The 60,948-nt window shown below is 44.2% G+C and overlaps 1 protein-coding gene and 2 pseudogenes across 1 annotated transcript; all 3 read right to left on the bottom strand.

Moving 5' to 3' along the window:
* Nucleotides 1–9,365: 9,365 nt before the first annotated feature.
* Nucleotides 9,366–10,580, bottom strand: LOC121560956 (annotated as a pseudogene).
* A 6,482-nt stretch (nucleotides 10,581–17,062) lies between these two features.
* Nucleotides 17,063–33,031, bottom strand: LOC121560959 (tripartite motif-containing protein 16-like). The gene is made up of 6 exons (XM_045215126.1): nucleotides 32,435–33,031; nucleotides 31,918–32,013; nucleotides 18,268–18,501; nucleotides 17,996–18,155; nucleotides 17,811–17,870; nucleotides 17,063–17,574 (listed from the first exon to the last, which is right to left on the bottom strand). The coding sequence occupies exons 1-6, from the start codon at nucleotides 33,029–33,031 to the stop codon at nucleotides 17,063–17,065; spliced, it is 1,659 nt and encodes a 552-aa protein (XP_045071061.1).
* A 616-nt stretch (nucleotides 33,032–33,647) lies between these two features.
* On the bottom strand, nucleotides 33,648–34,754 carry LOC121560960 (annotated as a pseudogene).
* Between the last annotated feature and the right edge of the window lie 26,194 nt (nucleotides 34,755–60,948).

The raw sequence follows: 60,948 nt of genomic DNA, 5'->3' as shown, positions 1-60,948 counted from the left end.
TGAGAAGGCAACAACTGTTGCGCAATTATTAGAAATGGAAGAAGTTCAAGAACGGTCAATCACTCCTCGGTCTGGGGTTCCATGCAAAGATCTCACCTCGTGGGGGCATCAATGATCATGAGGAAGGTGAGGATCAGCCCAGAACTACACGGCAGGACCCTGGTCAATGACCTGAAGAGAGCTTGACCACAGTCTCAAAGAAAACCATTAGTAACACACTACGCCGTCATGGTTAAAACTCTGCAGCGCACGCAAGGTCCCCCTGCTCAAGCCAGCGCATGTCCAGGCCCGTCTGAAGTTTGCCAATGACCATCTGGATGATCCAGAGGAGGAATGGGAGAAGGTCATGTCTGGTATGAGACAAAAATAGAGCTTTTTGATCTAAACTCCACTCGCCGTGTTTGGAGGAAGAAGAAGGATGAGTACAACCCCAAGAACACCATCCAAACCGTGAAGCATGGTGGAGAAAACATCATTCTTTGGGGATGCTTTTCTGCAAAGGGGGACAGGACGACTGCTCCGTATTGAGGGGGAGGATGGATGGGACCATGTACGCGAGACCTTGGCCAACAACCTCCTTCCCTAAGTAAGAGCATTGAAGATGGGTCGTGCTGGGTCTTCCAGCATGACAACGACCGAAACACAGCCAGGCACTCAGAGTGGCTCCATAAGAAGCATCTCAAGGTCCCAGGAGGCTCAGCCGGTCTCCAGACCGGAACCCACAAGAAACTCTTTGGAGGGAGCTGAAAGTCCGTATTGCTCCAGCGACAGCCCCGAAACCTGAGGATCTGGAGAAGGTCTTAGGAGGATGGGCCCAAGTCCTGCTGCAGTGTGTGCAAACCTGGTCAAGACCTACAGGAAACGTATGATCTCTGTAATTGCAAACAAAGGTTTCTGTACCAAATATTAAGTTCTGCTTTTCTGATGTATCAAATACTTATGTCATGCAATAAAATGCAAATTCATTACTTAAAAATCATACAATGTGATTTTCTGGATTTTTCTTTTAGATTCCGTCTCTCACAGTTGAAGTGTACATATGACAAAAATGACAGAGCTCTACATGCTTTGTAAGTAGGAAAACCTGCAAAATCGGCAGAGTATCAAATACTTGTTCTCCCCACTGTAGGTGTTCCTCCTGTCCAGGTGGGAAATGGCAGTGTGGAGTGCAATAGAGATTGCATCATCTGTGGATCTGTTGGGGCGGTATGCAAATTGGAGTGGGTCTAGGGTTTCTGGGATAATGGTGTTGATGTGAGCCATGACCAGCATTTCAAAGCACTTCATGGCTACAGACGTGAGTGCTAGGGGTCGGTAGTCATTTAGGCAGGTTACCTTAGTGTTCTTGGGCACAGGGACTATGGTGGTCTGCTTGAAACATGTTGGTATTACAGACTCAGTCAGGGACATGTTGAAAATGTCAGTGAAGACACTTGCCAGTTGGTCAGCACATGCTCGGAGTACACGTCATGGTAATCCGTCTGACCCTGCGGCCTTGTGAATGTTGACCTGCTTAAAAGTGTTACTCACATCGGCTATGGAGAGTGTGATCACAGTCATCCGGAACAGCTGATGCTCTCATGCATGCTTCAATGTTGCTTGCCTCGAAGCGAGCATAGAAGTGAATTAGCTCATCTGGTAGGCTTGTGTCACTGGGCAGTTCGTGGCTGTGCATCCCTTTGTAGTCTGTAATAGTTTTCAAGCCCTGCCACATCCAAGAGCGTCAGAGCGTGTAGTACGATTCAATCTTAGTCCTGTATTGACTCCTTGCGTGTTTGACGGTTCGTCGGAGGGCATTCTTATAAGCTTCCGGGTTAGAGTCACGCTCCTTGAAAGCGGCAGCTCTACCCTTTAGCTCAGTGCGGATGTTGCCTGTAATCCATGGCTTCTGGTTGGGGTATGTACGTACGGTCACTGTGGGGATGACGTCATCGATGCACTTATTGATGAAGCCAGTGGCTGATATGGTGTACTCCTCAATGCTATCTGAAGAATCCCGGAACATATTCCAGTCAGAATACTGCCACCCTGCTCTCCAGGTCCACCAGGCCTTGTCCCCCCTCCTGGACAGGCAGGTACAGCACCGCAGCCCTCAGACAGTGATGCCCCTACCTGAAAAAAATTGCGCTGCAGGTCCACAAGCAGAACACCGGGGGGTTGAGAATGGCCGATTTATGCCATAAGGAGGATGCCGCCAAGATCTTGATGATCAGAACCCTCCCTCTGTATGACATTTGGGAGATGAGACACCAAACGTCCTGGTACACAGTACGTTTGGTCCTTGTGTACAATAGAGTCCAGGTGGGACTTGAGACAGTTAGCGAGGACCTTGGCAAAGACCTTATAGTCCACACAGAGCAATGCCACAGGCCTCCAGTTCTTTAAGTCGCTCAAATCTACTTGTTTGGGCAGGAGAGTCAAAGCCTCCCGTCTACACCTTAGCAGCAGCTCCCCCACCCCGATGCACTGACGCAACAGAAGTCCTGTCCAATAATTCCCCAGAACTTTTTATATAAATCCACAGGCAGACCGTTTGAGAGACAGCAGCTGAGGGTTTGTGAAAGGCCAGGGAAATTTATATTTGATTTCTCTGTGACAGAGAGAGTTTGGAAAGGTCTGTAAGCAGAACCTGAGAACACCAAGTTCTGCCCTCTATAAATCAGAGTACAACTCCACAGCCGCGGCCTCATCTCCCCACAACAGAAGTTACCCACCCATCAGGCTCCCTCATCTCCCCCACAACAGAAGTTACCCACCCATCAGGCTCCCTCATCTCCCCCACAACAGAACTTACCCACCCATCAGGCTCCCTCATCACCTCCACAACAGAAGTTACCCACCCATCAGGCTCCCTCATCTCCCCCACAACAGAAGTTACCCACCCATCAGGCTCCCTCATCTCCCCCACAACAGAAGTTACCCACCCATCAGGCTCCTCATCTCCCCCCACAACAGAAGTTACCCACCCATCAGGCTCCCTCATCTCCCCCCACAACAGAAGTTACCCACCCATTAGGCTCCCTCATCACCTCCACAACAGAAGTTACCCACCCATCAGGCTCCTCATCTCCCCCACAACAGAAGTTACCCACCCATCAGGCTCCCTCATCTCCCCCACAACAGAAGTTACCCACCCATCAGGCTCCCTCATCACCTCCACAACAGAAGTTACCCACCCATCAGGCTCCCTCATTTCCCCACAACAGAAGTTACCCACCCATCAGGCTCCCTCATCTCCCCCACAACATAAGTTACACACCCATCAGACAAACGTAAACAAGGGATTTCCTTGGTTTCCCCACTCTGGTTTTCCAACCCCAAAAAGAAAGAGCTGGTAGCATCCATCTCTCCCAACATGTTAAAGCTCTGGGCTTTCCCTACATCCCATCACTGACAGAGACTCAAACTCCCCCTTCTGCTGTCCCCAACTCTCCCAAACGCCTTGGAAGCTTGAGCAAAAAGTGATATCTTGGAAGAGCTTTACATGTAATTTCCAATAGGACACCTGCCTGGGCCCTGGTGAAACAGACAACTGAGCCCTGTACTAGGTGCAGACACATTTATGAAAGCAAAGACAAGGTCATTATTTGGGCTCTAAACACAAACAACCTACCCTTACACACCTCTTTTGCTACCCCTGCACTAAGATTTGTGCCATGGCATTTAAATGTTTTTGTTTGACATATTCCCCCTCTCTGCCGCCGTTCATGTTAAGGAAGTCCATAAGAGGTGGGAGGGAAATCACCACAATCAGAAACCAGTAGAGAAGCCCATAAAGCTGCCATGCCAGAAAAAAACATCAATTTAAGCAGATTCTGAAGACATGCCCTTCAGAACCCATGACCCATTTTCTCAGCCTATACCGCTTCCTGGGTGAGAGGACACTAAACCCCTCATTCTTCATCACGTGTTGTACTGACCTTACAAACCTTCCAGGATCAATCAAATAAGACTCCAGCAGAACCTTCTTTTTCCCCTTTAGTCTCCATCAGGAACCTTGAAAGTTCTCTCACAGTATATACTGGGCCCTCAGCCTGACTGGCTGTCAGCTCTGGATCCAATGAGCCGTCTGAAAACGAGACGCCTTGTCCTCCGCTCCCGCAGACTCACCTCCCCCCTCTTCCTCCTCCTCCACCATTGGCAAGGTACTGTCCTCCTCCTCCCCAGTCTCTGCCCCCCTGCACTTCCCCCCTGATCAGTGCCTCTTCCCCAATGACAGGCAATATTTCCTGGGATGAGCCCACCAAGCCTTTGCCCACCGGAGTCTCTGTTACTACAGAAACCTGCCTCAGCTCATGTAGCCCAGCTGCAACCCTCCCCACCACCGCTTTCTCCACGGCCTGCGCACCACCACATGGCCATGCACAACTACCATGTAGCTCAGTTGGTAGAGCATGGCGCTTGCAACGCCAGGATTGTGGGTTCGTTTCCCATGGGGGGACAGTATGAAAATGTATGCACTCACTAACTGTAAGTCGCTCTGGATAAGAGCATCTGCTAAATGACCAAAATGTAAAAAATGTACTCTCCTCCCTCCTGGTACCCCCGCCATTTATTTTGCCATTCTGAGTAATCACTACTTTAGTAAGGATTAGTAAGGAAAAACACTTTATTCAGTACTACTGCAGTTGCTTAATAATTCCAATAGATGGCAGCATAAGACCATGAATGACATTTCAGAAGATTAGTTTAGTTCTCTCCCTTGATACACCACCACTCCCCCTCACAGGAAAACTCCTCCTGCCTGAGCTTTTTACTGTCCCTTTCCACACTGCTAACGCAAGAGGAAGGACTGAAAACACATTACTGTGAAGTAATATAATGATGAGTCATGTTTATTATTACCTGTTTTTATGGTCATGTTTTGAAATTATACTTCATTACTATAATGATTATCAATAAGCCTAAACATTAATTCAGTCACCTCTGGTCGACAAAAACGTATTTTCCTAGTACATTAATTGTCAAATTCATCAACCAGCATCGAGCACTCTGCCTTCTCACGCAAGCGAGTGGCATGTTGAGGTAAATATGCTAACCGCGACATTTTCATTATGTAATTTATTGGTGGGCTGGAAGATGCAGTGTTTTTTCTTTTCTATTCAGAGGCTATTTACTCCCAATATGAGAATTTTATATAGAAGGTTTTTATAATGCATGTTTACTAGGGTTGAGGTTAGCGCATCTGAGTAGGGATTATTTGGCCGGGGTTCAATACCTGTCCTACCTATCAATCATATTGCTGCTTGTAGCCTATAACTGATGATCCCCACACTAGAAACACCGAAAACTATCTGTGCTAGCAAACCCTGTGTTCCACCCCTCCCCTGTGTAACCTTGAAGTTTGTTAAGAAACAAACACTTGTCAACGAAAAGAGACATGTTTAACGGATTCCGCTTGGCACCCAGCCGAGAGCACACGAAAACCACTTGCAAATTTACCAAAACTAACCAACTACTTGCGGTCTGTTCGTACGTAATAAACGGAGGCAGATTAGCCACCACAACTCTTGTCGAAAGAGGCGAAATCTGCACCAACACACCCCTCACAAAAATCCCACTCGCAACAAGACAAACCTTTTTCATTAACACAACCACCGCCTTGTTCATTCTGGATGCAGAATGCAGATGTTCTGCTCCAACCTGTTCGCCGACCATGAGCAAAACTTCCTCCACACCTTTCTCCGGAACGCACCCGAAGCGACAGCGTTTCTTCTCCACTCGGTTGAGGCCATCACGCCGCCTGAACAAACTACCCCTACTCCCCCCTCAACTCTAAACGATAAACAGTGGAAACCAATAAACAAACCCTCCACCATGAGAAAATAAATTCAGAAAATACGCAAGAACCAAAAGAAAAAAGAATAGTAGCCCTCCTCACGAACCACAAAACTCTCACACAACCAACTTCTTCTTCTATGATATAATGACGGTCCACAAACCAACAATAAAGGTGCATGCCGCCACCTACTGTTCTGGAGTGTGTGGTCAATCACGGTTTCCAACATTTCTAAATCCTCCTACCTAACTCAGTACTTCTGAGAAAATAAAGAAGAGCCCTACTAACTTCAAGATAGACCCTCCCCCATCCCTCAAATCCCTTCCAACCCCCCCAACCTCAATGACCCTACACATCTTTCCCTCTCTAAAACATACTTACAACAATATAACAACACATGCTCCACCGTTTCATCGACCGTACCCCCCAGACACAAATCATTCACATGATTGCCACCCAGATGTAATGACGAGTTCAATGTACAATGTCCTAAGCACAATCTAGTAAACACCACCTCTTCCTTCCTAATCTGACCTTTGAATCTTGGTCCATCGACCTTTCTGTAAAACTGTAAACTATTCATATAAATGCCGGCCCTTGTGCTCAGAGTACCATCTCTTCTGCCACACATCTATCAAAATGGCTCTGATCTTACATTTGGCCTCACCTCTACCCAGTGGAACATTAATATCAATTATATCTAGTTTCAAAGCTCTTTTAGCTAACTGGTCTACAATTTCATTCCCTTCCACACCCGAATGAGCTGGGACCCAGCAGAATGTCACTACTACACCCATTCTCTCAATTCTCCATAATAACATTAATACCTCCAATAGCAGGTCACTCCTATTAGATTTACCAGATGATAAACTATTCAATACAGACAGAGAATCTGAGCATAATATAATTCTAACAGGTTGTATGTCCTCCACCCACTGGAGGGCAACTATTATCACCAACAGTTCAACTGAGTATACTGACAGTTCATCTGTTAGTCTTCTACATATCTGCACATCAAATTCAGGAATGTAAACGCCTGCTCCTGTGAGCCCACTATCTGGGTCCTTGGATCCATCTGTGAAAAGTGGTAGAAAAGCATAAAAACTTCTACCAATGTAATTGTCAACCAGTTTCACTATATCACTGACTTCTGACCAATCTTTCCTTTTCTCTACCAAGGTTAGATCAACAACAGGGTCTGGGAGTAACCATGGAGGAACATCCCCTATCACCACGGAAGGGCCAACCTCCAACTCCCTCAAACCACTCTCATCAGCAAGCTTTCCAACTGTCCAACCAAAACCACTGCCTTGTCTACTAGTATATTCCCAACAGTCATCTAGAACAGTAGCAGTGGGATGCTCAACCTCACAGCCTTTCAACCCAATAAGATAATGACCATTTTTACGCTGTATATCCAAAGGCATCTCTCCTGCCTCCACTAGTAAGGCACATACAGATGTTGATTTAAATGCACCAATACATATCCTTAAAGCTATATACTGGATTCTGTCCAGCTTCTGAAGCCAAGTTTTGCCTTGTTCGATAAACTATACACCCGTAATCAATTGTCGTCCTGATCAGAGCTCTATAAATATCCATCAACGATTGGTTATGAATGGGGTGCTGACAGACAGAGACCCATACAACCAACTACTGCAAAAGTAATGGAATGAGAGAGGCAGAGACACTGTACATTGCCATAATGTAACGTTTCTTCTTCTTTGGAGTTTAACGGCGGTTGGCATCCAATATGTTGCATTACCGCCCCCAACTGGACTATAATATAAATCCATTATACTTTGTGACACAAAATGGGAAAAGGGGAAATTATAATAATAATAAAAAAACACCCTTCCAACTAACCCTACACTCATTAAATACCCACTACCCAATTCCACTACTTTGACCCTATCTGCTCCTGTACCATGCCAACGGCCTGGGAGGACAGGAAACCACAACTCAACACACCCTGTAACTCTTCTGAAGTCTAATCTTGTATGCCCAAATAGTTCTCTGCAGCTGCCACCACAACATCTATTTTCTGTGATTTACATTCAATTTCATTCAATTTCTGCTGTACAGTTGATAACCATTGCTATGAACGGCAAGAAGTTAACTTTACTGAAGCATATATCACTCGTTGATCTATCCCTCTGTGCTGGCACAGATCTACTACTCACAGGGATCCTCTCAGGATCTCTCACCCTTGACCCATCCTCCTCTACTTCCTTCACTGTCTCAGCATACGACACCTTCTGCACTACTCTGACTCTAGCCACCTCAACCTGCCTCTCTCGCACCGGACACTTCAGATCCCCAGCAACATGGGCATCCCAACAGTTGACACACACAACTTTATCCACCGAAACTACACAATCCTCTATCCCATGCCCTCCTGCACACTTCCCACATCTTGGAATCTCCTTCCTACAAACTGCTGCAACATGACCATAAACGTTGCACCTGAATCAGCACAGTGGATTCGCCACAAAAGCTCTAACAGGATAACTGATATATCCTACCATGACTTTGTTGGGTAAAGACTCAAAACTCAAAAGGACTGACAGTGACTCCTATGTTTCACCACGCTCACCACCGGGTCAGCACCAAACGGAGGGCATCACAAAGACCAGGAATCTTCATCTTCAATTGCTCCACCTCCACACTTAACGCTACCCCAGAAATCACTCCTTTCAATGGTGCCCTGTTCCTAAGTGCAAAGCAAGAAACAGATCTTGACCCAAGTTGCGTGACACGGAGCGCCCACTCCCTCTGGTCAGAAGAAACACAAACAAATATCACAAGTCCACTACAGCTTACCTTCACTGATTCAACTGCACCCAACTCCTTTCCCACCCACCCTGAAACCCAAAATGGATCTGCCAAAAGGTATGGATCCACTTTCTCCAAAAATGTAACTCCTACTGCACCAGATTCTTCTTTATCCTGTCCATTGATGCCAGGCTCTGGTTCTGAGCTCTTCACCACACCTTCTACCTCACTTAACTCTCCCTCATTCATTTCCATTTCACCTCCAGAACTCGGTCTGGCGCACGACTCACTCTGTTTTGACTTGAATTATAACATTTGAAATGTCTCTATTACTTTGAAACGTTTGTGAGTGTAACGTTTACTGTTAATTTCTGATAATTGATTTCACTTTTGTTTATTATTTATTTAACCTGCTTTGGTAATGTAACATTTGTTTCCCATGTCAATAAAGCCCATTTAATTGAATTGAGAGAGAGTGAGAGAGCTCCCTGTTAATGTATAGCGGACATGAGTCACTCATGGTTACTCATGGTTATGTGATGAGGTAGCCCCACTTGTGACTTTAAAATCAGTGTCGGCCCAGTAGGGAATCTCCTCTTGGTGGAATTTAATAATATATAACAAGCCATTTAGCAGACGCTTTTATCCAAAGCGACTTACAGTCATGTGTGCACACATTTTTACGTATGGGTGGTCCCGGGGATCGAACCCCCAAGATGTTGGTTTCTCCCTCAGTAGACCCGGGTTCATATCCCGTCAGTTACATTAAGCCGTGTGTTCTCTGAAAGGGGTCCTGTTTCCAACAGTGGGGTCAGTGGGATTGGATAGGGGCCTCTCTCCCTCTCTCTCTCTCTCTCTGACTGGAGGAGAGAAGTGAAATGGTGTGTCTCCTCTGGTCAACAATACTCACCTTGAGAGACTCCACAGCCTGTTGGAGCTCCTTCAGCTCCTCCTCTCTCTCCTAGAATCTCTGCTGGACCTTCTGCTGACTCATCCCCAGCTGCCTCTGTGGATAATCACTCTTCAATGAGCTATCAAGCTTTATTTGTCCACTAGATCAATAGTATAGTAATGTGACATAGGGCCCATAGAAGATAGTGATTAACATGTTGAGGAACTGTCTGTGTGAAACTATTTTATTATGTTGCTATGTGAATGATTCTAGTTTTTATGGTAGGCGTACATGTATCAAGGGGTTGAGGCTGAACTTTGGACTCAAAAAAGGGCATTAGGAATGATAATGTTGTATGACTTTAGAAAATTGTGAAACATTTGGAGCAAACCCAATATACTCAAGGTTTGTGTTCATATTTGTCCGGCCGTGGATTGATTTCATTTGTATGATCTCATATTCAAACAGCCTTAGTTCCTACTGTATCTTTAATTCTTTGTTTATCAGAAAGTCACCAACAAGTAGTTCTGGTCTTACTTGTTTCTCAGTCCTCTCTGCTGCAGCTGACACTGTATCATGGCCTTTATGTTCATCCATTGTACACTGATAACAGATACACTGCTGATCGGTACGACAGTAAACCTCCAGCAGTTTGTCATGATGAGAGCAGATCTTCTCCTGTAGTTGTGTGGTGGCTTTGACCAGCTTGTGCTTCTTGAAAGCAGGACATTCATAGTGAGGTTGGAGGTGAGTCTCACAGTAAGAGGCCAGACACACCAGACAGGACATGAGGGCTTTCTGCTTTCTGGTCCCAGTGCAGACATCACACGCCACATCTCCAGGTCCAGCATAGCACAGAGCAGGAGGGGGAGCAGCCTGGAGTCCTGTCTTCTTCAGTTTCTCCACCAACTCAGCCAACATTTTATTTTTCCTCAGAGTAGGCCTTGGAGTGAAGGTCTGTCTGCACTGAGGACAGCTATAGATCCCTTTCAGAACATCCTGATCCCAGCAGTCCTCAATACAGCTTCTACAGTAACTGTGTCCACAGTGGATGGTGACTGGTTCCTTCAGTAGATCCAGACAGACAGAACAACAGAACTGGTCCTGGTCCAGCAAAACTCCCTGCTGAGCCATTTGGACGGTTGTTCACTCTCACACAGACAGACGACACAGAGAATCAGATAAGTTTCGTCTCCACAGAAGAGAGTTTGTGGAGGGGAGGGACTTCCTGGTTCTGCCAGAGGGGTGGGGTTAGAGGGAGAGAGAGAGAGAGAGAGAGAGAGAGAGAGAGAGAGAGAGAGAGAGAGAGAGAGAGAGAGAGAGAGAGAGAGAGAGAGAGAGAGAGAGAGACAGAGAGAGACAGAGAGAGACAGAGAGAGAGAGAGAGAACTTTCCACAATGTAAATAGAGACAAAGATTTGTGTTCCTAGGTTAGGGCCCTTAATATGGAATAAATTAAATAGAGTGGTTAGAATATATAAAGGGTAACAGTTTCTATGAAGTACATATGTATAATGCTTTTAATGAATTGTGTAATGCCTTAAACTTATGTGCTATGACACTAACTATAACCATCCATAATAACTAATATGTGTTTGTAAAACTGTACAATGTGTTATAGATAATTAGCTACAATGGGGGAGGGGGGACTTGAAATGGATACAATGTACTGTAGCTGAAATGAATACCGTATGTATTGACTGATCATTGAGAATGATGTAACACTTTACATTACAGTGTGTTTATTGGTGTGTAATTATTCCTGTTAGTCCAGTGGTGTAAAAGTACTGTGATGCCTCATTCTTACACTGTACTAGCAGCAGTAACCCTAACCCTAACTCTAACCCTAACTAACTCTAACCCTGGGATCGAAATGCTACTTTGACACTGACAAACTGAGAATCCGACATCAATAAAAACGACCTTGTCTTGAATCCATCAATAGCCGAGGCCTAGGTGTGTGGAGACACATATTGTAGGCTACAATATGAGGAGGAAATTATAGTCCTAAAAATGTTTTCCAGTTTCACTGACTCACCCAATGATGCACAGCTCCCTCACTGGTGATGGCCGATGCACTCGTGCCAAAAGCCTAACTCTCTCTCTCTCCTTTGTAAAACAATATTTGGAAGATGATCAAATATTTTGGTGGCCTACAGCATAGAGTCTAAATAAATGATGAAGTGCAACGCTTGAGAGATGAGAGTTCAGGCTCCCTGTCTATCAGAGCAGAGAGGAGAGAGATCATAGAAAGTGAATCTCATTCTAGTTATGTGAGAGATACAGGCGTGCTTCTCACACAGCCACCGTCACCAACATATACTATACCCACATACTCTTGTGTAGCTGTGGGGCTTACAAGTCTGAATTTCTTACAGCCTAATTTTCAAGACATCAATGTACAGCAACATTTTTAGGTGTCACTGCAGAACACCATCCGTATGCATATGAACACATGCTCAGAGGTTGGGCTTACAAGACTCACATTTCATATACTCAGAGGTGGGGCTTACAAGACTCACATTTCATATACTCAGCGGTGGGGCTTACAAGACTCACATTTCATATACTCAGCGGTGGGGCTTACAAGACTCACATTTCATATACTTTAAGACATCACTGTAGGACAAACATATCACAATCATTTGATTTGATATCAGAATATACTTCAAATAAAATAAATCAATGTATGCTACAGCAGAACACATATTATAGTATATAGGCCTCCTGCCTATCTGATAATATGAAGTGCATATTCAGATTAACTTCACAGTACAGAACAAGTTAGTAAAGTTTTCCAGAACCTTCCACAACACGGCCATTTCCTGGTGCGTCTTCTCCTCCCTATTTCTTGTTTTGCTCCTGGTGTCTGTGACACATCTGGGTCCTTTAGCAATCCATGACCTCACATAGGGGACTGGGTTGAATTTGGACAGGGGTGGGCCAACAAGGTTCAGAAAGAGTAGTCCTGATATGGTGGAGGTATGCAGAGAGGCGCGGGTTAAGGTGCAAATCAGATTCATTTGAGAAAATCCCTGCTGGCCTTCTGCACTGGAGATAAGGATGGTGCTGACCTCCATCAACATCTCTTTAAGTCCATCTGGAGATGGGGATGGTGCTGACCACCATCAACATCTCTTTAAGTCCATCTGCAGATGGGGATGGTGCTGACCTCCATCAACATCTCTTTAAGTCCATCTGGAAAGTCTCCTTTATCATTACCATCAGTGTCCCTGTACTGCCTGTAGGCCCGTATGACCGTACGTGGACTGTCAATGCCAAACCTCTGGCAGAGAGATTCTATCACTGTTTCTCCACAGTGCTCCTGCATCCTCTGGCCAGTATTGAGCATAAAGCACCTTCAGCTCCTCTATGAACTGGCTGTATCCTGTATTGTCCACTGGTGACTGCCCTGTGTGCAGTAATAACACCCTCACTTCCCTGGTGACTGCCCTGTGTGCAATAATTACACCCTCACTTCCCTGGTGACTGCCCTTTGTGCAGTAATAACACCCTCACTTCCCTGGTGACTGCCCTGTGTGCAGTAATAACACCCTCACTTCCCTGGTGACTGCCCTGTGTGCAGTAATAACACCATCACTTCCCTGGTGACTGCCCTGTGTGCAGTAATCATTGTGTAGTCTCTCTTTTGGAGCTCGAGTGACAATTCAGATAGTTGTTGAAGTTCATGACACATAAGACCTAGATTGTTATTAAACGCATGCGAGGATATCCCCATGGCAAGGCCACTACAGCTGTGATGGTCACGCCGTCGTGGGAGTCATCCTCAGCTGCTGTGGTGAAGTGCTTGTGAAGAGCCGGGTAATTTCTCATTTTTTGGGCCATTGTTTGGGCATGTTCAAAACCCTTTATTCTGAGGGCTCTTTGTTGCTTTTTTACGTCGGAGGCAGAACATGTTACTGTACATTCCACCCACTCCTTTGCTAGTTTCAACCCTCCAGTCTTTTCCGGGCCCAAGCTCCCTACCTTTTTGCATGTTGTACAGCCCAGCTTTGAATTTTTCTGTAAGGAGACCTAGACCAGTTTAAATGTGGACAAATGAGCCCCAGAGTGTGAACATTAATGCTAGTGTGATGATGATGCTGTCAGTACAGCATAGTGTGGTGAGTTTCAGAGTTGGTCATTAGTCCTCATAGGGGATGGTTTCATTCTATGGAGTAGCAGTGGTCTTCATGACATTGTGCATGTTTTAGATCAAATCCATTGCAGTCAACTGCACGGACTCACTCATCTACAAATCCCCTTGCATCTTAAATAATGACTCACTAAGGGGGCTTTCACACTAAATTGGTTTGGAGCTGGGGGGGGTTTCAAACTTGTTTGGACTGGTGTGAACACTATACGCACTTGGGAGCACACCAAACAATTCACCTAGGTTGGCTCAAAAGGAGTGGTCTCGTTCCGTTTCCATTCATACCCCTTGGTGCTGTAGTACTGTGGTGTGATTTGCTGCAGGTGTCAACGCAGTCCGGACCAAACACAGGAAAAGATCCAAGCATACAGTATTATTGGTTGTTTGACTGTGAGCATTTGATCAAATGCACGCATTATAATATCTTGATATCTCTGAAACATGTTGTGAATAGCAGTACATTTATGAGCGCATCTGTAAGGGGCTTAATACAGTTGTATTCCAGACACTAGGTGGCAGCCCACGGGGAATAAATAAGAAAAGTTAAAGTGGACTGGGGGAGAGGAAGAAAAACTAACAACAAATGCTGTTACAGTATCTCACAAAAGTGAGTACACCCCTCACATTTTTGAAAATATTTGAGTATATCTTTTCATGTGACAACACTGAAGAAACGACACTTTGCTACAATGTAAAGTAGTGAGTGTACAGCTTGTATAACAATGTACATTTGCTGTCCCCTCAAAATAACAAAACACACAGCCATTAATGTCTAAACCGCTGGCAACAAAAGTGAGTACACCCCTAAGTGAAAATGTCCAAATTGGGCCCAATTAGCCATTTTCCCTCCCCAGTGTCATGTGACTCGTTAGTGTTACAAGGTCTCAGGTGTGAATGGGGAGCAGGTGTGTTACATTTGGTGTCATCGCTCTCACACTCCCTCATACTGGTCACTGGAAGTTCAACATGGCACCTCATGGCAAAGAACTCTCTGAGGATCTGAAAAAAATAATTGTTAATCTACATAAAGATGGCCTGGGCTATAAGAAGATTGCCAAGACCCTGAAACTGAGCTGCAGCACGGTGGCCAAGACCATACAGCGGTTTAACAGGACAGGTTCCACTCAGAACAGGCCTCGCCATGGTCGACCAAAGAAGTTGAGTGCACGTGCTCAGCGTCATATCCAGAGGTTGTCTTTGGGAAATAGACGTATGAGTGCTGCCAGCATTGCTGCAGAGGTTGAAGGGGTGGGGGGTCAGCCTGTCAATGCTCAGACCATACGTCGCACACTGCATCAAATTGGTCTGCATGGCTGTCGTCCAAGAAGGAAGCCTCTTCTAAAGATGATGCACAAGAAAGCCCGCAAACAGTTTGCTGAAGACAAGCAGACTAAGGACATGGATTACTGGAACCATGTCCTGTGGTCTGATGAGACCAAGATAAACTTATTTGGTTCAGATGGTGTCAAGCATGTGTGGCGGCAACCAGGTGAGGAGTACAAAGACAAGTGTGTCTTGCCTACAGTCAAGCATGGTGGTGGGAGTGTCATGGTCTGGGGCTGCATGAGTGCTGCCGGCACTGGGCAGCTACAGTTCATTGAGGGAACCATGAATGCCAACATGTACTATGACATACTGAAGCAGAGCATGATCCCCTCCCTTCGGCAACTGGGCTGCAGGGCAGTATTCCAACATGATAACTACCCCAAACACACCTCCAAGATGACCACTGCCTTGCTAAAAAAGCTGAGGGTAAAGGTGATGGACTGGCCAAGCATGTCTCCAGACCTAAACCCTATTTAGCATCTGTTGGGCATCCTCAAACGGAAGGTGGAGGATTGCAAGTTCTCTAACATCCACCAGCTCCGTGATGTCGTCATGGAGGAGTGGAAGAGGACTCCAGTGGCAATCTGCAAAGTTCTGGTGAACTCCATGCCCAAGAGGGTTAAGGCAGTGCTGGAAAATGATGGTGGCCACACAAAATATTGACACTTTGGGCCCAATTTGGACATTTTCACTTAGGGGTGTACTCACTTTTGTTGCCAGCGGTTTAGACATGAATGGCTGTGTGTTGTGTTATTTTGAAGGAACAGCAAATTTACACTGTTATACAAGCTGTACAGTCACTACTTTACATTGTAGCAAAGTGTCATTTCTTCAGTGTTGTCACATGAAAAGATGTACTCAAATATTTACAAAAATATGAGGGGTGTACTCACGTTTGTGAGATACTGTACATCGTAATGACATTATGAAAATTAAAGTAAACAGTACCTTTCGCGTTGGAGTTTATAGTGGAAGAAAAACTAACAAAAATGTAGAGCCATAGTAAAGCCCAGTATGGACTATCAATACAGGTACTGTATGTAGAACCATAGTAAAGCCCAGTATGGACTATCAATACAGGAACTGAAAGGTGTTGAGAGAGAGAGAGAGAGAGAGAGAGAGAGAGAGAGAGAGAGAGAGAGAGAGAGAGAGAGAGAGAGAGAGAGAGAGAGAGAGTGACAGAGAGAGAGAGAGAGTGACAGAGAGAGAGAGAGAGTGACAGAGAGAGAGAGAGAGGACATCAGGTAAAGTTCTGGAGATGAGGGAATATGTGTGCAGAAAGAAACCCTCCAGTATGGTTAACCACAGATAGGCCCAGTATGGACTATCAATACAAGTGACCATTTAGAATGTGACCCAGTTCAATGGGTCTTAACAGAACTGGGGGATGTCAGCCATGAAGTTGTCTAAACACAACTGGAATATAATTTGTTTGTGATTCATTGTTAATGGATTTTCAATTAGGAACACAGGGGGAAAACCTAACACAACAACACACAACGAATAAAAACAAAGGGGGAGGAAACCACTAAAGTCATTACCATATTGTCAAACCAACATACATTAACAGCATACATCATGATTAATGTGAATATATAAGATTAAAACGTTGCACTTACAAATAATATGAATGCATTGAATTGTAATTCATAACATCTTCTGAAGATCAAATCAATCAAATCATTGTACATAAAAACAGAGCAGAATGAATCATCACATCTGGGGACCATCACCACCAGCATGACTAGTATCTATGTGGACCCTACTACAGTTTAACCAGCTCAGCTATAGACTACACCAGCATGACTAGTATCTATGTGGACCCTACTACAGTTTAACCAGCTCAGCTATAGACTACACCAGCATGACTAGTATCTATGTGCACCCTACTACAGTTTAACCAGCTCAGCTATAGACTACACCAGCATGACTAGTATCTATGTGGACCCTACTACAGTTTAACCAGCTCAGCTATAGACTACACGAGCATGACTAGTATCTATGTGGACCCTACTACAGTTTAACCAGCTCAGCTATAGACTACACCAGCATGACTAGTATCTATGTGGACACTACTACAGTTTAACCAGCTCAGCTATAGACTACACCAGCATGACTAGTATCTATGTGGACCCTACTACAGTTTAACCAGCTCAGCAGTACCAGAGAGCCAAAACCCAGGATAGAGGGGCTGAGTGAATGTGGTCTGGACTCTGTGGAGGAGGGTCATTGTATCAGAGACACTGTAGAAGGACAGAGTACCTGCCTTGTGATCCAGGTACACTCCTACTCTGGAGGACTGAGGGCCTGATACTGTCGTCACAACATTATCGTGTCTGAACAAATAACCACCTCTATAACACTCTAACCTCCAGGACTTGTTATTGTATCCAAATGCACTACCTGCCCCTGTTCTGCTGATGTCTTTATATGAGACTGCTGTATAAACCAACTCCCCACTCCACTCCACCTCCCAGTAACAGCGTCCAGACAGACCCTCTCTACACAGAACCTGGTACATGTTTGTGAATCTGTCTGGATGGTCAGGATATGGTTGGAATTGGTCTGTATAGGTCACCTTTCTGTTCCCTTCAGACAGAGAAAGGCGTTTGTGTGCAGTGTTTGGGTCCAGTGTGAGCTGACAGGAATCTGGGAGAAGAGCAGAGCAGAGACCAATGAGGGGAGTTAGAACAATAAGTTAAGTCAGATACTGTATCTACCCTGTCTTTGATTAGAGCACAGCAGAGATCAAATCAGAGAAATATGAGGAGTCAGATAGATACCCAGTCTTTGATTAGCTCTACTATTGCTATATATTTCTAGAGGGATTGTTAGGAGTGTCAGTAAAAAGAGACTGTTAGTTACTTCAGAATAAAGAGACTCACATTGTAACAACTGTTCTCTGGTCTTGGGCTCTGGAGGCAGTACAACATCCACTATATTCACTACAGACACACAAACACATTCACAGAGAGAGGGAATGTTATCATCATACCATATTCCACATGTATATGACTAGTAGGGAACTTTCAATGGTCTAAAGTTGATGTTCTTATTATTTTCAACACACCTGTAGTGGAGATCTTGGACCATTCTCCTTTAAGGACGTCTTCTAGTTTCTCTCTCAGTTCAGACACAGTCTTACTCACATCTCCAAAGTACTGAAGAGGACGGACAACGATGCTGGGTAAGTCTGAAGATACACTGGTACTGGAGAGAGACTGATAACTCTGGAGAGAGAGAGAGAGAGGGAGAGAGAGAGAGAGAGAGAGTGAGAGGGAGCAGAACCAAATGATTGAGAGTTTTAATTTCATATCACATGTATCAAGGCAGTTGAGTTACCTGGAGGAAATGGATGTGATCCTCTGTGTGTGAGAGCTGCTCCAGCTCAGTGCTTCTCTTCCTCAGCTCAGCTATCTCCTGCTCCAGTTGCTCCAGGAGTCCTTCAGCTTGACTCACTTGAGCCTTCTCTTGGGCTCTGATCAGCTCCTTCACCTCAAAGCGCCTTCTCTCAATGGAGCGGATCAGCTCAGTAAAGATCTTATCACTGTCCACCACTGCTGCCTGTGCAGAGCTCTGTTAAGAGAGAGAGAGAGAGACTTGTCTTACTTTAATGAGCCATCCTCATTACACTAACACCCCCCCTCCTAAAAACACATTGCGTGACACCACAACCTCCACACAATCACATTATACAGTACCCAACACCACAGTACAATACACCATCCAGCACCACATTCCAACCGTCCATCCAACCCCTCCTCTCCAGCCGTACAGACAGCCCCCGTGAGTCCCCATACCTCCTGAAACATCTCCACACTGTTGATAATTTTGTACAACTCAAACTCAACCCTAAGGCGTCAACAGTAATGGCATTACCCTGGCAACACAGAAAAAACATGATGAACAGTATGTCATTGCAGAAAACGGACACCCCTCCCCAACTCCCAGGTCAACCCGAGCCAACCAGCTATTGGTGTCCAGGGCTCCATGTAATACCCTCCACTGGAGGACCCCTGACCTTTCTAGCACTGGGAGCTTATAGAGCACCCTCCACCTATACCCTGCCATGCTCTCAGCCCCCACAACCCCCTGCCACTGATGCCCCTTCACTCCCGCTAAGCTCCTGATGTGTCTAACCTTGACACTGAGGGAGTCAGAACACTGCCACCCTGACCAGAAAATGTTTACTAACTTGCGCTGCAGGTCCACAAGCAGACCACCGGGGGCGTTGAGAATGGCCAATTTAAGCCATAGAGAGGATGCCACCAAGTTGTTAATGATCAGCACCGTCCCTCTGTATGCCACTTGGGAGATGAGCCACCTCCACTTCGTCAGCCTCGACACCACCGCTTGTGACACTCCTTCCAAGTTCTTCCTATCCCAACCCTCCTTACCCACCCATCAGGCTCCCTCATCTCCCCACAACAGAAGTTACCCACCCATCAGGCTCCCTCATCTCCCCCACAACAGAAGTTACCCACCCACCAGGCTCCCTCATCTCCTCACAACAGAAGTTACCCACCCATCAGGCTCCCTCATCTCCCCACAACAGAAGTTACCCACCCATCAGGCTCCTCATCTCCCCCACAAAAGAAGTTACCCACCCATCAGGCTCCCTCATCTCCTCACAACAGAAGTTACCCACCCATCAGGCTCCCTCATCTCCCCCACAACAAAAGTTACCCACCCATCAGGTTCCCTCATCTCCCCCACAACAGAAGTTACCCGCCCAGCAGGCTCCCTCATCTCCCCCACAACAGAAGTTACCCACCCATCAGGCTCCCTCATCTCCCCACAACAGAAGTTACCCACCCATCAGGCTCCCTCATCTCCCCCACAACATAAGTTACCCACCCATCAGGCTCCCTCATCTCCCCCACAACAGAAGTTACCCACCCATCAGGCTCCCTCATCTCCCCCCACAACAGAAGTTACCCACCCATCAGGCTCCCCTCATCTCCCCACAACAGAAGTTACCCACCCATCAGGCTCCCTCATCTCCCCCACAACATAAGTTACCCACCCATCAGGCTCCCTCATCTCCCCACAACAGAAGTTACCCACCCATCAGGCTCCCTCATCTCCCCCACAACAGAAGTTACCCACCCATCAGGCTCCCTCATCTCCCCCACAACTTAAGTTACCCACCCATCAGGCTCCCTCATCTCCCCCACAACAGAAGTTACCCACCCATCAGGCTCCCTCATCTCCCCCACAACAGAAGTTACCCACCCATCAGGCTCCCTCATCTCCCCACAACAGAAGTTACCCACCCATCAGGCTCCCTCATCTCCCCCCACAACATAAGTTACCCACCCATCAGGCTCCCTCATCTCCCCACAACAGAAGTTACCCACCCATCAGGCTCCCTCATCTCCCCCACAACAGAAGTTACCCACCCATCAGGCTCCCTCATCTCCCCCACAACTTAAGTTACCCACCCATCAGGCTCCCTCATCTCCCCCCACAACAGAAGTTACCCACCCACCAGGCTCCCTCATCTCCCCACAACAGAAGTTACCCACCCATCAGGCTTCCTCATCTCCTCACAACAGAAGTTACCCACCCATCAGGCTCCCTCATCTCCCCACAACAGAAGTTACACGCCCATCAGACAAACGTAAAACAAGGGATTTTCTTGGTTTCCCCACTCTGTTTTTCCAACCCCAAAAAGAAAGAGCTGGGAGCATCCATCTCTCTCAACATGTTAAAGCTCTGGCCTTTCCCTACATCCCACCACTGACTGAGAGACTCAAACTCCCCCTTCTGCTGTCCCCACCTCTCCCAAAAGCCTTGGAAGCTTGAGCAAAAAGTGACATCTTGGAAGAGCTTTACATGGAATTTCCAATAGGACACCTGCCTGGGCCCTGGTGAAACAGAGAACTGAGCCCTGTACTAGGTGCAGACACATTTTGGAAAGCAAAGACAAGGTCATTGATTTTGGCGCTAACCACTAACAACCTGCCCTTACACACCTCTTTTGACATTTTAATGTTTTTGTTTTACATATTCCCCCAGTCTCTGCCGCCGTTCATGTTAAGGAAGTCTAACCGTGAAATCTCCATAAGAGGTGGGAGGGAAATCACCACAATCAGAAACCAGTAGAGAAGCCCATAAAAGCCACCATGCCAGAAAAAAACATCCATTTAAGCAGATTCTGAAGACATGCCCTTAAGAACCCATGACCCATTTTCTCAGCCTATACCGCTTCCTGGGTGAGAGGACACTAAATCCCTCATTCTTCATCACGTGTTGTACTGACCTTACAAACCTTCCAGGATCAATCAAATAAGACTCCAGCAGAACCTTATTTTTCCCCTTTAGTCTCCATCAGGAACCTAGAAAGTTCTCTCACCGTATATACTGGGCCCTCAGCCTGACTGGCTGTCAGCTCTGGATCCAATGAGCAGTATGAAAACGAGACCGCCTTGTCCTCTGCTCCCGCAGACTCACCTCCCCCCTCTTCCTCCTCCTACATTGGCAAGGTACCGTCCTCCTCCTCCCCAGTCTCTGCCCCCCTGCACTTCCCCCCTGATCAGTGCCTCTTCCCCAATGACAGGCAATATTTCCTGGGATGAGCCCACCAAGCCTTTGCCTACCGGAGTCTCCGTTACTACAGAAACCTGCCTCAGCTCATGTAGCCCAGCTGCAACCCTCCCCACCACAGCTTTCTCCACGGCCTGCGCACCACCACTTGGCCATGCACTACTACCGTGTAGCTCAGTTGGTAGAGCATGGCGCTTGCAACGCCAGGGTTGTGGGGTTCGTTTCCCATGGGGGACAGTATGAAAATGTATGCACTCACTAACTGTAAGTCGCTCTGGATAAGAGCATCTGCTAAATGACTAAAATGTAAAAAATGTACTCTCTTCCCTCCTGGTACCCCTGTCATTTATTTTGCAATTCTGAGTAATCACTATTTCAGTAAGGATTAGTAAGGAAAAACACTTTATTCAGTACTACTGCAGTTGCTTAATAATTCCAATAGATTGCAGCATAAGACCATGAATGACATTTCAGAAGATTAGTTTAGTTCTCTCCCTGGATACACCACCACTCCACCTCACAGGAAAACTCCTGCCTGAGCTTTTTACTGTCCCTTTCCACACTGCTAACGCAAGAGGAAGGACTGAAAACACATTACTGTGAAGTAATATAATGATGATTCATGTTTATTATTACCTGTTTATATGGTCATGTATTGAAATTATACTTCATTACTATAATGATTATCAATAAACCTGAACATTAATTCAGTCACCTCTGGTCGACAAAAACGTATTTTCCTAGTACATTAATTGTCAAATTCATCAACCAGCATCGAGCACTCTGCCTTCTCACGCAAGCGAGGGGCATGTTGAGGTAAATATGCTAACCGCGACGGTTGCATTATGTAATTTATTGGTGGGCTGGAAGATGCAGTGTTTTTTATTTTCTATTCAGAGGCTATTTACTCCCAATATGAGATAATTTTATATAGAAGGTTTTTATAATGCATGTTTACGAGGGTTGAGGTTAGCGCATCTGAGTAGGGATTATTTGGCCGGGGTTCAATACCTGTCCTACCTATCAATCATATTGCTGCTTATAGCCTATAACTGATGATACCCACACTAGAAACACCGAAAACTATCTGTGCTAGCAAAACCTGTGTTCCACCCCTCCCCTGTGTAACCTTGAAGTTTGTTAAGAAACAAACACTTGTCTATGAAAATAGACATGTTTAACGGATTCCGCTTGGCACCCAGCCGAGAGCACACGAAAACCACTTGCAAATTTACCAAAACTAACCAACTACTTGCGGTCTGTTCGTAAGCAATAAACGGAGGCAGATTAGCCACCACAACTCTTATCGAAAGAGGCGAAATCTGCACCAACACACCCCTCACAAAAATCCCACTCACAACAAGACAAACCTTTTTCATTAACACGACCACCGCCTTGTTCATTCTGGATGCAGAGTGCAGATGTTCCGCTCCAACCTGTTCGCCGACCATGAGCAAAACTTCCTCCACACCTTTCTCCGGAACGCACCCGAAGCGACAGCGTTTCTTCTCCACTCGGTTGAGGCCATCACGCCGCCCTAACAAACTACCCCTACTCCCCTCTCAACTCTAAACGATACACAGTGGAAACCAATAAACAAACCCTCCACCATGAGAAAATAAAATCAGAAAATACGCAAGAACCAAAAGAAAAAAGAATAGTAGCCCTCCTCACGAACCACAAATCTCTCACACAACCAACATCTTCTTCTATGATATATATTGGCGGTCCACAAACCAACGTTAAAGGTGCATGCCGCCACCTACTGTGCTGGAGTGTGTGGTCAATCACGGTTTTCAACATTTCTAAATCCTCCTACCTAACTCAGTATTTCTGAGAATATAAAGAAGAGCCCTACTATCTTCTAATAGACCCTCCCCCATCCCCCAAATCCCTTCCAACCCCCCCAAACCCCCCCCCCCCCAACCTCAATGACCCTACACTTCAATCTTTCCCTCTCTTCAATATACTTACAACAATATAACAACACATGCTCCACCGTTTCATCGACCATACCTTCCAGACACAAACCATTCACATGCTTGCCAACCAGATGTAATGACGAGATCAATTTACAATGTCCTAAGCTTAATTGAGTAAACACCACCTCTTCCTTCCTAATCTGACCTTTGAATCTTGGTCCATCGACCTTTCTGTAAAACTGTAAACTATTCATATAAATGTACAGTTGTATGGTTGTACGTCCTCCACCCACTGGAGGGCAACTATTATTGCCAACATTTCAACTGAGTATACTGACAGTTCATTTGTTTGTCTTCTACATATCTGCACATAAAATTCAGGAACGTAAACGCCTGCTCCTGTGCGCCCACTATCTGGGTCCTTGGATCCATCTGTGAAAAGTGGTAGAAAAGCATAAAAACTTCTACCAATGTAATTGTCAACCAGTTTCACTATATCACTGACTTCTGATCAATCTTTCCTTTTCTCTACCAAGGTTAGATCAACAACAGGGTCTGGGAGTAACCATGGAGGAACATCCCCTATCACCACAGAAGGGCCAACCTCCAACTCCCTCAAACCACTTTCATCAGCAAGCTTTCCAACTGTCCAACCAAAACCACTGCCTTGTCTACTAGTATCTTCCCAACAGTCATCTAGAACAGTAGCAGTGGGATGCTCAACCTCACAGCCTTTCAACCCAATAAGATAATGACCATTTTTACACTGTATATCCAAGGCATCTCTCCTGCCTCCACCAGTAAGGCACATACAGATGTTGATTTAAATGCACCAATACATATCCTTAAAGCTATATACTGGATTCTGTCCAGCTTCTGAAGCCAAGTCTTTACCTCTGTTCCATAAACTGTACACCCGTTATCAATTGGCGTCCTGATCAGAGCTCTATAAAGATCCATCAACGACTGTATATCAGCAACCCATTCATAATCAGAGACCCACACAACCAACTACCGTGAAAGTTAATGAATAAGAGAGACATGAACATCGTTACAATACTGTACATAGACATAATGTAACGGTTCTTCTTCTTTGGAGTTTAACGGCGGTTGGCATCCAATATGTTGCATTACCGCCTCCAACTGGACTATAATATAAATCCATTATACTTTGTGACACAAAATGGGAAAAGGGGAAATTATAATAATACAAAAAACACCCTTCCAACTAACCCTACACTCATTAAATACCCACTACCCCATTCCACTACTTTGACCCTATCTGCTCCTGCACCATGCCAACGGCCCTGGGAGGACGGGACACCACCACTCAACACACCCTGGAACTCTTCTGAAGTCTAATCTTGTATGCCCAAATACTTCTCTGCAGCTGCCACCACAACATCTATTTTCTGTGATTTACGTTCCATTACTGCGGTACAGTTGATAACCATTGCTATGAACGCTAAGAAGCTAACTTTACTGAAGCATATATCACTCGTTGGCCTATCCCTCTGTGCTGGAACAGATCTACTACTCACAGGGATCCTCTCAGGATCTCTCACCCTTGACCCATCCTCCTCTACTTCCTTCACTAACTCAGCATACGACACCTTCTGCACTACTCTGACTCTAGCCACCTCATCCTGCCTCTCTCGCACCGGACACTTCCAATCCCCAGCAACATGGGCATCCCAACAGTTGACATACACAACTTTATCCACCGAAACTACACAATCCTCTATCCCATGCCCTCCTGCACACTTCCCACATCTTGGAATCTCCCTCCTACAAACTGCTGCAACATGACCATAAACGTTGCACCTGAAACAGAGCAGTGGATTCACCACAAAAGCTCTAACAGGATAACTGATATATCCCTAACATGACTTTGTCGGGTAAAGACTCAAAACTCAAAAGGACTGACAGTGACTCCTCTGTTTCACCACGCTCACCACCGGGTCTGCGTTGCACCAAACGGCGGGAATCACAAACACCAGCAGTCTTCAACCTTAATTGCTCCACTTCTACACTTAACGCTACCCCAGAAATCACTCCTTTCAATGGTGCCCTGTTCCTAAGAGCAAAGCAAGAAACAGATCTTGAACCAAGTTGCGTGACACGGAGCGGCCACTCCCTCTGGTCAGAAGAAACACAAACAAATATCACAAGTCCACTACAGGTTACCTTCACTGATTCAACTGCACCCAACTCCTTTCCCACCCACCCTGAAACTACAAATGGATCTGCCAAAAGGTATGGATCCACTTTGTCCTACAATGCATCTCCTACTGCACCAGATTCTGCTTTATCATGTCCATTGATGCCAGGCTCTAGTTCCGAGCTCTTCACCACACCTTCTACCTCACTTAACTCTCCCTCATTCATTTCCATTTCACCTCCTGAACTCAGTCTGGCGCACGGCTCACTCGGTTTTCTCTTGAATTATAACATTTGAAATGTCTCTATTCCTTTGAAACTTATGTGAGTGTAATGTTTACTGTTCATTTCTGAATGTTTATTTCACTTTTGTTTATTATCTATTTCACATGCTTTGGCAACGTAAACATATGTTTCCCATGCCAACGAAGCCCTTTGAATTGATTTGAATTGAGTGAGAGAGAGAGAAAGAGAGAGAGAGAGAGAGAGAGAGAGAGAGAGAGAGAGAGAGAGAGAGAGAGAGAGAGAGAGAGAGAGAGAGAGAGAGAGAGAGAGAGAGAGACCGAGAGAAAGAGAGAGAGAGAGAGAGAGAGAGAGAGAGAGAGAGAGAGAGAGAGAGAGAGAGAGAGAGAGAGAGAGAGAGAGAGAGAGAGAGAGAGAGAGAGAGAGAGAGAGAGAAAGAGACAGAGAGAGAGAGAGAGAGAGAGAGAGAGAGAGAGAGACTCCATGTTAATGTATTGGGGACATGAGTCAGTCATGGTTACTCATGGTTATGTGATGAAGTAGCCCCCGCCTGCGATTTCAAAATCAGTGTCGGCCCTCAGCCCAATAGGGAATGTCCTCTTGGTGTAACGGCCAAGCTGTTGCTTTCTCCCGCCGTAGACCTGGTTCATATCCCAACGGTTACATTAAGCAGTCTATTCTCTGAACAGAGTCCAGACAGCATGTTCCCAACAGTGGGGTCAGAGGGATTGGGAGAGAGTCCCCTCTCTCTCTCTCTCTCTCTCTCTCTCTCTGACTGGAGGAGAGAAGATAAATGGTGTGTCTCCTCTGGTAAATAATACTCACCTTGAGAGACTCCACAGCCTGTTTGAGCTCCTTCAGCTCCTTCTCTCTCTCCTGGAATCTCTGCTGGACCTTCTGTGACTCATCCCCAGCTGCCTCTGTGGAGAATCACTCTTCAATGAGCTATCAAGCTTTATTTGTCCAGTAGATCAATAGTATAGTAATGTGACATAGGGCCCATAGAGAGGAAGGTCTAACATCTTGAGGAAGTCCCTTTACCATAAGATATTTTATATGTTGCTATGTTAATAATTATAGTTTTTATGGTAGACGTACATGTATCAAGGGGTTGACACTGAACTTTGAACTCCTGAAAGGACATTCGGAATGATAATAGTGTTTGAGTTCAGAAAATGGTGATACATTGGGGAGCAAACCCAATATACTCCAGATTTGTGTTCATATTTGTTCTGCTGAGGATTGATTTAATTTTAATGATCTCATATTCAAACAGCCTTAGTTCCTACTGTAATTATTATTTGTTTATCAGACAGTCACCAACAAGTAGTTCTGGTCTTACCTGTTTCTCAGTCCTCTCTGCTGCAGCTGACACTGTATCATGGCCTTTATGTTCATCCATTGTACACAGATAACAGATACACTGCTGATCGGTACGACAGTAAACATCCAGTAGTTTGTCATGATCAGAGCAGAACTTCTCCTGTAGTTGTGCAGTGGCTTTGACCAGCTTGTGCTTCTTGAAAGCAGGAGATTCATAGTGAGGTTGGAGGTGAGTCTCACAGTAAGAGGCCAGACACACCAGACAGGACATGAGGGCTTTCTGCTTTCTGGTCCCAGTGCAGAAATCACACACCACATATCCAGGTCCAGCATAGCACAGAGCAGGAGGGGGAGCAGCCTGGAGTCCTGTCTTCTTCAGTTTCTCCACCAACTCAGCCAACATGTTATTTTTCCTCAGATTAGGCCTTGGAGTGAAGGTCTCTCTGCACTGAGGGACAGCTATAGACCCCTTTCAGAACATCCTGATCCCAGCAGCCCTCAATACAGCTCCTACAGTAACTGTGTCCACAGGGGGATGGTGACCGGCTCCTTCAGTAGATCCAGACAGACAGAACAACAGAACTGGTCCTGGTCCAGCAGAACTCCCTGCTGAGCCATTTGGACGGTTGTTCAATCTTACACAGACAGATGACACAGAGACTCAGATCAGTTTCGTTTTCCACAGAAGAGAGTTTGTGGGAGGGGGAGGGACTTCCTGGTTCTGCCAGAGCGTTGGATTTGGAGGGAGGGAGGGGGTTAGAGGGAGAGAGAGAGAGAGAGAGAGAGAGAGAGAGAGAGAGAGAGAGAGAGAGAGAGAGAGAGAGAGAGAGAGAGAGAGAGAGAGAGAGAGAGAGAGAGAGAGAGAGAGAGAGAGAGAGAGAGAAAGAGACAGAGAGAGAGAGAGAGAGAGAGAGAGAGAGAGAGAGAGAGAGCTCCATGTTAATGTATTGGGGACATGAGTCAGTCATGGTTACTCATGGTTATGTGATGAAGTAGCCCCGCCTGCGATTTCAAAATCAGTGTCGGCCCTCAGCCCAATAGGGAATGTCCTCTTGGTGTAACGGTCAAGCTGTTGCTTTCTCCCGCCGTAGACCTGGTTCATATCCCAACGGTTACATTAAGCAGTCTATTCTCTGAACAGAGTCCAGACAGCATGTTCCCAACAGTGGGGTCAGAGGGATTGGAGAGAGTCCCCTCTCTCTCTCTCTCTCTCTCTCTCTCTCTGACTGGAGGAGAGAAGATAAATGGTGTGTCTCCTCTGGTAAATAATACTCACCTTGAGAGACTCCACAGCCTGTTTGAGCTCCTTCAGCTCCTTCTCTCTCTCCTGGAATCTCTGCTGGACCTTCTGCTGACTCATCCCCAGCTGCCTCTGTGGAGAATCACTCTTCAATGAGCTATCAAGCTTTATTTGTCCAGTAGATCAATAGTATAGTAATGTGACATAGGGCCCATAGAGAGGAAGGTCTAACATCATGAGGAAGTCCCTTTACCATAAGATATTTTATATGTTGCTATGTTAATAATTATAGTTTTTATGGTAGACGTACATGTATCAAGGGGTTGAGACTGAACTTTGAACTCCTGAAAGGACATTCGGAATGATAATAGTGTTTGAGTTCAGAAAATGGTGATACATTGGGAGCAAACCCAATATACTCCAGATTTGTGTTCATATTTGTTCTGCTGAGGATTGATTTAATTTTAATGATCTCATATTCAAACAGCCTTAGTTCCTACTGTAATTATTATTTGTTTATCAGACAGTCACCAACAAGTAGTTCTGGTCTTACCTGTTTCTCAGTCCTCTCTGCTGCAGCTGACACTGTATCATGGCCTTTATGTTCATCCATTGTACACAGATAACAGATACACTGCTGATCGGTACGACAGTAAACATCCAGTAGTTTGTCATGATCAGAGCAGAACTTCTCCTGTAGTTGTGCAGTGGCTTTGACCAGCTTGTGCTTCTTGAAAGCAGGAGATTCATAGTGAGGTTGGAGGTGAGTCTCACAGTAAGAGGCCAGACACACCAGACAGGACATGAGGGCTTTCTGCTTTCTGGTCCCAGTGCAGAAATCACACACCACATATCCAGGTCCAGCATAGCACAGAGCAGGAGGGGAGCAGCCTGGAGTCCTGTCTTCTTCAGTTTCTCCACCAACTCAGCCAACATGTTATTTTTCCTCAGATTAGGCCTTGGAGTGAAGGTCTCTCTGCACTGAGGACAGCTATAGACCCTTTCAGAACATCCTGATCCCAGCAGCCCTCAATACAGCTCCTACAGTAACTGTGTCCACAGGGGGATGGTGACCGGCTCCTTCAGTAGATCCAGACAGACAGAACAACAGAACTGGTCCTGGTCCAGCAGAACTCCCTGCTGAGCCATTTGGACGGTTGTTCAATCTTACACAGACAGATGACACAGAGACTCAGATCAGTTTCGTTTCCACAGAAGAGAGTTTGTGGGAGGGGGAGGGACTTCCTGGTTCTGCCAGAGCGTTGGATTTGGAGGGAGGGAGGGGTTAGAGGGAGAGAGAGAGAGAGAGAGAGAGAGAGAGAGAGAGAGAGAGAGAGAGAGAGAGAGAGAGAGAGAGAGAGAGAGAGAGAGAGAGAGAGAGAGAGAGAGAGAGAGAGAGAGAGAGAGAGAGAGAGAGAGAAAGAGACAGAGAGAGAGAGAGAGAGAGAGAGAGAGAGAGAGAGAGCTCCATGTTAATGTATTGGGGACATGAGTCAGTCATGGTTACTCATGGTTATGTGATGAAGTAGCCCCGCCTGCGATTTCAAAATCAGTGTCGGCCCTCAGCCCAATAGGGAATGTCCTCTTGGTGTAACGGTCAAGCTGTTGCTTTCTCCCGCCGTAGACCTGGTTCATATCCCAACGGTTACATTAAGCAGTCTATTCTCTGAACAGAGTCCAGACAGCATGTTCCCAACAGTGGGGTCAGAGGGATTGGAGAGAGTCCCCTCTCTCTCTCTCTCTCTCTCTCTCTCTGACTGGAGGAGAGAAGATAAATGGTGTGTCTCCTCTGGTAAATAATACTCACCTTGAGAGACTCCACAGCCTGTTTGAGCTCCTTCAGCTCCTTCTCTCTCTCCTGGAATCTCTGCTGGACCTTCTGCTGACTCATCCCCAGCTGCCTCTGTGGAGAATCACTCTTCAATGAGCTATCAAGCTTTATTTGTCCAGTAGATCAATAGTATAGTAATGTGACATAGGGCCCATAGAGAGGAAGGTCTAACATCTTGAGGAAGTCCCTTTACCATAAGATATTTTATATGTTGCTATGTTAATAATTATAGTTTTTATGGTAGACGTACATGTATCAAGGGGTTGAGACTGAACTTTGAACTCCTGAAAGGACATTCGGAATGATAATAGTGTTTGAGTTCAGAAAATGGTGATACATTGGGAGCAAACCCAATATACTCCAGATTTGTGTTCATATTTGTTCTGCTGAGGATTGATTTAATTTTAATGATCTCATATTCAAACAGCCTTAGTTCCTACTGTAATTATTATTTGTTTATCAGACAGTCACCAACAAGTAGTTCTGGTCTTACCTGTTTCTCAGTCCTCTCTGCTGCAGCTGACACTGTATCATGGCCTTTATGTTCATCCATTGTACACAGATAACAGATACACTGCTGATCGGTACGACAGTAAACATCCAGTAGTTTGTCATGATCAGAGCAGAACTTCTCCTGTAGTTGTGCAGTGGCTTTGACCAGCTTGTGCTTCTTGAAAGCAGGAGATTCATAGTGAGGTTGGAGGTGAGTCTCACAGTAAGAGGCCAGACACACCAGACAGGACATGAGGGCTTTCTGCTTTCTGGTCCCAGTGCAGAAATCACACACCACATATCCAGGTCCAGCATAGCACAGAGCAGGAGGGGGGAGCAGCCTGGAGTCCTGTCTTCTTCAGTTTCTCCACCAACTCAGCCAACATGTTATTTTTCCTCAGATTAGGCCTTGGAGTGAAGGTCTCTCTGCACTGAGGACAGCTATAGACCCCTTTCAGAACATCCTGATCCCAGCAGCCCTCAATACAGCTCCTACAGTAACTGTGTCCACAGGGGATGGTGACCGGCTCCTTCAGTAGATCCAGACAGACAGAACAACAGAACTGGTCCTGGTCCAGCAGAACTCCCTGCTGAGCCATTTGGACGGGTTGTTCAATCTTACACAGACAGATGACACAGAGACTCAGATCAGTTTCGTTTCCACAGAAGAGAGTTTGTGGGAGGGGAGGGACTTCCTGGTTCTGCCAGAGCGTTGGATTTGGAGGGAGGGAGGGGTTAGAGGGAGAGAGAGAGAGAGAGAGAGAGAGAGAGAGAGAGAGAGAGAGAGAGAGAGAGAGAGAGAGAGAGAGAGAGAGAGAGAGAGAGAGAGAGAGAGAGAGAGAGAGAGAAAGAGACAGAGAGAGAGAGAGAGAGAGAGAGAGAGAGAGAGAGCTCCATGTTAATGTATTGGGGACATGAGTCAGTCATGGTTACTCATGGTTATGTGATGAAGTAGCCCCCGCCTGCGATTTCAAAATCAGTGTCGGCCCTCAGCCCAATAGGGAATGTCCTCTTGGTGTAACGGTCAAGCTGTTGCTTTCTCCCGCCGTAGACCTGGTTCATATCCCAACGGTTACATTAAGCAGTCTATTCTCTGAACAGAGTCCAGACAGCATGTTCCCAACAGTGGGGTCAGAGGGATTGGAGAGAGTCCCTCTCTCTCTCTCTCTCTCTCTCTCTCGACTGGAGGAGAGAAGATAAATGGTGTGTCTCCTCTGGTAAATAATACTCACCTTGAGAGACTCCACAGCCTGTTTGAGCTCCTTCAGCTCCTTCTCTCTCTCCTGGAATCTCTGCTGGACCTTCTGCTGACTCATCCCCAGCTGCCTCTGTGGAGAATCACTCTTCAATGAGCTATCAAGCTTTATTTGTCCAGTAGATCAATAGTATAGTAATGTGACATAGGGCCCATAGAGAGGAAGGTCTAACATCTTGAGGAAGTCCCTTTACCATAAGATATTTTATATGTTGCTATGTTAATAATTATAGTTTTTATGGTAGACGTACATGTATCAAGGGGTTGACACTGAACTTTGAACTCCTGAAAGGACATTCGGAATGATAATAGTGTTTGAGTTCAGAAAATGGTGATACATTGGGAGCAAACCCAATATACTCCAGATTTGTGTTCATATTTGTTCTGCTGAGGATTGATTTAATTTTAATGATCTCATATTCAAACAGCCTTAGTTCCTACTGTAATTATTATTTGTTTATCAGACAGTCACCAACAAGTAGTTCTGGTCTTACCTGTTTCTCAGTCCTCTCTGCTGCAGCTGACACTGTATCATGGCCTTTATGTTCATCCATTGTACACAGATAACAGATACACTGCTGATCGGTACGACAGTAAACATCCAGTAGTTTGTCATGATCAGAGCAGAACTTCTCCTGTAGTTGTGCAGTGGCTTTGACCAGCTTGTGCTTCTTGAAAGCAGGAGATTCATAGTGAGGTTGGAGGTGAGTCTCACAGTAAGAGGCCAGACACACCAGACAGGACATGAGGGCTTTCTGCTTTCTGGTCCCAGTGCAGAAATCACACACCACATATCCAGGTCCAGCATAGCACAGAGCAGGAGGGGGAGCAGCCTGGAGTCCTGTCTTCTTCAGTTTCTCCACCAACTCAGCCAACATGTTATTTTTCCTCAGATTAGGCCTTGGAGTGAAGGTCTCTCTGCACTGAGGACAGCTATAGACCCCTTTCAGAACATCCTGATCCCAGCAGCCCTCAATACAGCTCCTACAGTAACTGTGTCCACAGGGGATGGTGACCGGCTCCTTCAGTAGATCCAGACAGACAGAACAACAGAACTGGTCCTGGTCCAGCAGAACTCCCTGCTGAGCCATTTGGACGGTTGTTCAATCTTACACAGACAGATGACACAGAGACTCAGATCAGTTTCGTTTCCACAGAAGAGAGTTTGTGGGAGGGGGAGGGACTTCCTGGTTCTGCCAGAGCGTTGGATTTGGAGGGAGGGAGGGGTTAGAGGGAGAGAGAGAGAGAGAGAGAGAGAGAGAGAGAGAGAGAGAGAGAGAGAGAGAGAGAGAGAGAGAGAGAGAGAGAGAGAGAGAGAGAGACAGAGAGAGAGAGAGAGAGAGAGAGAGAGAGAGAGAGAGCTCCATGTTAATGTATTGGGGACATGAGTCAGTCATGGTTACTCATGGTTATGTGATGAAGTAGCCCCGCCTGCGATTTCAAAATCAGTGTCGGCCCTCAGCCCAATAGGGAATGTCCTCTTGGTGTAACGGTCAAGCTGTTGCTTTCTCCCGCCGTAGACCTGGTTCATATCCCAACGGTTACATTAAGCAGTCTATTCTCTGAACAGAGTCCAGACAGCATGTTCCCAACAGTGGGGTCAGAGGGATTGGAGAGAGTCCCCCTCTCTCTCTCTCTCTCTCTCTCTGACTGGAGGAGAGAAGATAAATGGTGTGTCTCCTCTGGTAAATAATACTCACCTTGAGAGACTCCACAGCCTGTTTGAGCTCCTTCAGCTCCTTCTCTCTCTCCTGGAATCTCTGCTGGACCTTCTGCTGACTCATCCCCAGCTGCCTCTGTGGAGAATCACTCTTCAATGAGCTATCAAGCTTTATTTGTCCAGTAGATCAATAGTATAGTAATGTGACATAGGGCCCATAGAGAGGAAGGTCTAACATCTTGAGGAAGTCCCTTTACCATAAGATATTTTATATGTTGCTATGTTAATAATTATAGTTTTTATGGTAGACGTACATGTATCAAGGGGTTGACACTGAACTTTGAACTCCTGAAAGGACATTCGGAATGATAATAGTGTTTGAGTTCAGAAAATGGTGATACATTGGGAGCAAACCCAATATACTCCAGATTTGTGTTCATATTTGTTCTGCTGAGGATTGATTTAATTTTAATGATCTCATATTCAAACAGCCTTAGTTCCTACTGTAATTATTATTTGTTTATCAGACAGTCACCAACAAGTAGTTCTGGTCTTACCTGTTTCTCAGTCCTCTCTGCTGCAGCTGACACTGTATCATGGCCTTTATGTTCATCCATTGTACACAGATAACAGATACACTGCTGATCGGTACGACAGTAAACATCCAGTAGTTTGTCATGATCAGAGCAGAACTTCTCCTGTAGTTGTGCAGTGGCTTTGACCAGCTTGTGCTTCTTGAAAGCAGGAGATTCATAGTGAGGTTGGAGGTGAGTCTCACAGTAAGAGGCCAGACACACCAGACAGGACATGAGGGCTTTCTGCTTTCTGGTCCCAGTGCAGAAATCACACACCACATATCCAGGTCCAGCATAGCACAGAGCAGGAGGGGGAGCAGCCTGGAGTCCTGTCTTCTTCAGTTTCTCCACCAACTCAGCCAACATGTTATTTTTCCTCAGATTAGGCCTTGGAGTGAAGGTCTCTCTGCACTGAGGACAGCTATAGACCCCTTTCAGAACATCCTGATCCCAGCAGCCCTCAATACAGCTCCTACAGTAACTGTGTCCACAGGGGATGGTGACCGGCTCCTTCAGTAGATCCAGACAGACAGAACAACAGAACTGGTCCTGGTCCAGCAGAACTCCCTGCTGAGCCATTTGGACGGTTGTTCAATCTTACACAGACAGATGACACAGAGACTCAGATCAGTTTCGTTTCCACAGAAGAGAGTTTGTGGGAGGGGGAGGGACTTCCTGGTTCTGCCAGAGCGTTGGATTTGGAGGGAGGGAGGGGTTAGAGGGAGAGAGAGAGAGAGAGAGAGAGAGAGAGAGAGAGAGAGAGAGAGAGAGAGAGAGAGAGAGAGAGAGAGAGAGAGAGAGAGAGAGAGAGAGAGAGAGAGAGAGAGAGAGAGAGAGAGAGAGAGAGAGAGAGAGAGAGAGAGAGAGAACTGTCCACAATGTTAATAGAGACAAAGATTTGTGTTCCTAGGTTTGGGCCCTTAATATGGAATACAATAAATAGAGTGGTTAGAATATATAAAGGGTAACAGTTTCTATGAAGTACATATGTATAATGCTTTTAATGAATTGTGTAATGCCTTAAACTAATGTGCTATGACACTAACTATAACCATCCATAATAACTAATACGTGGTTGTAAAACTCTACAATGTGTTATATATAATTATCTACAATGGGGGATACAATGTACTGTAGGTGAAATTAATACTGTATGTATTGACTGATCTTAGAGAATGATGTAACACTTTAAATTACAGTGTGTTTATTGGTGTGTAATTTTTTCTGTTAGTACAGTGGTGTAAAAATACTGTGATGCCTCATTCTTACACTGTACTAGCAGCAGTAACCCTAACCCTAACTCTAACCCTAACTAACTCTAACCCTGGGATCGAAATGCTACTTTGACACTGACAAACTGAGAGTCCGAGATCAATAAAAACGACCTTGTCTTGAATCCATCAATAGCCATCCTAGGTGTGTGGAGACACATATTGTAGGCTACAATATGAGGAGGAAATTATAGTCCTAAAAATGCTTTCCAGTTTCACTGACTCACCCAATGATGCACAGCTCGCTCACTGGTGATGGCCGATGCACTCGTGCCAAAAGCCTACCTCTCTCTCTATCTTTTGTAAAACAATATTTGGAAGTTGATCAAATATTTTGGTGGCCTACAGCATAGAGTCTAAATAAATGATGAAGTGCAACGCTTGAGAGATGAGAGTTCAGGCTCCTGTCTATCAGAGCAGAGAGGGAGAGAGAGAGATCATAGAAAGTGAATCTCATTCTAGTTACATTTGAAGTCGGAAGTTTACATACACCTTAGCCAAATACATTTAAACTCAGTTTATCAGAGCAGAGAGGGAGAGAGATCGTAGAAAGTGAATGTCATTGTCACGACTTCGGCCGATGCTGCCTCTCCTCCTTGTTCGGGCAGGCTTCGGCGTTCGTCGTCACCGGCTTACTAACCACTGCTGCCCCAATCATCATCACAATTGTCTTGTCTTGTCAATCACACACACCTGGTTCATATCCCCTAATTAGTCAGTGTATAAGTGTTCCCTCTACCCCCTTGTCCTTGTGGGGGATTGTTAATTGTGAGAGTAGTGTAGCTCGGTGGAGCTACTCATAACATTGTGTTGCCAGGGTAGATTTCCCTCCTGTGCTTATGTATTATTGGATTCCGTTACAGTGTATTTGCCAGGGATGTTAGTTTGCCCTGTGCCTGTTTCGTTGATCGCTATTGGAGCGCATTTGTGTGTCAACGTAGGAATTAACTCTGTATTCGGTGATTACCCTCCTGCGCCTGACTCCTTCCACCACACTCATCACAGTCATTCTAGTTATGTGAGAGATACAGGCGTGCTTCTCACACAGCCACCGTCACGCGTCGGCCACGCGTTTGTCTCCAACATATACTATGCCCACATACTCTAGTGTAGCTGTGGGGCTTACAAGTCTGAATTTCTTACAGCCTAATTTTCAATACATCAATGTACAGCAACATTTTTAGGTGTCACTGCAGAACACCCTCCATATGCATATGAACACATACTCAGAGGTGGGGCTTACAAGACTCACATTTCATATACTCAGAGGTGGGGCTTACAATACTCACATTTCATTTACTCAGAGGTGGGGCTTACAATACTCACATTTCATATACTCAGAGGTGGGGCTTACAATACTCACATTTCATATACTCAGAGGTGGGGCTTACAAGACTCACATTTCATATACTCAGAGGTGGGGCTTACAATACTCACATTTCATATACTTTTCAAGACATCACTGTAGGACAAACATTTGATTTGATATCAGAATATACTTCTAATAAAATAAATCAATGTATGCTACAGCAGAACACATATTATAGTATATAGGCCTCCTGCCTATCTGATAATATGAAGCGCATATTCAGATTAACTTCACAGTACAGAACAAGTTTGTAATGTTTTGCAGAACCTTCCACAACACGGCCATTTCCTGGTGCGTCTTCTCCTCCCTATCTCTTGTTTTGCTCCTGGTGTCTGTGACACATCTGGGTCCTTTAGAAATCCATGACCTCACATAGGGGACTGGGTTGAATTTGGTCAGGGGTGGGACAACAAGGTTCAGAAAGAGTAGCCCTGATATGGTGGAGGTATGCAGAGAGGCGCGGGTTGAGGTGCAAATCAGATTCATTTGAGAAAATCCCTGCTGGCCTTCTGCACTGGAGATGAGGATGGTGCTGACCACCATCAACATCTCTTTAAGTCCATCTGGAGATGGGGATGGTGCTGACCACCATCAACATCTCTTTAGGTCCACCTGGAGATGGGGATGGTGCTGACCTCCATCAACATCTCTTTAAGTCCATCTGGAATGTCTCCTTTATCATTACCATCAGTGTCCCTGTACTGCCTGTAGGCCCGTATGACCGTACGTGGACTGTCAATGCCAAACCTCTGGCAGAGAGATTCTATCACTGTTTCTCCATACAGTGCTCCTGCATCCTCTGGCCAGTATTGAGCATAAAGCACCTTCAGCTCCTCTATGAACTGGCTGTATCCTGTATTGTCCACTGGTGACTGCCCTGTGTGCAGTAATAACACCCTCACTTCCCTGGTGACTGCTCTGTGTGCAGTAATAACACCCTCACTTTCCTGGTGACTGCCCTGTGTGCAGTAATAACACCCTCACTTCCCTGGTGACTGCCCTGTGTGCAGTAATAACACCATCACTTCCCTGGTGACTGCCCTGTGTGCAGTAATAACACCATCACTTCCCTGGTGACTGCCCTGTGTGCAGTAATAACACCATCACTTCCCTGGTGACTGCCCTGTGTGCAGTAATAACACCCTCACTTCCCTGGTGACTGCCCTGTGTGCAGTAATTACACCTTCACTTCCCTGGTGACTGCCCTGTGTGCAGTAATAACACCCTCACTTCCCTGGTGACTGCCCTGTGTGCAGATATAATTGTGTAGTCTCTCTTTTGGAGCTCGAGTGACAATTCAGATAGTTGTTGAAGTGCATGACACATAAGACCTAGATTGTTAACAAACGCATGCGAGGATATCCCCATGGCAAGGCCACTATAGCTGTGATGGTCACGCCGTCGTGGGAGGCATCCTCAGCTGCTGTGGTGAAGTTGTAGTGTCGAGTCAATGTTGCTAATTATTACTCTGAATCAAAGGAGTCCGCTTATACTGAGCTTTGATCATAAGTTTTATTTATATCACAAGATTTCAGCATAAGTTTACAGATGTATATAGCATCCGGAGAACAGAGTCCCAAAAGAATAAGTCTGTTCTGATCTTCTTTGTTCAAACCCAGTACTTATAATCTTTCCCAAAATATGGGGGGTTCCCATACTGACCAATCCCCTGTCTACAACACACAGACTCCCTCTGTTCTATGGGGTGTCCCTCTAAAACAGCTCCCTCTGAAACTGAACAAACATCCTCTCAGGTTCCACTTGAAAACATTAGCAAAGTCATAATTCATCATACACTACATATTTCCCCCCTTCGAGACTAACTAAAAGTCTCAAAAACAAAAAGAATAGGATTATGACAAGTAACAATTTATCTTATTGATTCTTTTTTAACAATAAACCAAAAACATGTTTCTATTGAGTGTAAATATATTTATATGCAATATAACAAATCTTTATGGAGTGTGAATACATTACTATGAAATATGAACAAATCTTTATGGAGTGTGAATACATTACTATGAAATATGAACAAATCTTTATGGAGTGTGAGAGCGAAAAACCTGTCTGGCAGCCTTCTTTCCAAATATCCATCCATCAATCAAGACAGTAAAATTCTCTCACGGCCCCTCTGCCCCAGGCAACCACCTAAGTACTCCAGATCAATTCATAAATCGTTATCAATGCATTTAAAACTATGATGCCATTAAATACACATGAAAGCCCCAGCAAACAAAATACTATCCAAAATGTCCACTCTCAGGCTGTTCGACCCATCGGACCCTACTGTGGATTATCTCTATCCCTGCCTAGACTCCATGTCCCTAAGCTTCCACGAAATAAACAAAAACATCTAAGATCCCCACATGTATCCAATAACATCAAATATCATTCTACAAAAATTAATACAGAAAGAATATGACACAAATTATGTATTACACATGCAAATATGTCTATATATCATTGCAGACACTGGAATGTAGTCCACTACACTTCATCTCCTCAGCAGTGTCGACTTCCAATGCATCTTCGATGATGGAATCTGAACATTTCCACACCTTCCTTGTTCCATCTCCTCCAGTCCCTTCATATTGTCCTTGTTTGAGCATTTCAATCTCTACATATTCCCCCAAATGCTTCTGGAAGAAAAGAAAAGACCAAACAGTATATTTTGCAAAACAACACATTCAAATTAAAACATCAATATAAACTAAGAATATAAAAAATTATATAAAATTAATCACATTATTCTATTTCCCCCCTTTGATTCATAACAAAACACTAAAATCACACTAATATTGAAAACATTTGAAAAATGATCAAATAATCAAAAATGATATTTATCCATCAATACTCCATCCAGTCCCACTTGTCCATCTTCATCCAGATCAGGAACAGTCAACAACGGCATCTGAGCATTGTCTCCAGGCATCACAACTCCAACCCATCTCAATATCATAGCTTTCGCAAAGGTCAGTAACAAAGTACAAAAGCAAAACATCACACACAGTGCTATCAGAGCTGCTACTAAAATCTGAACCATCACTGCTCCCACTGGGCCTAACTGATCTTGCAACCAAGTCTTCGCTGACCATCCAGCTCCTTCAGAACTACCAAATGCATCCCTTATATTCTTCAATGCATCTATAACACTAGTGATATTATCTGAACTATCTGGAATCAAAGTATAACAATCATCCCCCGTCAAGTTCATAGCCAAACATAAGCCACCTTGTTTTGCTAGAATATAGTCAAGAGCCATATCATGTTTCAACAGCGTCAGTCTGTGACTTCTTTGAGTATTCGACAGAAGGTTAAACCCTCTTATCTTTTCATTTGCAAAACCCTGCAAAGTATAGGTAATATTATAAATATGATCTGCCAAAAATGTTACACCATACCATGGAAAAAGTCCCCACTTCTCTCTTAGACTTATCCTCCAATGATAGGCTTACAGACTATGAAATTCCTCTAAAATTGGTGCTGGAGCTATCGGCTCCCTTGTAATCAAATGTGATATATTTATGGCTTTAATAACTATCAATATTGAAAAAGTTAAATTGCTTCTCACTGTTGCTATAATAGGCTGAAGTGTTGATGTCATTGTTGTTACTTCATCCATTCTCCCTAAGACTTTGAACTCTTCACTTGTATTTCCATCTATCACCACTAGTGTCACTCTCTCTTCCTACTAACATTGAAACTTAGCTAACTGTCCTAGAGTTCCTTCAACCCTAGTTCTCCTAACTTTTTAATCTAATCTTTTCTCCTAACCTTTTCAAAAACCATTTCACTGATTTATTCACAAATCCCTTACCACTAAATTTTAGAATATGTGATCGGGTAATCCCCACCTACTTATGATTCCTTTACACACAGACTTGGCAAAGGATTGAACATCTTTTAGCCTAATTTGACATCTTATGCACCTCTTGGTATAGGAATGTAACCAAGAATAAGTCACACCCCTTTTAACATTATTTTTTCAGACAGATTGTCTAATAGGCAGTCTAATAGATTGTCCTCCTTCCTATGATATTATCTTTTCAAGCAAATATGATTCCCAAAAACCCTACTCCTTTATAATCTTCTACCAGACAGCCGTCTAGTGTACATCTTATTGTACAGTTCAACTTACACAATGCATCTCTTCCCAACAATGCAATAGGTATATGTTCTGATACCAGTATGGGTATTTTAATTTTCTTTTCTTAGCAGATCTCAATTGGTTCCTTAAGAGTAATCAACTGTTTTACTCCCTCAAATCCCTATCCTAATTAGTTAATTTTACATAGTGAGATGTGTAACCTCTTCAGGCTGAACACAGATAAAAGCTTTTCCACTATCCACCTCTCCATAGTCCTTTGTTTTCACTTCAATTGTTGGAAATTTTTCCCTAATTGGTGCTACCAGCTGACACCCCCCTTCGGATCTTCTAAGCACTCTAGAATCCTTGCTCCTTTAAGGTTCACCTGTCCTCCAGATGATCTTCACTTGCTCCTGTATCTTCCTCTGAAATTCTCTCTCTCCAGAAACTATCTATGGATATGAAACAACTTTTACCACTAGTTGTGGCTGGTACAATTGCATTTGACCTTGTTCAGTTGAAGCTATGGCAGTGATTGTTGATTTGGTTCACCCTGATTCTTCATAACCAAAGCTTTTCTTCTCCTTCTTCTTTTCCACCAGTTGTATTTGATTGAGTTTTCTGAGAGTTTCTTGGTCCTGTTCTTTCTTGTTGTTGACATATCAGTATTCTTCAAAAGGTTATATTCTAAGTTCTGTCCTCGAAATATCATCTTCCATCATCTTCTTACTTTTCTCTCTTTCCTTGGCCTCAATGTATTCTTCTCCTCCAATTCTTGGGATCCTTTTCTCAGCAGTTTCTTCTTCTGTATCTTCAGCTTCTTGAGTTGTTCCTCCAGTTCTTTTACTTCTCCTAAATCATTCGCTTTATCCAGGCATGATACGCATCGATCTATATCTCTTTCTATTTCTTCTTTGCTAGTCATTGTTGGATAAAATCCTCTTGAATATGAAGCACCTTTAATCTCCAAGTCTTCATCTTTGTCTTCATCTTTCCGAACCTCATTCTTCTCTTAGTTTCCAGACATCTCGGTTTTTTCTTACTTCTGGAGTTTTGGATTCATCTTTCTGGTCGTCTCTGCTTCTCCTCTCTCTATTATTCAATCACTTTCATCATGTTGATGACGTCAGGGTTAAAATTCCCTCCACTGGCCATGGTTGTTCAATGTCAGGCCAACTTTTGTTCCCTTTTCCAGATAACCTTTAGTTAATAGTATTGCAATGTTTACTATTTTCAACTATATCAACAGGTGTAATTACTTTCAAAGTCTTGATGTCCTTTTTCCCCATTGTAACAACTCTTTTATATTCCTTTATTGTGAATTATTTTATTTTAGACTATATAGCCTATGGCTTCCTCCCTATTTTCTTCTTTTTTTTTTCTCCCCAAAATTAATTAATTAATCAATTAATTTATTCATTTATTCATCATTTTATTTATTTATTTATTTTACTAATTTATCAAATTATTGATTCGTGGCAATCTTACCACATCCAATCAGGAAAGTAAATGCAAGTAGTCAACTTCAGAGCAATCCAAAAAGAAAATACCTATAATCCAGCAACACTACAATACTCATAAACCCCATTGCTTAATAAGCATCCAATTATCTTAATTTTACAGAATAATGTCAGTACTCGATTCCCAACACAACTCTAATCAAACCCACTCATACACAAAAACTCCAAAATGCAATTTCATCAATTGATCAGTCTTTTGCCAAGTCCTTGTCAAATTGTCATAACATCAAATATCCTGTAGGGGAAGGTTTTGTAAACATAACAGCACTAGCCTGATTCTCTTTTGACTTGATCCTGTCGCAGCAGACTCTTGTCGCGTCACACCCTGTCACATGATGTACACGTCAGCACTTCCTCTCTTTTTCTCTCTCCTCCTACTCGTCTCTCATATGACAAAAGAACAAACAAACAGACAAGAATTTAGCAGTTTATGCAGTCACTGAGTTATTTCAACCATTCAATATTCCTCTAGTCACATTCGCGCTAAGAAATAAGCAAAAACTTAACTCAGGACTATTATAAGTAACTCAATAACATTTTATTTTATTTATTTAATTATTTGTATTTTTAATCCGTCAACATCTCTCTCAAATGTATCAATTCAATAGGTAACAAGAAAACAGTTTCATCGTCAAACAGCAGCCGATGTAACAACCAAATTACACCATTAGACTCTAAATCAGGGGTGTCAAACGTCCGGCCCGCGGGCCGGATCAGGCCCGCAAACGGGTTTAATCCGGCCCGCAAGATGATTTTGTAAAGTATAAAAATGCGCTGCAATTTTTCAATAAAATAAACTGCTGTTCCAATTGCGTCCACTGGATGGCGCAATAGCAATTGTGTTAAGCAAGCAAACTGTTTATACCGGGGCAGAGCAAGTAGGTCAAGTCTGTGTTTACTCACAGCCGAGACATCAGTGACGCTGCAGTGAAAGCTAGCTACCTCATTGCTAATGAAATCACAGTGGCTTCAAAACCATTTAGTGAGGGTGAATTTGTAAAAACATGCATGATGAAGGCAGCGGAGATTGTGTGCCCTGAAAAGCGTAAGGCTTTTGTAAATTTCAGCCTGACAAGAAACACAGTTGCAGACAGGATTTCCGATCTTTCAGTGGATTTGGACAGCCAGTTGAAGCAAAAAGTAAAGTCATTTATTGCGTTTTCGGTTGCAATTGATGAAAGCACGGACATTACAGATGTTGCACAACTGGCCATTTTGATCCGTGGAGTTGATGACACATTGACCGTCACCGAGGAGTTTGTGGAGTTGGTGCCGATGACAGATACAACGACAGCAGCTGATATTTTTACCGCACTCGTCGGCGCGCTGGACAGGGTCGGAGTGGACTGGTCCCGCGCTGTCAGCCTGGCTACAGATGGTGCGCCCTCAATGATCGGGAAAAAAGCTGGCGTTGTGACAAAGTTCAGAGAGAAAGTGCAATCTGCAAATGGAGGACGTGATTTTTTGACTTTTCACTGTATTTTGCACCAGGAGGCTTTGTGTTGCAAGTCATTAAAGATGGATAACGTCATGAAGGTGGTCATCCAAACTGTTAATTTCATCCGATCCAGAAGCCTGAATCGCCGTCAGTTTGACAGCCTTCTCAGAGAGAAAGACCACATCTATGGCCTGCCATACCACACTGAGGTAAGATGGTTAAGCCGAGGTGCTGAGTCGTTTCTTTGATTTGCGAGAAGAAATTGAACAGTTCATGGAAGAAAAGGGCAAACCAGTGTTAGAATTCCATTTTGCAGAATGGATGCAGGACCTTGCATTTATGGTGGATGTTACAGAGCACCTGAATAACTTGAACAAACAGCTGCAAGGCCGCAACAAAGTTGTCACGCAGTATTATGACAGCATACGTTCTTTCAAGTTGAAGCTGTCATTGTGGGAGACGCAACTTGCCGGTGGTGATGCAGCTCACTTCCCCTGTCTGAAAAATGTGTGCGCGACCCAACATGTGGCAGACATGAAGCGGTTCAAAGATAAAATAACGGGACTGTTACGGGAGTTTGAGCAACGCTTTCAGATTTTTGGTGAACTAGAGAAAGACTTCAACGTTTTTTGCTCGCCATTCACCGTGAATCCCTCTGATCTGCCCGTCAGCATCCAACTTGAAATAATAGACTTGCAGTGTGACTCGGATTTGAAGGGCAAATTTGCCGCAGCTGGCTTGGACACATTTAATCAGAATCTCTTGCCAGGTTACCCCAACTTGACAGCCCTCGCTGCAAAACTGTTGTGCATGTTTGGAACCACATATCTTTGTGAGCAAGTTTTCTCTGTAATGAGCATAAATAAAACAAAGCTGCGCTCAAGGCTCACGACAAGCACTTGAATCACATCCTGAAGTTGGCTGCCACTCAGGATGTGACGCCTGATATTGATGCGCTGGTGAAAGCTAAAAGATGCCAGGTATCAGGAGTCAAATAAACTATGCAACCCCACTTAAAGTGCTACATGAGACACCCTGATATAGTTCTGTGATCTGTGATATACTTCTGTGAATCACTGAGGCATTGTGTGTTTGTGTGTTCTTTGTCCTCAGAACTTTCAAATAACTTGAGGTGTTTTATGATTAATAGTGATGTTGTGCTTTTGGACACACTGTCCTCAGGCTCCAGCTTTATGTTTATATGTTTTTATGTTGATGTGCTATTGTTTTTAATTTATTTTATTTTATTTGTATATTTAACCTATTCTTGACTCTGTGGTTCTTGCACTTGTTTGGGGAACAGGATTTCATTATTTTTATCTACATTTTTGCCTGATAAATGACCCCCTGATATAGTTCTGTGATCTGTGAAACAGTTCTGTTAATCACTGAGGCATTGTGTGTTTGTGTTCTTTTTCTTTCAAATTTTCAAATAAACTTGACGTGTTTTATGATTAATAGTGATGTTGTGCTTGTACTATTTTGGACACACTGTCCTCAGGCTCCAGCTTTATGTTGTATGTTGATCGTATTAAAACAAAGAAAACAATCTGAAGTTGTTGTTTTTAAGTTATATATACAATGATTTTTCCGGTCCGGCCCACTTGGGAATAGATTTTCCTCCATGTGGCCCCTGAGCTAAAATGAATTTGAAACCCCTGCTCTAAATGTTCCCTTCTCTTTGTTCCTTCGTTCGTCTGCGCCTCCCCGCAGAAGAGTATAGCAGAGGAGTGGCATATTTACCCCTACGTCACTCTAGTGTCGTAAAATCACACGAATGCGCAGTCCATTCATCACTACGATTTCACAGTGGAAGGAGCTCTCTCCCCCAGCTCTCTTCACTCCAGACAACAGAACGTTAGCAGTCCCGCTATACTTCCTCTCTTTAACCCTTATAGACAAACAATAACACTTAACAGAGCTCACAAAACATCAGGCACCAAGCCCAACCTATCTAAACACAATATTGGTGGCTCGACCCATTCCAATGGACCACCAAGGAAAAAATATCGAACATAACCCGCATCAAATTAGGCATGTAGCATGAATAAATTAGCATTAGCATTAACATTAGCATGTAGCATGAAGCATTATTAGCAGGCTACATTTAGCATTTCTCCCTCCGCCGTGCCGTAAAATTCTTTGTTAGCTAAATGTGTGCTACCACGAGGTCCCTCCGGAATTGTAATGAGCGGTTACATCAAACAAATGATTCGTCAACCACCAGCTGAGCGGTAACATACAAATCACAATATACCACGGCCTCAAGCCCCCAGGACTCACCTGCTCCACCTAACGTGTTACAGGATTTCTTGGCCCACCTTAGAGGTCGCCTTTACGAAAAGGGCTTCCGTTGATCCACAGCGGTTCTAAGTTACATACATATGCCTAGGCCTTATTCCTCTCAATCGATTGTTCTTGAATTCTTATTCAAGCAAAATATCTCTATAGACACTCCCCCCTTTTTGCGCTGTTTACCAGTGCAAACAAATTTAGAATGGTTAGGCCAGACCCCTCGTTCGCAGCAATAAAAGCAACAGCAGCACACACCGGTCCTTTACGGTACATCTCCTGAGCGCACACACCCAAAAGCTGACGAACTAAATCACATACAAGACCGTGAGAAATCTCACCTTATAAGCCGGCGTCTTGAGCGAGAGTCACCTCGTTGCTCATGAATGAAACACTGCAGAGACGCAGACCGCCTCATCCCATCCTCGTCGCCATTTGTAGTGTCGAGTCAATGTTGCTAATTATTGCTCTGAAACAAAGGACTCCGCTTATACTGAGCTTTGATCATAAGTTTTATTTATATCACAAGATTTCAGCATAAGTTTACAGATGTATATAGCATCCGGAGAACAGAGTCCCAAAAGAATAAGTCTGTTCTGATCTTCTTTGTTCAAACCCAGTACTTATAATCTTTCCCAAAATATGGGGGGTTCCCCATACTGACCAATCCCCTGTCTACAACACACAGACTCTCTCTGTTCTATGGGGTGTCCCTCTAAAACGGCTCCCTCTGAAACTGAATAAACATCCTCTCAGGTTCCACTTGAAAACATTAGCAAAGTCATAATTCATCATACACTACATATTTCCCCCCTTCGAGACTAACTAAAAGTCTCGAAAACAAAAAGAATAGGATTATGACAAGTAACAATTTATCTTATTGATTCTTTTTTAACAATAAACCAAAAACATGTTTCTATTGAGTGTAAATATATTTCTATGAAATATAACAAATATTTATGGAGTGTGAATACATTACTATGAAATATGAACAAATCTTTATGGAGTGTGAATACATTACTATGAAATATGAACAAATCTTTATGGAGTGTGAGAGCGAAAAACCTGTCTGGCAGCCTTCTTTCCAAATATCCATCCATCAATCAAGACAGTAAAATTCTCTCACGGCCCCTCTGCCCCAGGCAACCACCTAAGTACTCCAGATCAATTCATAAATCTTTATCAATGCATTTGAAACTATGATGCCATTAAATACACATGAAAGCCCCAGCAAACAAAATACTATCCAAAATGTCCACTCTCAGGCTGGTCGACCCATCGGACTCTACGGTGGATTATCTCTATCCCTGCCTAGATTCCATGTCCCTAAGCTTCCACGAAATAAACAAAAACATCTAAGATCCCCACATGTACCCAATAACATCAAATATCATTCTACAAAAATTAATACAGAAAGAATATGACACAAATTATGTATTACACATGCAAATATGTCTATATATCATTGCAGACACTGAAATGTAGTCCACTACACTTCATCTCCTCAGCAGTGTCGACTTCCAATGCATCTTCGATGATGGAATCTGAACATTTCCACACCTTCCTTGTTCCATCTCCTCCAGTCCCTTCATATTGTCCTTGTTTGAGCATTTCAATCTCTACATATTCCCCCAAATGCTTCTGGAAGAAAAGAAAAGACCAAACAGTATCTTTTGCAAAACAACACATTCAAATTAAAACATCAATATCAACTAAGAATATAAAAAATGATATAAAATGAATCACATTATTCTATTTCCCCCCTTTGATTCATAACAAAATACTAAAATCATACTAATATTGAAAAACATTTGAAAAATGATCAAATAATCAAAAATGATATTTATCCATCAATACTCCATCCAGTCCCACTTGTCCATCTTCATCCAGATCAGGAACAGTCAACAACGGCATCTGAGCGTTGTCTCCAGGCATCACAACTCCAACCCATCTCAATATCATAGCTTTCGCAAAGGTCAGTAACAAAGTACAAAAGCAAAACATCACACACAGTGCTATCAGAGCTGCTACTAAAATCTGAACCATCACTGCTCCCACTGGGCCTAACTGATCTTGCAACCAAGTCTTCGCTGACCATCCAGCTCCTTCAGATCTACCAAATGCATCCCTTATATTCTTCAATGCATCTATAACACTAGTGATATTATCTGAACTATCTGGAATCAAAGTATAACAATCATCCCCCGTCAAAATCATAGCCAAACATAAGCCACCTTGTTTTGCTAGAATATAGTCAAGAGCCATATCATGTTTCAACAGCGTCAGTCTGTGACTTCTTTGAGTATTCGACAGAAGGTTAAACCCTCTTATCTTTTCATTTGCAAAACCCTGCAAAGTATAGGTAATATTATAAATATGATCTGCCAAAAATGTTACACCAAACCATGGAAAAAGTCCCCACTTCTCTCATAGACTTATCCTCCAATGATAGGCTTCCAGACTATGAAATTCCTCTAAAATTGGTGCTGGAGCTATCGGCTCCCTTGTAATCAAATGTGATATATTTATGGCTTTAATAACTATCAATGTTGAAAAAGTTAAATTGCTTCTCACTGTTGCTATAATAGGCTGAAGTGTTGATGTCATTGTTGTTACTTCATCCATTCTCCCTAAGACTTTGAACTCTTCACTTGTATTTCCATCTATCACCACTAGTGTCACTCTCTCTTCCTACTAACATTGAAACTTAGCTTACTGTCCTAGAGTTCCTTTAACCCTAGTTCTCCTAACTTTTTTATCTAATCTTTTCTCCTAACCTTTTCAAAAACCATTTCACTGATTTATTCACAAATCCCTTACCACTAAATTGTATAATATGTGATCGGGTAATCCCCACCTACTTATGATTCCTTTACACACAGACTTGGCAAACGACTGAGCACCCTTTAGCCTAATTTGACATCTTATGCACCTCTTGGTATAGGAATATAACCAAGAATAAGTCACACCCCTTTTAACATTATTTTACAGACAGATTGTCTAATAGGCAGTCTAATAGATTGTCCTCCTTCCTATGATATTATATTTTCAAGCAAATATGATTCCCAAAAACCCTACTCCTTTATAATCTTCTACCAGACAGCCGTCTAGTGTATATCTTATTGTACAGTTCAACTTACACAATGCATCTCTTCCCAACAATGCAATAGGTTTATGTTCTGATACCAGTATGGGTATTTTAATTTTCTTTTCATAGCAGATCTCAATTGGTTCCTTAAGAGTAATCAACTGTTTTACTCCCTCAAATCCCTATCCTAATTAGTTAATTTTACATAGTGAGATGTGTAACCTCTTCAGGCTGAACACAGATAAAAGCTTTTCCACTATCCACCTCTCCATAGTCCTTTGTTTTCACTTCAATTGTTGGAAATTTTTCCCTAATTGGTGCTACCAGCTGACACCCCCCTTCGGATCTTCTAGGCACTCTAGAATCCTTGCTCCTTTAAGGTTCACCTGTCTTCCAGATGATCTTCACTTGCTCCTGTATCTTCCTCTGAAATTCTCTCTCTCCAGAAACTGTCTATGGATATGAAACAACTTTTACCACTAGTTGTGGCTGGTACAATTGTATTTGACCTTGTTCAGTTGAAGCTATGGCAGTGATTGTTGATTTGGTTCACCCTGATTCTTCATAACCAAAGCTTTTCTTCTCCTTCTTCTTCTCCACCAGTTGTATTTGATTTAGTTATCTGAGAGTTTCTTGGTCCTGTTCTTTCTTGTTGTTGACATATCAGTATTCTTCAAAAGGTTATATTCTAAGTTCTGTCCTCGAAATATCATCTTCCATCATCTTCTTACTTTTCTCTCTTTCCTTGGCCTCAATGTATTCTTCTCCTCCAATTCTTGGGATCCTTTTCTCAGCAGTTTCTTCTTCTGTATCTTCAGCTTCTTGAGTTGTTCCTCCAGTTCTTTTACTTCTCCTAAATCATTCGCTTTATCCAGGCATGATACGCATCGATCTATATCTCTTTCTATTTCTTCTTTGCTAGTCATTGTTGGATAAAATCCTCTTGAATATGAAGCATCTTTAATCTCCAAGTTTTCATCTTTGTCTTCATCTTTCCGAACCTCATTCTTCTCTTAGTTTCCAGACATCTCGGTTTTTTCTTACTTCTGGAGTTTTGGATTCATCTTTCTGGTCGTCTCTGCTTCTCCTCTCTCTATTATTCAATCACTTTCATCATGTTGATGACGTCAGGGTTAAAATTCCCTCCACTGGCCATGGTTGTTCAATGTCAGGCCAACTTTTGTTCCCTTTTCCAGATAACCTTTAGTTAATAGTATTGCAATGTTTACTATTTTCAACTATATCAACAGGTGTAATTACTTTCATAGTCTTGATGTCCTTTTTCCCCATTGTAACAACTCTTTTATATTCCTTTATTGTGAATTATTTTATTTTAGACTATATAGCCTATGGCTTCCTCCCTATTTTCCTCTTCTTTTTTTTTATCCCCCAAATTAATTAATTAATCAATTAATTTATTCATTTATTCATCAATTTATTTATTTATTTATTTTACTAATTTATCAAATTATTGATTCGTGGCAATCTTACCACATCCAATCAGGAAAGTAAATGCAAGTAGTCAACTTCAGAGCAATCCAAAAAGAAAATACCTATAATCCAGCAACACTACAATACTCATAAACCCCATTGCTTAATAAGCATCCAATTATCTTAATTTTACAGAATAATGTCAGTACTCGATTCCCAACACAACTCTAATCAAACCCACTCATACACAAAAACTCCAAAATGCAATTTCATCAATTGATCAGTCTTTTGCTAAGTCCTTGTCAAATTGTCATAACATCAAATATCCTGTAGGGGAAGGTTTTGTAAACATAACAGCACTAGCCTGATTCTCTTTTGACTTGATCCTGTCGCAGCAGACTCTTGTCGCGTCACACCCTGTCACATGATGTACAGGTCAGCACTTCCTCTCTTTTTCTCTCTCCTCCTACTCGTCTCTCATATGACAAAAGAACAAACAAACAGACAAGAATTTAGCAGTTTATGCAGTCACTGAGTTATTTCAACCATTCAATATTCCTCTAGTCACATTCGCGCTAAGAAATAAGCAAAAACTTAACTCAGGAATATTATAAGTAACTCAATAACATTTTATTTTATTTATTTAATTATTTTTTATTTTTAATCCGTCAACATCTCTCTCTCATTTATCAATTCAATAGGTAACAAGAAAACAGTTTTATCGTCAAACAGCAGCCGATGTAACAACCAAATTACACCATTAGACTCTAAATGTTCCCTTCTCTTTGTTCCTTCGTTCGTCTGCGCCTCCCCGCAGAAGAGTATAGCAGAGGAGTGGCATATTTACCCCTACGTCACTCTAGTGTCGTAAAATCACACGCATGCGCAGTCCATTCATCACTACGATTTCACAGTGGAAGGAGCTCTCTCCCCCAGCTCTCTTCACTCCAGACAACAGAACGTTAGCAGTCCCGCTATACTTCCTCTCTTTTACCCTTATAGACAAACAATAACACTTAACAGAGCTCACAAAACATCAGGCACCAAGCCCAAACTATCTAAACACAATATTGGTGGCTCGACCCATTCCAATGGACCACCAAGGAAAAAATATCGAACATAATCCGCATCAAATGTGGCATGTAGCATGAATAAATTAGCATTAGCATTAGCATTAGCATGTAGCATGAAGCATTATTAGCAGAATACATTTACCATTTCTCCCTCCGCCATGCCGTAAAATTCTTTGTTAGCTAAATTTTTGCTACCACGAGGTCCCTCCGGAATTGTAATGAGCGGTTACATCAAACAAATGATTCGTCAACCACCAGCTGAGTGGTAACATACAAATATCAATATACCACGGCCTCAAGCCCCCAGGACTCACCTGCTCCACCTAACGTGTTACAGGATTTCTTGGCCCACCTTAGAGGTCGCCTTTACGAAAAGGGCTTCCGTTGATCCACAGCGGTTCTAAGTTACATACATATGCCTAGGCCTTATTCCTCTCAATCGATTGTTCTTGAATTCTTATTCAAGCAAAATATCTCTATAGACACTCCCCCCCTTTTTGCGCTGTTTACCAGGTCAAACGAATTTAGAATGGTTAGGCCAGACCCCTCGTTCGCAGCAATAAAAGCAACAGCAGCACACACCGGTCCTTTACGGTACATCTCCCCAGCGCACACACCCAAAAGCTGACGAACGAAATCACACACAAGACCGTGAGAAATCTCACCTTATAAGCCGGCGTCTTGAGCGAGAGTCACCTCGTTGCTCATGAATGAAACACTGCAGAGACGCAGACCGCCTCATCCCATCCCCGTCGCCATTTGTAGTGTCGAGTCAATGTTGCTAATTATTGCTCTGAAACAAAGGAATCCGCTTATACTGAGCTTTGATCATAAGTTTTATTTATATCACAAGATTTCAGCATAAGTTTACAGATGTATATAGCATCCGGAGAACAGCGTCCCAAAAGAATAAGTCTGTTCTGATCTTCTTTGTTCAAACCCAGTACTTATAATCTTTCCCAAAATATGGGGGGTTCCCCATACTGACCAATCCCCTGTCTACAACACACAGACTCCCTCTGTTCTATGGGGTGTCCCTCTAAAACGGCTCCCTCTGAAACTGAATAAACATCCTCTCAGGTTCCACTTGAAAACATTAGCAAAGTCATAATTCATCATACACTACAAAGTGCTTGTGAAGAGCCGGTTAATTTCTCATTTTTTGGGCCATTGTTTGGGCATGTTCAAAACCCTTTATTCTGAGGGCTCTTTGTTGCTTTTTTACCTCTGAGGCAGAACATGTTACTGTACATTCCACCCACTCCTTTGCTAGTTTCAACCCTCCAGTCTTTTCCGGGCCCAAGCTCCCTACCTTTTTGCATGTTGTACAGGCCAGCTTTGAATTTTGCTTGACAAGCCAGGGGTCATAAGTTTGCTTGGTCTTGAACTGAGCCTCCGTCCAAATTGCACCTGCTCCGGGCACTGCCCCCCCCGTGCACTTCGTCGGTGGATGGACATATGTAGAATAAAGAGAGCAGGTCTGAAATCTATGGGGAAGGATTAGGATGATTGCACAGAAGGATCTCCGCACTTTTACATGATGGTTTTTCTAGGAGGTGGGAGAAATAACCAGGAGGCAACTTGATTTAACTCTGATCGCTTTTTTAAATGTTTATAGTGCAAACAGTGAACAAATTGTATAAATAATGCCGCGTGAGGTACCGGAGCCGGGCAAATAGGTGCTGGAACAAATGAGGTCAAATCTGAGAGGTGCCAGATCCGGCTCAAATTAAGCACTGGAACCCAGGTCTGGAGTGTATGACGTTGGTGTATTGGTACTGAATATACCAGAGATGGAGACAAGACTGATTGGAACAGAACCAGTGAGACACAGACCAAGACTCAACCACTAGAGACCTCTAGACCCATGTGTCCAACCTGTAAGGAGACCTAGACCAGTTTAAATGTGTCCAACCTGTAAGGAGACCTAGACCAGTTTAAATGTGTCTCACCTGTAAGGAGACCTAGACCAGTTTAAATGTGTCTCACCTGTAAGGAGACCTAGACCAGTTTAAATGTGTCTCACCTGTAAGGAGACCTAGACCAGTTTAAATGTGTCTCACCTGTAAGGAGACCTAGACCAGTTTAAATGTGTCTCACCTGTAAGGAGACCTAGACCATTTTAAATGTGTCTCACCTGTAAGGAGACCTAGACCAGTTTAAATGTGTCTCACCTGTAAGGAGACCTAGACCAGTATAAATGTGGACAAATGAGCCCCAGAGTGTGAACATTAATGCTAGTGTGATGATGATGCTGTCAGTACAGCATAGTGTTGTGCGTTTCAGAGTTGGTCATTAGTCCTCATAGGGGAAGGTTTCATTCTATGGAGTAGCAGTGGTCTTCATGACATTGTGCATGTTTTAGATCAAATCCATTGCGGTGAACTGCACAGACTCACTAATCTACAAATCCACTTGCATCTCAAATATTGACTCACTAAGTGGTCCAGATCAGTGATTCTGCGCCTCTCCTTGATCAGACTGATCCCCTCCAACACACTGATGACGGTTTGTCACTATAGAACTGAGTCAAGCCAAGCAGGGCCAAACTGGGCTGGCTAACACGACAGAGCTGAGTCAAGCAGGGCCAAACTGGGCTGGCTAACACTACAGAGCTGAGTCAAGCAGGGCCAAACTGGGCTGGCTAACACTACAGAGCTGAGTCAAGCAGGGCCAAACTGGGCTGGCTAACACTACAGAGCTGAGTCAAGCAGGGCCAAACTGGGCTGGCTAACACTACAGAGCTGAATCAAGCCAAGCAGGGCCAAACTGGGCTGGCTAACGCTACAGAGCTGAGTCAAGCAGGGCCAAACTGGGCTGGCTAACACTACAGAGCTGAGTCAAGCCAAGCAGGGCCAAACTGGGCTGGCTAACGCTACAGAGCTGAGTCAAGCAGGGCCAAACTGGGCTGGCTAACACTACAGAGCTGAGTCAAACAGGGCCAAACTGGGCTGGCTAACACTACAGAGCTGAGTCAAGCCAAGCAGGGCCAAACTGGGCTGGCTAACGCTACAGAGCTGAGTCAAGCAGGGCCAAACTAGGCTGGCTAACACTACAGAGCTGAGCCAAGCCAAGCAGGGCCAAACTGGGCTGGCTAACGCTACAGAGCTGAGTCAAGCAGGGCCAAACTGGGCTGGCTAACACTACAGAGCTGAGTCAAGCAGGGCCAAACTGGGCTGGCTAACACTACAGAGCTGAGTCAAGCCAAGCAGGGCCAAACTGGGCTGGCTAACGCTACAGAGCTGAGTCAAGCAGGGCCAAACTAGGCTGGCTAACACTACAGAGCTGAGCCAAGCCAAGCAGGGCCAAACTGGGCTGGCTAACGCTACAGAGCTGAGTCAAGCAGGGCCAAACTTGGCTGGCTAACACTACAGAGCTGAGTCAAGCAGGGCCAAACTGGGCTGGCTAACACTACAGAGCTGAGTCAAGCCAAGTTCTGGAACCATAAATAGTCCTGGTGGCCATTTCATTAATTCTTCCCCCATTCGTTTGGGATTGAGACCTGCAGTCACCTTGATTTAAGACCACTTTTGAGAAGTGTTCCACAGGCAGTAAATCTATTGTAGAATAAATGGAACCTGGATCCATTTCATTCTATTAACATGGCTTGTGTGTGTTATAGCAGTAATGGGGTTAAACTGATATTAAAATGACAACTCCATAGGTGGGTATCAGGTCAGGGGAGTTCATCTCTGCTCCCAGCATCCCTGGGACAGTACTGATCAACATAGCTGACCTGATGCAGAGGTGGACCAGTGATGTTTTCCTCTCAGTGGTGAGACTTGCCCTTCCATTTGATACACTGTTAACTCATAAGATCATACAAGATGTTACAGGCTTATTGCTTGTGGAAACAGACCTGCATTCAATTACTATTTAAAATCATGTTGAATACTTAATAAGCAGTGCTTGATTGAGTTTGCCTGTTGTAATGGAACCAATAGAAAAGTCCTAAAAGTACAAACATCATAAACATTTCTCGTTCAGTTAGTCCCTCCCTGTTTCAGCTAATTATCTTCAGTTTGGTGCCTAGTGAATACGACTCAGGTCTCTATGGAAACATCAATGTAAATTCACCTTAGGTTTTTACTCCTCACTTTCCCTTTCAGGTCTATAGGGTTTTGCTGCCCCCTGCTGGAGACTGGAGCACAAGGCAGTCCCTGGCTTTCTTTGGGCAGCTGGAGGATGAGGCCCTCCTCACCTGTTGTGACGGGTCCAACAAATATCCCCTGGTGAAGGCAAGGGTCCTATCTCATCCAACGCTTCAATGACTCTTATGGGAGGCAGTGAGCATTTCCCATGTTAAGCTATGGAATTAATTGTACAGCATTGGATTGGTGTTGGCATGGGGTAGAGGGAGTTTACATATACCAGTCATTTCCTTTTAAATCCATGAAGGGAAGTGGACAAGTTCACACTTAGAAAGGAGATAATAGTTCCACACCCCATGTGTCCTGATAACTACAGGAATGGAACCATATTGAGGTTGTCTGCTTTCTATACGGTTTGATGGGAGAGAGAGAGAGAGAGAGAGAGAGACACAGAGAGAGAGACAGAGAGAGAGAGAGAGAGAGAGAGAGAGAGAGAGAGAGAGAGAGAGAGAGAGAGAGAGAGAGACAGAGACACACAGAGAGAGAGAGAGCGAGAGAGAGCGAGAGAGAGAGGCAGAGACAGAGACAGAGAGAGAGAGGCAGAGAGAGAGAGAGAGAGAGAGAGAGAGAGAGAGGAGAGGGGCAGAGAGAGAGAGAGAGAGGGGCAGAGAGAGGCAGAGAGAGAGAGAGAGAGAGAGAGAGAGAGAGAGAGAGAGAGAAAAAGAGAGAGACGGGACATCAGGAAAAGTTCTGGAGATGAGGGAATATGTGTGCAGAAAGAAACCCTCCAGTATGGTTAACCACAGTTAGGCCCAGTATGGACTATCAATACAAGTGACCATTTAGAATGTGACCCAGTTCAATGGGTCTTAACAGAACTGGGGGATGTCAGCCATGAAGTTGTCTAAACACAACTGGAATATAATTTGTTTCTGATTCATTGTTAATGGATTTTCAATTAGGAACATTGGGGCAAAACCTAACACAACAACACACATAACACACAACCAATAAAAACAAAGGGGGAGGAAACCACTAAAGCTATTACCATATTGTCATTTTCTAACGACAGGGAGAAAACATGTAAAATCTAGAAGACTACTTTAGATCTGGTCAGAAGAAGCCTAGTGCACTACGTAGGGAACAGGGAGAGATTTGGGACAGAGACAGTAACTCCTGTATGGAAATCTTCATTCTAATGACAGTGAGCAAATCTCTACCCTATTCCCTATGTAGTCCACTACTTTAGATCTGGTCAGACGTAGCCTAGTGCACTACGTAGGGAACAGGGTGTCAATTGGGCCAGAGTCAGTAACTCCCCTGGGTATGAATTGTCTCTCTATCTTATCTGTCTTCTATATGATGTTATCCTCTCCTCCTCTCTTCTCTCCTCTATTCACTCTATTCTATCATCCACACCACATGCCAGATTCAACACAATCCATTTACAAGTTAAAGACACACCTTGGAATAAATAGCAAAGGAAAACTACTACTAGATGGATTTTTTATTTCCCATCACCATGAATCATATTTAATAACTGAACAGTAGCAGACCTAACTTCATCTGTTCCTGACTCTAGATAGTGGATTAAAAAGACCATCAATCTCCAATAATATTAAAGTACAATTCTGAACATTACTGATATACTGAGTGGCAAGTCAAAATATGTGCTGTTTTTATTGTTTGGTTAATACCACCACCTGCTGGACAGGTTTAATGTTGCTTGACTGAGCAGGATGGGGGAATAAAAGATGCCAAACTTAGGGTCGGTTTCCCGGACATCTCCATTGAACATGCTTTTTAGTCTAGAACTAGGCTTCATCTGTGTCCGGGAAACCGGCCCATATAGTTCAATTAGCAAGTAAGTAACACTACCTGTTCCATGATACTGAGGAAAATTACATTGAGACAGAGAACCAATTGAGAAAACATTTCAATGGTTCTGAATGACAACCAACATACATTAACAGCATACATCATGATTAATGTGAATATATAAGATTAAAACATTGCACTTAAAAAAATATGAATGCATTGAATTGTAATTCACAACATCTTCTGAAGATCAAACAATCAAATCATTGTACATAAAAACAGAGGAGAATGAATAATCACATCTGGGGACCATCACCACCAGCATGACTAGTATCTATGTGGACCCTACTACAGTTTAACCAACTCAGCTATAGACTACACCAGCATGACTAGTATCTATGTGGACCCTACTACAGTTTAACCAGCTCAGCAGTACCATTATAGAGCCTAAACCCAGGATAGAGGGGCTGAGTGAATGTGGTCTGGACTCTGTGGAGGAGGGTCATTGTATCAGAGACACTGTAGAAGGACAGAGTACCTGCCTTGTGATCCAGGTACACTCCTACTCTGGAGGACCGAGGGCCTGATACTTTAGTCCTAACATTATTGTGTCTGAACCAATAACCACCACTATAGTAGTGTAAACTCCAGGACTTGTTATTGTATCCAAATCTACCATCTGTCCCTGTTCTGCTGATGTCTTTATTTGAGACTGCTGTAACACACCCCCCACTCCACTCCACCTCCCAGTAACAGCGTCCAGACAGACCCTCTCTACACAGAACCTGGCACCAGTTGGTGAATCTGTCTGGATGATCAGGATATAGTTGTTCTTGGTCTGTATCGGTCACCTTTCTGTTCCCTTCAGACAGAGAGAGGTCTGTGCCTGCTGTGTTTGGGTCCAGTGTGAGCTGACAGGAATCTGGGAGAAGAGCAGAGCAGAGACCAATGAGGGGAGTTAGAACAATAAGTTAAGTCAGATACTGTATCTACCCTGTCTTTGATTAGAGCACAGCAGAGATCAAATCAGAGAAATATGAGGAGTCAGATAGATACCCAGTCTTTGATTAGATCTACTATTGCTATATATTTCTAAAGGGATTGTTAGGAGTGTCAGTAAAAAGAGACTGTTAGTTACTTCAGAATAAAGAGACTCACATTGTAAGAACTGTTCTCTGGTCTTGGGCTCTGGAGGCAGTACAACATCCACTATATTCACTACAAACACATTCACAGAGAGAGGGAATGTTATCATCATACCATATTCCACATGTATATGACTAATAGGGAACTTTCAATGGTCTAAAGTTGATGTTCTTATTATTTTCAACACACCTGTAGAGGAGATCTTGGTCCATTCTCTTTTAAGGACGTCTTCTAGTTTCTCTCTCAGTTCAGACACAGTCTTACTCACATCTCCAAAGTACTGAAGAGGACGGACAACGATGCTGGGTAAGTCTGAAGATACACTGGTACCGGAGAGAGACTGATAACTCTGGAGAGAGAGAGAGAGAGGGAGAGGGAGAGAGAGAGAGAGAGTGAGAGGGAGCAGAACCAAATTATTGAGAGTTTTAATTTCATATCACATGTATCAAGGCAGTTTAGTTACCTGGAGGAAATGGATGTGATCCTCTGTGTGTGAGAGCTTCTCCAGCTCAGTGCTTCTCTTCCTCAGCTCAGCTATCTCCTGCTCCAGTTGCTCCAGGAGTCCTTCAGCTTGACTCACTTGAGCCTTCTCTTGGGCTCTGATCAGCTCCTTCACCTCAGAGCGCCTTCTCTCAATGGAGCGGATCAGCTCAGTAAAGATCTTATCACTGTCCTCCACTGCTGCCTGTGCAGAGCTCTGTTAAGAGAGAGAGAGAGAGAGAGAGAGAAAGAAAGAGAGAGTCTGTCATTGCAGAAAACGGACACCCCTCCCCAACTCCCAGGTCAACCCGAGCCAACCAGCTATTGGGGTCCAGGGCTCCATGTAATACCCTCCACTGGAGGACCCCTGACCTTTCCAGCACTGGGAGCTTATAGAGCCCCTCCACCTATACCCTGCCATGCTCTCAGCCCCCACAACCCCCTGCCACTGATGCCCCTTCACTCCCACTAAGCTCAGAGTGTTAAAAGTCAGTAAGTCCTCCAGACTCTCCTGCCAGTCCCCAGTCTCTGCTGTCATTTGCAGTGGTGGAAACGGTGGTGGCCCCTCCTCAGGCTGCTCCAGCCCTCAGTACTGCAGCATAGAAATCAGAGACCCCTGCTGTATTGAGTCTCTCCGGCCGCATGATGAAGATCTGCTGATCCAGCCCCAAACCACCAGCCCTCCTCAACAGAGCACATGCTGGTTCCCTCCAGCCCACCTCCGTACGGTACAGTATCCTCTGTGCTGCTGAGTCAGAACGCTGCCACCCTGACCAGAAAATGTTTACTAACTTGCGCTGCAGGTCCACAAGCAGACCACCGGGGGCGTTGAGAATGGCCAATTTAAGCCATAGAGAGGATGCCACCAAGTTGTTGATGATCAGCACCCTCCCTCTGTATGCCACTTGGGAGATGAGCCACCTCCACTTCGTCAGCCTCGACACCACCGCTTGTGACACTCCTTCCCAGTTCTTCCTATCCCAACCCTCCGAGCCCAGATACACCCCAAGCATCTTGAGCCACTCACAGCCCCACTGCAACCCCCCTGGAAGCTGTGGAGGTGCCCTGTCCCTCCTTACCCACCCATCAGGCTCCCTCATCTCCCCACACAACAGAAGTTACCCACCCATCAGGCTCCCTCATCTCCCCACAACAGAAGTTACCCACCCATCAGGCTCCCTCATCTCCCCACAACAGAAGTTACCCACCCATCAGGCTCCCTCATCTCCCCACAACAGAAGTTACCCACCCATCAGGCTCCCTCATCTCCCCCACAACAGAAGTTACCCACCCATCAGGCTCCCTCATCTCCCCACAACAGAAGTTACCCACCCATCAGGTTCCCTCATCTCCCCCACAACAGAAGTTACCCTCCCATCAGGCTCCCTCATCTCCCCACAACAGAAGTTACTCCCCCTTCTGCTGTCCCCACCTCTCCCAAAAGCCTTGGAAGCTTGAGCAAAAAGTGACATCTTGGAAGAGCTTTACATGGAATTTCCAATAGGACACCTGCCTGGGCCCTGTTGAAACAGAGAACTGAGCCCTGTACTAGATGCAGACACATTTTGGAAAGCAAAGACAAGGTCATTGATTTTGGCTCTAACCACTAACAACCTACCCTTACACACCTCTTTTGCTACCCCTGCACTAAGATTTGTGCCATGGCTCA

This window comes from Coregonus clupeaformis, unplaced genomic scaffold (assembly GCF_020615455.1).
Source record: "Coregonus clupeaformis isolate EN_2021a unplaced genomic scaffold, ASM2061545v1 scaf0374, whole genome shotgun sequence".
Taxonomy (NCBI): domain Eukaryota; kingdom Metazoa; phylum Chordata; class Actinopteri; order Salmoniformes; family Salmonidae; genus Coregonus; species Coregonus clupeaformis.
The sequence above is the reverse complement of the archived record's forward strand: the minus strand, read 5'-3'. Positions and strand labels throughout refer to the sequence as shown.

Coding starts and splice junctions, on each gene's coding strand:
- LOC121560959 (XM_045215126.1), bottom strand. CDS start 33,031: ATGGCTCAGCAGGGAGTTCTGCTGGACCAGGACCAGTTCTGTTGTTCT. Junction 17,871..17,995: donor GTCCAAGATCTCCACTACAG/GTGTGTTGAAAA, acceptor GTGTGTCTGTAG/TGAATATAGTGGATGTTGTA. Junction 17,575..17,810: donor CAGAGAACAGTTGTTACAAT/GTGAGTCTCTTT, acceptor CTCTTCTCCCAG/ATTCCTGTCAGCTCACACTG.